The sequence below is a fragment of the Zea mays genome, chromosome 3 (genome assembly GCF_902167145.1).
Source record: "Zea mays cultivar B73 chromosome 3, Zm-B73-REFERENCE-NAM-5.0, whole genome shotgun sequence".
NCBI classification, from domain to species: Eukaryota; Viridiplantae; Streptophyta; class Magnoliopsida; order Poales; family Poaceae; genus Zea; species Zea mays.
Window position 1 is genome coordinate 197076089 of NC_050098.1, and position 71076 is coordinate 197147164.

Consider the following 71076-nt stretch of genomic DNA (forward strand, 5'->3'; position numbering starts at 1 on the left):
ATGAGAAAACTTTTTGCAGGTTACGAAGTGAGCTAAATGTCATAGATTCGCGTAACTTGGATTGATCTATAACATACATGTGTTCTATGCCTTTGATCATGTTACTTTATGCATTTACAACTTTTGTTATCTATTTGTGGTGCTAAAGTTGTACAAGACCTCCCCGGACCTCACAAGTCCATATGCAAATGGTGCACATATGTAGGGAAAGATGTGCCACAACTTGACCCTTTGAGACTAACCTGTTTGTGTGACTATACTTGATGTAGTCTCAAAGGTGCATTGAAAGGGAAAGGTGAACTTGGACGATGATAAAACTTCCACTGCACTCCGGTATTAGTGTATTCCAAGTTCATACTTATGCTCTCATTGCCTTTTTGCTCTTAATTGACATTTTTGGTGAGGCAATGGAGTTAAAGGGCCAAAAATGATCATGTTTTAGTGCTTAATGCCAAAGGGGGAGAAATTAAGGCCAAATCAACTGGATCAGCCAACCACTTGAGAATTTTGAAAATAGTAGAGTTAGAATTTGTGATTTGTCCAAAATACTCTTATTGCAAAATTTGGTCTCTTTTGGGGGAGAATTTTGATTATGGGAAAAGGGGGAGTTTTTTGCACCTGATCAATTTTTCTCTTGGAATATCTCTCGATTTGCCCAAACAAGTGTGTTTGACTTAGAGATAGGAAAAAGAATTTGATTTGCAAAAACAAACCAAGTGGTGGCAAAGAGTGATCCAAATATGCCAAAATCATTAGCAAAAATAATTTGGTCTTCAATTGCATTGATGTTGCACTTCTTTGGTTGCTTTTTGATGTGTTGGCATGAATCACCAAAAAGGGGGAGATTGAAAGGAAAATGTGCCCTTAGGCCATTTCTATAAGTATTTTGGTGATTAGATGCCCAACACATTAATTGAGTTCTTATATGCAAAATGTGTGAAGAGTGCAAATCAAAGCATAAGGTATGTTTCTAGACTTAGTATATTATTTTGTATACTAATGTGTCTGTCTAAGTGAAACAGTGACAAAAGAGTGACAAAAGAAAAGGAAAAGAGTTGGTTGTATGCAGCCAACACCAACTCTGGCCAGGCACCGGACAGTGTCCGGTGCGCCAGGCTGGCCGACGGTGAACCGGCTGCTCTCGGGAAAATGCAGAGGCATACGACTATAATTCACCGGACTGTCCGGTGGTGCACCAGACTGTCCGGTGAGCCAACGGTCGTCAGCGCCAATGGTCGGCTACGCAACCCGCGGGCAACGCGTGGCCCGCAGCAACGGTCGGTTGGGTACACCGGACTGTTCGGTGCGCCAACCGACCCCGAGGACCAACGGTCTGATGCGCCAGATATGGAAGGAGATCGCGCACCGGACAGCTACAGTGACTGTCCGGTGGTGCACCGGACTGTCCAGTGCACCACCCGACAGAAGGCAAGTTTGGCCTTACAAGTTGGCCTCCAACGGCTCCTAGCTACCTTGGGGCTATAAAAGGGACCCCTAGGCGCATGGAGGAAAATACCAAGCTTACAAGAAACATTCTAAGACTCCCAGACTTCGACTTCACGCGTTTGACTCTCTGTGTTAGCGATTTGAGCTCCATTTGAGTTGCGAACTCTGTGTGTTGTGTTTCGAGCTCAAGTTGTGACTTGTGTGCGTGGTTGTGCTGCGGATTTAAGTCTTGCGTGTGTTGCTCTCCCCAACCTTACTCTGTGCTTTCTTTGTGATCTCTATTGTAAGGGTGAGAGACTCCAAACTGTGGAGATTCCTCGCACACGGAAAAAGACTCTAAAGGAAAAGACCGTGGTATTCAAGTTGATCATCGGATCACTTGAAAGGGGTTGAGTGCAACCGTCGTCCATTGGGACGCCACAACGTGGAAGTAGGCAAGTGTTACTTGGCCGAACCACGGGATAAAAATCGCGTGTCTCTTGTGTTGCTTTCTCTGTGATTGTTGTGTTCACAAGAACTTGTTTCAAAGCTACTTAGTCGTACTAACACTTTAAACTAAGTTTTGTGGCTATTTAGTGTTTGATTTTACAGGATCACCTATTGACCCCCCTCTAGGTGCTCTCAAAGTGGTCATCTCGACTTAAATGAAGAAGGTAGAACTGTAGATCAAAAGCTTTATAGATCAATGATTGGATCTCTAGGCCAGATATCATGCTTAGTGTGTGCATGTGTGCCCGTTTTCAAGCTAACCCGAAAGAGTGTCACCTAGTGGTTGTTAAGAGAATTTTGAGATATCTAGTTCACACCCAAAATCTAGGTTTCTGGTATCCCAAGGGCTCCTTTTTCGATTTATTTGGCTACTCTGACTCAGACTATGCCGGCTGCAAAGTAGATCGAAAAAGGACCTCGGGGACTTGCTAATTCCTTGGGCGGTCCCTGGTGTCTTGGAGCTCTAAGAAGCAAAACTGTGTTGCACTTTCCACTGCCGAGGCTGAATACATAGCTGCTGGTGCTTGTTGTGCTCAGTTGCTATGGATGAAGCAAACTTTGAGGGATTTTTGTTGTGAATTTAAAAGAATTCCACTTCTATGTGACAATGAGAGCGCCATTAAACTAGCCAATAATCCCGTGCAACACTCTAGAACCAAACACGTAGACATAAGACACCATTTTTTGAGGGACCACGAAGCAAAAGGAGATATCGAATTATGTCATGTAAACACAGAAAATCAACTAGCCGATATCTTCACAAAACCCCTCGATGAGACTAGATTTTGCTTTCTTAGGAGTGAATTAAATATCTTGGATTCTCGTAACTTAACTTGAAAACGGACACAAAGATTGCTTGATTCACTGTTCTTTGTTTGAAAGGTTTAAATTTTAGTGTTGTTCATTCAAACTTTGCAAAAATATTAAAATTAAAATGAGGTATAGTGTTAAAAACTATTTTTTAAAAATTTCACTTGAAGCTCAACTGGTTTGACCAACTGAACTTTCTAGTTCAGCTGGAGAGACCTGAGAGCACCTAGAGGGGGGGGGTGAATAGGTGATCCTGTAAAAACTTAAAACTTAAAGCCACAAACTTGATTAAGTGTTAGCACAATGAAATCAAGTGACTAAGGAGAGCTCTTGTGAACCACAATTGACACAGTAAGAACAAGCACAAGAGACACAATGATTTATCCCGTGGTTCGGCCAAGTACAATACTTGCCTAGTCCATGTTGTGGCGTCCCAATGGACGAGAGTTGCACTCAACTCCTTTCAAGTGATCTAATGATCAACTTGAATACCACGGTGTTCTTCTTTCTTTTCTCTTTCCCGTTTGCGAGGAATCTCCACAACTTAGAGCCTCTCGCCCTTACGATGAGATGATCACAAAGAAGCACAGATGTAAGAGTGGGAAGAGAAACACACACAAGCCTCAAAGCACGAGCACAAATACGCACACAAGTAACAACTTGAGCTCTAAGATCACACACGGAGTTCTCAACTCAAGAGGAGCTCAAATTGCTATCACAATGAATCAAATGCGCTAGAGAGATGTCTTGGTGCTAAGAGATGATCAAAGAATGCTTGGTGTACTCCTTCATGCGCCTAGGGGTCCCTTTTATAGCCCCAAGGCAGCTAGGAGCCGTTGAGAGCAATCCAGGAAGGCAAATCTTGCCTTCTGTCGACTGGTGCACCGGACAGTCCGGTGCAGATTTCTTTCCTATTCTGGCGCAGCCGACCGTTGACGATTTGGAGCTGTTGGCGCACCGGACACTGTTCGGTGCACACTGGACAGTCCGGTGCCCCCTTCAGACCGTTGGCCCGGCCACGCGTCACGCGTGGATTGCGCGGCCGACCGTTGGCTCGGCCGACCGTTGGCTCACTGGACAGTCCGGTGCACCACCGGACAGTCTAGTGAATTATAGCCGTACGCCCCCGTCGAGACCTGAGAGCAGGCAGTTCACCAGACGCCAGCCTGGCGCACCGGACACTGTCCGGTGCACCACCGGACAGTCCGGTGCACCCAGACTGAGCAGAGCCTTGGCTGCTCGAGCCAAGTCTTTTCCATTTGTCTTTTCTCTGATTCTAGCACTTAGACAAATATGTTAGTACACAGAAAACAATGTACTAAGTCTAGAATCATACCTTTGTATTGATTTGCACTTTGTCCACCATTTGGCATAGTTTAACACATAACCATTTTTGTTGGTCACTTAATCACCAAAATACTTAGAAATGGCCCAAGGGCACATTTCCCTTTCAATCTCCCCATTTTTGGTGATTTATGCCAACACAACAAAAAGCAACATATAGTAGTGCAACATCAATGCAAATGAGAACAAGAATTTGTTTTGATTCAAATTTGGCATATTTGGATCATTCTTTGCCACCACTTGGTTTGTTTTTGCAAATCAAACTCAATTTCCTATCTCTAAGTCAAATTCACTTGTTGAGGCATAGAGAAAGGTATTCCAAGAGAAATTGATCAAAGATTAAAAAACTCCCCCTTTTTCCCATAATCAAACATTCTCCCCACAAGAGACCAATTTTTGACAATAAGAGACCATAAGAGTATTTTGACAAAACAAAAACTCTAACTCTACTATTTTCAAAATTCTCAAGTGGTAGCTGATCCATTTCTTGCTTTGGCCTTAACTTCTCCCCCTTTGGCATCAAGCACCAAAACGGGATCATTTTGGCCCTTAAACCCTATTGCCTCACCAAAATCTTCAAATAAGAGTAAAATGCAATAAGAGTATGGAGATGAACTTGGAGTAAGTTACCCTCTCATCGGAGTGCAGTGGAAGTCTTTCATGGTCCAAGTTCACATTTTCCTTTCAATCCACCTTTGAGACTAAATCAAGTAAACTCAAGCACACGGTTAGTCTCAAAGGGTCAAGTTGTAGCACATCTCCCCCTAAATATGTGCATCACTCACACATGGACTTTTGAGGTCCGGGGAGTGCTTGTACAACTTGAACACCATAAATAACAACAATATGCATAAAGGAACATGATCAAAGGCATAAGACACATGTATGCTATAGATCAATCCAAGTTCCGCGAATCTAAGACATTTAGCTCACTACGCAACCTGCAAAAGGTTGACTCATCTAGAGGCTTGGTAAAGATATCGGCTAGCTGGTTCTCGGTGCTAACATAAAACACTTCGATATCTCCCTTTTGCTGGTGGTCTCTCAAAAAGTGATGCCGGATGTCTATGTGCTTTGTGCGGCTGTGTTCAACAGGATTATCCGCCATGCGGATAACACTCTCATTATCACATAGGAGTGGGACTTTGCTCAGATTGTAGCCAAAGTCCTGGAGGGTTTGCCTCATCCAAAGTAGTAGCGCACAACACTGTCCTGCGGCAACATACTCGGCCTCAACAGTGGATAGGGCAACAGAAGTTTGTTTCTTAGAACTCTAGGACACCAGGGACCTTCCTAAGAATTGGCACGTCCCTGATGTACTCTTCCTATCAACCTTACATCCAGCATAATCGGAGTCTGAATATCCAATTAAGTCAAAGGTAGACCCCTTTGGATACCAGATCCCGAAGCAAGGCGTAGCGACTAAATATCTAAGAATTCGCTTCACGGCCACTAAGTGACACTCCCTTGGATCGGATTGAAATCTAGCACACATGCATACACTAAGCATAATATCCGGTCTACTAGCACATAAGTAAAGCAAGGAACCTATCATCGACCGGTATGTTTTTTGATCAACGGACTTACCTCCTTTGTTGAGGTCGACGTGTCCGTCAGTTCCCATTGGAGTCTTTGCGGGCTTGGCGTCCTTCATCCCAAACCGCTTGATCAAGTCTTGCGTGTACTTTGTTTGAGAGATGAAAGTGCCGTCCTTGAGTTGCTTCACTTGGAACCCAAGGAAGTAGTTCAACTCGCCCATCATTGACATTTCAAACTTTTGAGTCATCACCCTGCTAAACTCTTCACAAGACTTTTGGTTAGTAGAACCAAATATTATGTCATCGACATAAATTTGGCACACAAATAAGTCACCATCACAAGTCTTAGTGAATAAAGTTGGATCGACTTTCCCAACCTTGAAAGCATTAGCAATTAAAAAGTCTCTAAGGCATTCATACCATGCTCTTGGGGCTTGTTTAAGTCCATAGAGCGCCTTAGAGAGCTTACACACGTGGTCGGGGTACCGTTCATCCTCAAAGCCAGGGGGTTGCTCTACGTACACCTCCTCCTTGATTGGCCCGTTGAGGAAAGCGCTCTTCACATCCATTTGGAACAACCTAAAAAAATGGTGAGCGGCATAGGCTAACAATATGCTAATTGACTCTAGCCTAGCCACAGGAGCAAAAGTCTCCTCAAAGTCCAAACCTGCGACTTGGGCATAACCTTTTGCCACAAGTCGTGCCTTGTTCCTTGTCACCACCCCGTGCTCGTCCTGTTTGTTGCGGAACACCCACTTGGTTCCCACAACGTATTGCTTGGGACGTGGCACCAGTGTCCAAACTTCATTTCTCTTGAAATTGTTGAGCTCCTCCTGCATGGCTAACACCCAGTACGGATCTAGCAAGGCCTCTTCTACCCTGAAAGGCTCAATAGAAGAGACAAAAGAGTAATGCTCACAAAAATTAACTAATCTAGAGCGAGTACTTACTCCCTTGCTAATATCACCCAATATCTGGTCGACGGGATGATTCCTTTGAATCGTCGCTCGAACTTGAGTTGGAGGGGCATGTTGTGATTCTTCCTCCATAACATGATCATCTTGTGCTCCCCCTTGATCACACGCCTCTTCTTGATGAACCTGTTCATCGTCTTGAGTTGGGGGTTGCACCATTGTTGAGGAAGAAGGTTGATCTTGCTCCTTTTGTTCCTGTGGCCACACATCTCCAATTGCCATGGTGCATATTGCGGTCGTTGGAACGTTTTCTTCATCTACATCATCAAGATCAACAACTTGCTCTCTTGGAGAGCCATTAGTCTCATCAAATACAACGTCGCTAGAGACTTCAACCAAACCCGATGATTTATTGAAGACCCTATACACCTTTGTATTTGAGTCATAACCTAACAAAAACCCTTCTATAGCTTTGGGAGCAAATTTAGAATTTCTACCTTTCTTCACTAGAATATAACATTTGCTCCCAAAAACGCGAAAGTATGACACATTGGGTTTGTTACCGGTTAGGAGTTTGTACGTCGTCTTCTTGAGGAGGCGATGAAGGTAGACCCGGTTTATGGCGTGGCAAGTCGTGTTCACGGCTTCCGACCAAAACCGCTCGGGGGTCTTGAACTCTCCAAGCATCGTCCTTGCCATGTAAATGAGCGTCCTGTTCTTCCTCTCTACCACACCATTTTGCTGTGGTGTGTAGGGAGCGGAGAACTCGTTCTTGATTCCTTCCTCCTCAAGGTACTCCTCCACTTGAAGGTTCTTGAACTCGAACCCGTTGTCGCTCCTTATCTTCTTCACCTTGAGCTCAAACTCATTTTGAGCTCTCCTTAGGAAGCGCTTGAGGGTCCCTTGGGTTTCTGTTTTATCCTGTAAAAAGAATACCCAAGTGAAGCGGGAAAAATCATCAACTATAACAAGACCATACTTACTTCCTCCTATGCTTAGGTAGGCGACGGGTCTAAAGAGGTCCATATGAAATAACTCCAGAGGTCTTGATGTGGTCATTACATTCTTGCTGTGATGAGCACTTCCCACCTGTTTACCTGCTTGACAAGCTGCACATGGTCTATCTTTTTCGAAAGTCACATTTGTTAGTCCTAACACATGTTCTCCCTTTAGAAGTTTGTGAAGGTTCTTCATCCCCACATGTGCTAGACGACGATGCCACAGCCAGCCCATGCTAGTCTTAGCCATTAAACATGCATCTAGACCGGCCTCCCCCTTTGCAAAATCAACTAAATAGAGTTTGTCGTCTAGTACACCCTTAAAAGCTAATGAACCATCACTCCTCCTAAAGACAGACACATCTACATTTGTAAATAAGCAATTATACCCCATATTACATAATTGACTAACAGACAACAAGTTATATCCGAGCGATTCTACTAAAAACACATTAGAAATGGAATGCTCGGATGAAATTGCTATTTTCCTAGTCCTTTAACCTTGCCTTGGTTCCCATCACCGAATATGATTGAATCTTGGGAGTCCTTGTTCTTGACATAGGAGGTAAACATCTTCTTCTCCCCCGTCATGTGGTTTGTGCATCCGCTGTCGATAATCCAGCTTGAGCCCCCGGATGCATAAACCTGCAAGGCAAATTTAGGCTTGGGTCTTAGGTACCCAACTCTTGTTGGGTCCTACAAGGTTAGTGACAATAGCCTTAGGGACCCAAATGCAAGTTTTATCTCCCTTGCATTTTGCCCCTAATTTCCTAGCAATTACTTTCTTATCCTTTCTACAAATTGCAAAGGAAGCATTGCAAGCATGATAAATTGTAGAAGGTTCATTACTTGCTTTCCTAGGTACATGAACAACATTTCTCCTAGGCATATGACGAATAACATTTTTCCTAGGCATATCATGCACAATAGAAGAACTAGAACATGCATAGCATATGAATCATAAGAATAATTCCTATAAGCATTTCTAGAGAATTTTCTATCACTATAAATGAAAGCATGATTCTTTTGAACACTATTAGCCATAGGGGCCTTCCCTTTCTCCTTGGCGGAGATGGGAGCCTTATGACTTGTTAAGTTCTTGGCTTCCCTCTTAAAGCCAAGCCCATCCTTAATTGAGGGGTGTCTACCAACAGTGTAGGCATCCGTTGCAAATTTTAGTTTATCAAATTCATTTTTGCTAGTCTTAAGTTGGGCATTAAGACTAGCCACTTCACCATTTAGTTTTGCAATAGAAGTAAGGTGCTCAACACATGCATCAATATTAAAGTCCTTACACCTATTGCAAATCACTACATGTTCTACACAAGAACTAGATCTATTTTCTACTTCTAGCTTAGCATTTAAATCATCATTAACACTTTTTAAACTAGAAATAGTCTCATGGCAAGTAGACAATTCACAAGAAAGCATTTCATTCCTTTTAACTTCTAAAGCAAGAGATTTTTGGACATATACAAATTTATCATGCTCTTCGTACAGAAGATCCTCTTGCTTTTCTAACAATGTATTCTTGTCATTCAAAGCATCAATTAATTCATTGATTTTATCAATTTTAGTTCTATCTAAACCTTTGAATAAACTTGCATAGTCTATTTCATCATCGCTAGATTCATCATCACTTGAAGAAGCATATGTAATAGTATTCCTAGTGCATACCTTCTTTTCCTTTGCCATGAGGCAGGTGTGATGCTCGTTGGGGAAGAGGGATGATTTGTTGAAGGCCGAGGCGGCAAGTCCTTCGTCGTCGGATGAAGAGCAATCCGAGTCCCACTCTTTGCCAAGGTGTGCCTCGCCCTTCGCTTTCTTGTAAGTCTTCTTCTTTTCCCACTTCTTTTCTTGATCCTGGTCACAATCATTATCAGGACAGTTAGCAATAAAATGACCAACCTTACCACACTTGAAGCAGAAGCGCTTCCCCTTCGTCTTGCTCTTGTTGGGATGCTTCTTGCGACCTTTGAGCGCCATCTTGAAGCGCTTGATGATGAGGGCCATTTCATCTTCATTCAGCCCGGCCGCCTCAACTTGCGCCACCTTGCTAGGTAGCGCCTCCCTGCTACTCGTTGCTTTTAGAGAAATGGTTTGAGGCTCGTGGATTGGGCCATTTAACACCTCATCAACATATCTCGCCTCCTTGATCATCATTCGCCCGCTTACGAACTTTCCAAGTATCTCCTCGGGCGTCATCTTGTTGTACCTAGGATTTTCACGAATAGAGTTTACAAGATGCGGATCAAGGATGGTGAAGGACCTTAGCATAAGCCTGACGACGTCGTGATCCGTCCATCTCGTGCTTCCATAGCTCCTTATTTTGTTGACCAGGGTCTTGAGCCTATTGTAGGTTTGAGTTGGCTCCTCCCCCCTGATCATCGCGAATCTTCCTAGTTCACCTTCCACCAACTCCATCTTGGTGAGCATGGTGACGTCGTTCCCCTCATGCAAGATCTTGAGGGTGTCCCAGATTTGCTTGGCGTTATCCAAGCCGCTCACCTTATGATATTCTTCCCTGCACAATGATGCTAACAACACAGTAGTAGCTTGTGCATTTTTGTGAATTTGTTCATTGATAAATATGGGACTATCCAGACTATCAAATTGCATTCCATTTTCTACTATCTCCCATATGCTTGGATGGAGAGAGAACAAGTGACTACGCATTTTTGTGACTCCAAAATCCGTAGTCCTCTCCATCAAAGTGAGGAGGTTTACCAAGTGGAATGGAAAGCAAATGAGCATTGGAACTTTGCGGAATACGAGAATAATCGAAAGAAAAGTTAGAGTTAACCGTTTTCTTTTTCTCCTCGTATTCGTCGTCCTTTTGGGAAGAGGAAGACTCGTCGCTGTCGTAGTAGACTATCTTCTTGATCCGCCTCTTCTTCTTCTCGTCCTTCTTCTTTTGACTCGAGCCGGAGTTAGTGGCTTTGTCGTCCCTCAGTTCATTGAAGATGAACTCCTTCTCCTTATCGTTGACCACCATCCCCTTTCCCTTAGGATCCATCTCTTCGGGCGATTAGTCCCTTTCTTGAAGAGAACGGCTCTGATACCAATTGAGAGCACCTAGAGGGGGGTGAATAGGTGATCCTGTAAAAACTTAAAACTTAAAGCCACAAACTTGATTAAGTGTTAGCACAATGAAATCAAGTGACTAAGGAGAGCTCTTGTGAACCACAATTGACACAGTAAGAACAAGCACAAGAGACACAATGATTTATCCCGTGGTTCGGCCAAGTACAATACTTGCCTAGTCCAGGTTGTGGCGTCCCAATGGACGAGAGTTGCACTCAACTCCTTTCAAGTGATCCAATGATCAACTTGAATACCACGGTGTTCTTCTTTCTTTTCTCTTTCCCGTTTGCGAGGAATCTCCACAACTTGGAGCCTCTCGCCCTTACAATGAGATGATCACAAAGAAGCATAGATGTAAGAGTGGGAAGAGCAACACACACAAGCCTCAAAGCACGAGCACAAATACGCACACAAGTCACAACTTGAGCTCTAAGATCACACACGGAGTTCTCAACTCAAGAGGAGCTCAAATTGCTATCACAACAAATCAAATGCGCTAGAGAGATGTCTTGGTGCTAAGAGATGATCAAAGAATGCTTGGTGTACTCCTTCATGCGCCTAGGGGTCCCTTTTATAGCCCCAAGGCAGCTAGGAGCCGTTGAGAGCAATCCAGGAAGGCAAATCTTGCCTTCTGTCGACTGGTGCACCGGACAGTCCGGTGCACCACTGGACACTGTCCGGTGCAGATTTCTTTCCTATTCTGGCGCAGCCGACCGTTGACGATTTGGAGCCGTTGGCGCACCGGACACTGTCCGGTGCACACCGGACAGTCCGGTGCCCCCTTCAGACCGTTGGCCCGGCCACGCGTCACGCGCGGATTGCGTGGCCGACCGTTGGCTCGGCCGACCATTGGCTCACCGGACAGTCCGGTGAATTATAGTCGTACGCCCCCGTTGAGACCCGAGAGCAGGCAGTTCACCAGAAGCCAGCCTGGCGCACCGGACATTGTCCGGTGCACCACCGGTCAGTCCGGTGCACCCAGACTGAGCAGAGCCTTGGCTGCTCGAGCCAAGTCTTTTCCATTTGTCTTTTCTCTGATTCTAGCACTTAGACAAATATGTTAGTACACAAAAAATGTACTAAGTCTAGAATCATACCTTTGTATTGATTTGCACTTTGTCCACCATTTGGCATAGTTTAACACATAACCATTTTTGTTGGTCACTTAATCACCAAAATACTTAGAAATGGCCCAAGGGCACATTTCCCTTTCAAGACCAGCTGAACTTCTAAGTTGAACTTCAGCTCGGCTGGTTTTAACCAGGAAACTCCCTGGTTGAAACCGGTTGAACCGGTGTCCAGGACCGTTTGAACCGGTCTGGTCTGTCTAAGCCGCTGATGCAGGTCAGTCTGACCGGCTGACAGACCGTGTCAGCCCTTTTGCAGCGCCTTTTTGAGTCTGCACAGTAACTTTTTCAGACGCCAGATCACCCTTTTTGTAGCACTTTTTCAGCTTTTGCTTTTTTCAGAATCTGTAGCTTTAATTTATGTCCCAGTCACTTTTTCCTGTCACGTCAGTCGCTTTTTCGCGCCTTTTCAGACTGCGTCAGGTACTGTACACTTTTCAGACGCGTCAGTTTTCACTTTTTGCAGATGCGTCAGAATTTTTTTTGCTTTATTCCTTTGACCGAATATGCTCAACCAGACCACACTGCATCAAACCGGTTGAACCGGTCTGGGGGGACCAGTTCAGCTGCCTATTTATAGGCTTCCCCTCCTCCTTCCCTCACTTACAAACATTCAAGCCTTAGCATTTCAGCCTCTTGAGCCTCCTCACACACTCACTTCAACCGGTCATCTCCCCAAAGCCTCTCCAAAATGGTGCGTCGCCACAACCCATCGGTGGTAGAGTTCAGCAGTGACTCTGACGAGATTCAGGAGGAATCACCGGTTCTCTCTCCTCCGCCTCGTCGTCCCCTCTCCAAGAGAGGACGCGACTCTGGCCGGATGGAAGAAGAGGGATCCTCGATGCCCTCGCAACCTACTCGCGGGAGGCGCCAAAAGGTTGGTGTCACTCGTCCTCGTCGCAGCACCTCCTCCTCAGGATACGCTCCTTGCCAGGAGGAGGATGGAGCGTTCGACGACGTCATCGATCTTCCGCCGTCTGACGCTCTCTACATCACCGGCCTGCACATGCATCCGACGAATGTTTCCCGGGGACCTAATGAACCTTCAGTCGACTTCTCTCTGAAGGGAGTGGACACCCTTCAACGTCTAAGGTTCACTAACTGAAAGTGCATTCATCCCTTTTGTGAGTTTTGGTGATTTGGATGACAACATATTTAAAGGACTAACAAGTTTGCTAAGTGTTGAACAGGAAATTCAGTATGATGAACATACTTGAATAGTGTATAATGACAGTGAATAAAGGTTCAACACAAGGTTAAATAACCAGTGAGACAATGCAAAGGTAAGAATGTTGGTAGGGAAGTGAAGATTGAATTTACCATCTGTAGCCTGCCAGCATGTGAGAGGGGAGAGATGATGTCGATAGGTGCTTTTCTATTTTTTGAATCAAAGGTAAGAATGCATTATCTCTTGGTTTTGTTGTCCCCATGGGTAGCCCTAGATATGTGCAAGGATAGGTACCAATTTTACAGTTGAAGGTTTTAACTAGTAGATCCATTCTTTCATCTAACACGTTGATAGGGTATATGTTTGACTTTTGATAATTGACATGTAGCCCTGTTGAGTCTGCAAATGAATTCAGTAAGGCCTTGAGGAAGAAAAGCTGCCTAGGGCAAGCCTCCATTACTAGAATTGTATCATCAAAATATTATATAATTGAGAAATTATGCCCTGAAGTTGTAGCCAAGGGGAGCTTGATGATACCAAAGTCTTTTGCTTTATTGAGTATGGATTGAAGGAGATTTGCTGCAAGGACGAATAAGAGCGGTGATAGAGGGTCCTCTTGGCGAACTACTCTTTTGCAATAAAACGTTTTCTATGAAACTCCATTCAACAGGACAGACGATGTCGCCCATGATCATATCCATCCACTTCAACCATTTGGTTCCGAAGCCCTTATGATGAAGTATATCCATTATAGCACTATGTTATATTTTATCAAAAGCCTTTTCAAAGTCAAGCTTTAGAATAACCATTTGCCTTTGAGACTGTTTGCACATATAAATATATTCAAAGGCCCAAAGCAGACAGTCCTGAATGGTGCGCCCCCTTATGAACCCATATTGGTTTTTATGGATAAGGTTGGTGATAACTCTCCGCAGTCTATTAGCAAGAATCTTTGTCACTAACTTGATACCCGTGTTAAGCAGAGAGACGTGTGAGGATATATTGGTGCATGTTGTACATTGCTAGAGGCATTAAAATTCTAAGCAAGCAAAGTTGCAGTGGTTCTTGAGCATAATATTCAGAATTATAATTTGCATAATTTGAACCGACATTTGAATAATGACTAGCGGATGCAGTATGATCACTATCTAATAGTTCTAGCAACACCAATATATGAATTCATGGTACCGGTAAAATAACCATTAGCAACATGTAAATGATGTATCTTAGGTGCGGTCTATGGTATAATTTGCAGAATGCCCATCAATAGATCTTGAACCACCTGCTGTTCACAGTGATACTAGCAAAGGTAGTACACTAGTACGTAATCTAACAGCAAGCAAAACCATTGGTGGTCAATGGCAGATACAATTAGCCTCTTCTGCTTAGGGATGACAATAGATTCTAAATTTTATACTATAAAATTTAAGTATCAGATTAGATTAAAATCAGACTCTATTTTTATTTATTTTTAAATTAAAATTAATTAAGGACTCAAACGAGTTATGAAGAAATATTTAGATTGTGATCCATTATCGTCCATATTTCTACTCAATGCAATGGTGGTGCTGAAATAGAGATGATATATTTATTAAGCAATTGGTTATGATAGAAAGATTCAGCTGTAAAGTAAAACAAAAACAATTGTTCTACAATAGAGTTGTCAAAAAATATATATATGTTGACACAATTATGATTCACAAAAAAAACCTTTTATGCTCGGATGGCAAATAGACCACCGATCTTGCAAAAACTAGTCTAGCCGGTTCCAATAATTGGTCTAGGCGATTTCCCTTTGCTTGGGGGAAAAAGTAATTATCACGCTCACACTATAAAAAATCAGTAGGTGTCAGGAGCCTAGCCGTTAGCGCCCGGCTTTAGTACCACCTCGCTAGCCGGAGGGGGCCGTGGTGAGCTTATAAGTGAGATTTCCCCTCCTCTCACAGCCCGGGTTTTGAGAGCGAGTGAAGGGGCTCGCTTGTGTTAGCCCACGAGCGCCGGAAAACGCCCAAAGGTGTAGCGTTGAGTGGGCTAGGCCGAGAAGGTCGCTGACAATTGGTATCAGAGGTTCACAGCCCGGGTTTTGAGAGCGAGTGAAGGGGCTCGCTTGTGTTAGCCCACGAGCGCCGGGAAACGCCCAAAGGTGTAGCGTTGAGTGGGCTAGGCCGGGAAGGTCGCTGACAGTAGGCTTACGAGAAAACTAGCAAAGAAAAAGAAATCAAAACTTTTGACTCTAGAGACCATGTGGTGGTGTGGATGTCACTAGATTGATCTAGGTCAGCTAAAAAGCATAGGGTAATCTCCTTATTCGTTTATCCAAGAATGTACCATAAATAATTCTAGCTAATTAAATCTTATATAAATTAGACAATCAATGCGCTAGGAATCATCCTGGATAACGAATCTGTGAAAACCGAAAGGGCTCTTATAAATTTTAAAATATAACATCGCTTAGATTTGCACGGCAAAATTATCTTCCACGCGATGGATGTTTCTGATTCCATCGTTTTCTTATTTATTTAGATACTAAACTGACAAACATTTTGGCGAGAAAAATGTAACAATAAAGACTAGTTTGGAAACTTAAATTTCTTAGGAATTTTCGGAGATTAAGAAAAGAATTAGCTTAATTTTCTCAATAATTCCGGAGGGGATTTAAGTTTCTAAACCAGTCCTTAACACTTTATTGCATTTTGACAAAGTTATTATCTGATTTTGAAAAAAAAACTGTTAGGCTGTTTTTTTCAAGACCAATTTGGATCAGTTTTATCTCCTCCTATAGATAATTTTACTCGTTGTTAACACCGGTAGAGCCACAACTAAAGCTCTATAAAAAACGGTAGTGTTGTGCGACCGGCATGTCCGACCCGTATCCGAGTCTAATGAAGTATTTGGTTTAAAGAATCAGGGACTGTTCGTTTCGTATAAAATGAAGGGAGAATAAATCTGGCATAGATTACTTCAATAATTACTATAAATTTTGGAGATTTGAAATTAATCCTGGTCTGTTCAGCAGAAACGAACGGACCCTCAATCTATTCTATATGAGATAATGCATCATAAGTCTATTCTACAAATTTGATAAAATCAATCTATGCCTCATATTATTATTAATTATTAGTCTATTAAAATTAAAATGATGATAAATCAACTTATTCAAATCCATAAACTAACGCCGTCCCGTCGTCCTATCGCATTCCCAGCCCAACCCGACCCAACCCAATCCGGCAATTCCAGTCCCCTCCCTGTCTCGCGCCACCCCACCACGATCCGGACAGCTCATCAAGGCCCGCTGCCCCCGCACGGCACCCGCATTCGGCGGCTGCCGTTCGTTTTTTTTTTCTTTTTGAACGTACGTATCCACCACCGCGGCTGCCGTAGGCCACGAATGGAAAGGAAGACTGGAAGAGAGGCGCCGCCTTGGGTTTCCCGAAAACCCCCCTCTCCACAGTCCATACACCGCTAGACCCAGCGCACCGGAGCCTGTGTCCCGCGCGGCCTCGACGTGGAGCACCCTCCGCCTCATGTCCCCGCGGCAGCCTCCTCCCACCCACGCATGCAACAAGGTCTTCTGGCCTCATTCATTGGCCTCAACCCTCAAGCATCGGCTGTGCGGACATGCTGCGCTCCTGCACCTCCTCGGCCGCCGCTCCCAGATTCACCGCGCCAGGACGCTCGACGGACCGGGTGCCCGCCCCCTGGCCGCCCTTCGCAGCGGTCCCCGCCTGCTGAAACCCCTCCCGCCCTTAGCTGTAGGCCTCGCGGCTCGGCGCGGTCGAAAGCAGCTGGTGCGCGATCGAGAAGAGTCCGCCGGCTTCTCTGGTGCGGGCTGCGGGGTGCGGTGTTTCTGAGGTCCGCCGCGCCGCGATGAGGCGAATGCAGCAGTGAGATGAGATGGTAGTGATCCTCTACTCCCAGAGGTGAGGTGCGGCTGTTGCTGACTCGCACATCAGGCTACATCATTTTACTTATTTATTTATTATGCGCTCTCTTATTCAGCCTCCAGTTCCAGGGAAAGTCTTCACCGTACTTTTCTGCATTGTGTTTTATCAAAAGCAAGCACGATCGGATGTAGATGGTGCTCTCTCTTTTTAGGTGGGTGCGTGTGTTTTATGACGTCATGATCCATGTATCATGTACCCTCGATGCTGTCAATATGTGCCTTTTGGACAAAGCATCGAGCGGATACAAGTTCTGCAGATACTTCATCGAATACTTTCTAATGCATATACCAGTAGGAGTATTTTACAACAAACATATATGCCTCTGCTACATGCCTACACGCAAGGAAAAGGAATTACATAATGTGCCATATATAGAGATCATTCATACTTCCTTGCACTTGGCACTTCGAGTCATGTGCTATCTTGCTTTCCCGGTTCTTCTACGCGCAGGCAAACTATAAATTATTATATTATATAATATGCGGAGGACTCTTTATATTATATGATTTTCTGAAGGCCCGTTATCGACATTCAGGTGCAGGTGTAAATGCAGTCAGAAAATTCGGCATGAGCCCCCTCTCTGAGCTGGTGTGGTCTCCGGATGAAGGCTTGAGCATTAAAATTGCGGCGTCTAGTCTTAGCACAAGAAAGGCTTCTCTTCGTTGGAATGCAGATACATTGAGCATATTGATATCTTCACCTCAACGAAGTGGTTCTGGTCCAGGTGAAAAGAACGGTGATACCATAAATGATAACCTAGAGGTATCAGAAAAGATGCCATCACAACTGCGGATTCGCAGTGACAGCTCAGTGAGAGTAACCGTGGATAGCCCCAATAGTACAAATGTTGACGCCCTACAATTTACGTCTATGAGATCGCAGGAGCAAGATTCAAGTAAGTCTTAAAGACATAATTTATTTTTCTCGAACACGTAGGAGAGCTGCGTATCATTTCATTAAAAGGAACAACTAAACCATTAAGGAGTTCACTTTGAGCTGTCAACAGGCCTAGACCCTTGGCGGGCAGGGACGGAGGCAGCGGTGGAGCGGGCGGGGCTCGAGCCCCTCCTACCGCTGTCGAGTACATAGAGCCCCACTAGAGCCTCTTCTAAAATTTTTAGCGTACATATACAATGTAGGAGGGACTTCTATACTACACTAGTTTAGTTCAGCCCCTTCTAAATTTTTTTCTGGCTCCGTCCCACGCCAGCTGAACTCTAGCACCAAATTTCATTGCCAGCTGTGATCAGGGCTGTAGCAAGATGTGGTGATTTGCCATTGAACACGCAGTAGTTCCTTTGTCGCCATATAATCCAAGCTCCCAAAACAATGAGTGAGCTGAGTCCTTTCTGGAGCTCCTTTCCCACGGAGCTGATACTATTCCTCCACCAATCATCAAAGATCAAATCAGAAGGCTGCGGACAAAGAGCGGTGAACCCCATTCTTTGGAGGAGGAAGAACCAGAATTGTCTGCTGAAAACACAGTTTACCAGGATATGATTGATCGTCTCATCGTCCTGATCACAGAGGGGACAACAGCTTGGTCGGGGAAGATTTCTCTTAGCCAAGCGATCCGCTGTCCAGCATCGATTGTGGATCACGAGCCAGATGAAGAAAGCACACTTAGGAGGAGCCCAAGTCTTCCAGACACGATCAAAAGCATCCGACTGCAATGATCCATGGAAGATGGTTGCATAAGCCGAGGTTGCTGAATATTTTCTGGAGCTGGACACCCTCCAAAAGTGCCTATCCGGAATGCCGGGCTGCAGATTAACCCCTGCAAAAGCTTCCCAAAGGAGTGTGATCTCCATGAGCACCTCCCAGGATAAGACACCCTGAAGGTCTTGAATCCATCTTGAATCAGTCAAGGCTTCCAGAACAGTTCTTTTGCTTACTGTACGCTTCGAGACCATCGGAAGAAGGTGTGGAGCCAAGTCCTCCACACGTTGCCCAGCCAGCCACCTATCACTACAAAAAAGTGTAGATTTTCCATCTCCAATTTCAGTACCCATGGCCATGGAGAATAAGCTCTAAACCACCGGGTTTGCTTGCAGCTGTAGACTCGCCCAAGGCCATCTCCAATTTCAGTACCCATGGCCATCTCCAATTTCAGTACCCATGGCCATGGAGAATAAGCTTCCAGAACAGTTCTTTTGCTTGTCTGGCAGTTTTTTTCAACCAAAGCCATCTAACACACAGGGACCAGTTTAGGCTTTGAAGATCTGAGATGCCGAGCCCCCCAAGCTCCTTTGGCCTAGCAACTTTTGGCCAAGCAATGAGACAATGGCCCCCCTTCACATCCTTTCTTCCTTTCCATAATTTAATTCAGAGATTTGGTAGTTTGAAGGCAATTCTTTTTTCCCTTTTGCCCAGAGATTGCATTTGCCAATCCTTTATTGGTCTAGCTAGCTGCTCATCATGTAGAAGGGTCTAATACAATGAATATATAGAGCACTGTGTTAAGATAATCAGAACAAAATACACATCAAAATCAAGCCAACTCTCTTTTCTAAGGTTTGTTAGGGAACTCTGTTGCCTATCATGTGTTATATTATGTTTTGAAGGTTCATCTGGCATGTAGTACATATGTACTATGTTCCAAATTATAAGTTGTTTTGATTTCTCTAGGTACATTATGTCTAGACATAACATATATCTTTTTTCGATAATGGAAGCTTATATTAAAAGTACCAAGTACATTACATCAAGGGGATACAACGCCTTGGTATAAAACTTCCGACCTCTGTCTAATGCCAACTACAGATAGAAAAAACCAAAATGTCACAATGACAGTGGCAATCAATCCGAAGCCTAGATCGCCACCCATGCGTCTGGGAAAAAAACGCTAAGGCCACCCTCATCAATATTTGCGACCCCGTTGCAACTAGGGGCTGAAGTGCTGAACCTCCTCCCTCTAGAGAATAGCCCAACTCGAAAGCCAATGTGTTGTCGTAAGGATAACCTGCAAAGGAGAACAATAGATTTTTTTTCTTAAACACTAAATCATTTCTACAAATCCAAAGAGCCCGGCACAAGACCACCGCTCCAAGTAGAAACACAGATTTTAGTAATTTATTACGACCCTGAAGCCAACCCCCAAACATATGGTCCACATTAAGAGGTGGACTAAAGCCGGTTGCCATCTGTAGAATGCTCCAGACTGATCGAGCGAAACGACACTCAAAGAATATATCTAGGTGCAACGACTGATAATTTGGATCGGAGGAAATATGTAATAGCTAAGAGCTCAACTTCTTTGGTCAAATAGGATTAAAAAGTTAAGAAGTTTCTTTTCTATTATCTGACTTAACTTTGTTCAAAGCTAAACTTGTAGAGTGCTGTGAAGGGATTAATGTTATGAACGAAGGTAAAGAAGAGTCAGAAAACTGTTGCGTGGATAAGCTGGAGGACATGGAAGTGGGGAATTGTCCCACCAGATGCTGCAAGGATGCTTCCCATAGTAATACTTAATGTTTTGGAAAGTCAATTAAAGCAAGTTTGTTATGTTTTGTTCGTAACAACTATCTATCATGGGGTTTTTTCAGGTTCAGCCTCCAGGAAAAAAGTCGTGCCTAGCATTTCAGAAAACCAGGCTTGCTGTGCAACCACTTTCTGCAATGAAAGATCTTGGGAAACTAATGCATGGCGTGCTCGGTTAGTAAAGGCAGTTTGTCAGAAAGAATCTATTTTGCCAACGAACACAGAGAATCCAATTTTACCTTCTTCCATAGGAATTTCATGTGATGCAGTAGAGTTCTCAGGCAAATTGGTAGGTTCCCAAGGCAAGTTTCAAAGCCTGGGTGTAAGTAGTAATGCTCTAGAAATTCATTCTCATGACAATTGCCAAGATCCGGTTCTGCACGAAAGCCATAAGGATGAGCCTGTTATTGCTAGAGGTGAGTCAGCATCTGGTGTTAATATTGTTGCAAGATGTGAGTCGGTACCTGGAGTTGATTCCAGCAATTTTGTGAGAGGCAAAGAAAAAGTTATGTACAATGACAGCAATTGTGGTAACAATACAAGGGAGGGTGATGACAGCAATGAGAGCATCGAGAGCTGTACAAGTACAAAAGCCCCAAAGCGCAAGCATGCGCAGTGTTGTGCAGCCACGATGCCTTCTTCTGGAAACAAAAGATTTAGAAGAGAAGACAATGAGAGTTCTTGTTCGGGATTATTGCAAAAATGTGGTACATCTTTCTTCAACTGGATGTCATCACTCACGAATGGGTTACCCATGCTAGATGGAGCCACTGCTGCCGTTCCACTTGAACAGAAGTTTTCAGCAAGTACAGGAGATGGATCTGCAGCACCTTCCCAGCCACTTCAAAACAACCGCAGCGTTCCTATGCAATTTTTTGGCTTCAATTCGCTCTTCCAGTCCCTGTATACTCGTAATGTTATGATAACTTCAGGAGATAATTGTCGTCAACCAGAAAGCAACTGTGCTGGACATGTGTTCAATAGACTGACCCTGGAATTAAATGATAGCAATTCTATGTTGAACAAAGAAATTGGCATGGGTAGAGAAACTCTTGATCTGGCTACTCAGACTTCAGCTGCTGAAGGATTTCAGATGATTTCTGGTGGCTGTAGAGGAAATGTTCAGAGTCAAATTGATATTTTCCAAATGAGACCAGAAAGAAATATGAAACTGCCCAGTTCCAGTAAGTTTAGCTCTAGATCTCTAGAAGAAAAACAAAATCAGTGCACAGCTGCCTGCTCAAATGATGCAACACAAAATAAAGGTGGTTTGAGGGAAAGCTTGTGGGTAACTCGGCTTTTGCCAAAAGCATCAGTAGAATTGATGGAGGCAACACCATGCAATGTAGAGAATGCTGTTAGTCCACAGGCTGTGGGTGACAAGTTGTGTTGTCCACCTCTTCAGAATTTTAATTTGGAGAAGGAACTAAATAATATACAATACTTCACTGGAAGAGGAAGCAGCGATGGTGTAACAAGTAGTAAATGTCCAGCAACGCCTCCAGAGGAACCTAAGCAATCTGAAACAATGGCTTCTGTTTTTGCAAAGAGATTGGATGCACTTAGACATGCAAACACCTCTGCAGTAAGCTTGGCTATCGCGTGTGAGCATGGAAGTCCCAAACTGAGAAACCACAAAACTAACTCTTTTGTTGTTAGTTACAGCAGCCATGATAAAGTAGAGGCAGGACATGAAAATCATAAATCTTCTAGTGGAAACGGAAGAATAGTTTTGTGGGTAGGTGACAAAGGCAAGGAACCGATGTGTCTAAACAATGAAGAATTAAGAGGAAACTTCATATCTGAGCGTGAGCATCAGCATCATGGAGGGAACACAGCTGGAAAATTGGCAACTCAGCATAATTTAGAACTGAACATATTGGCTGAAGATACAGACAGAAGCCAAGTAGAATTGAAGGGAGGAGTCTTAGATTTTATGGCAGGTCCATCAGACAACAAGCAAATTGTACCTTATGGCACTATGTCTAATGATGAATCAAGTGTTATTTTTGGTGCCTTACATAGGCTTCGCCTGTCCCGCTCAGATATCTTAAGGTACTCCACTGGATTTCTGGATCATTTGAATTTTGTGCCTTCCAGGAAGCACGTGTATTTTTTATGAAGAACATGTATATTTGCATTCAGGTGATTTATGTTCTTGTATGAAAGGGGAACATGTAAATAATGATTTCTTAGAGCATCTCGGTGGACGAATATATACCATTAGATACTAAATCCATCCCAAAAAGAAAGTCATTCTAGTTTTGTCCAAAGGCCATGGTTCTTAAAGCGGTAAGGCGAGACAAGGCGTTGGACCGCCGTCTGGACGCCCAGGCGAGCAAGGTGCTTGGACGCCTAGGCGACACCTTTAAAACACTGCCAAAGGCAAACCATCTTAAGATTGCCAGGTTTATAGAATTGAGTTATCAATATTCATGGCACCGAATATGCATACTAGGAAATATATTTCATGGTGAATTTGATGATACTTAGTATTTGGTATCATAAATAGTTATACTTTTTTGTATAAACTTGTCAAACTTATGATTTTTTTCTTCAAGATTGAAAGAGGTGTGTATCCTCGATTAAGAAGAGTAAAAGGATTTGAAAACCTGTACAACACCCAAAAGAAAGACCTTATGATGGTTTACACAGGACAAAACTACCCTCAACCACAGGGGGGAAGAAGCCTCCTGGGCATAAAATAAGAAGTACAAGTATTCGAACATGGATCAGCAAGGGGGGACCCCCAAGCACACTACTCTACCAGTATAACTCAGTGAGAAACTGGTACTTAGGACAAAACTATAATGACCTCCTTTTTGGGATTGACGGAGTACCTTATGTGGTTATGGTTAGTTCAGTGTTTTTACTGCCTGGTTCAGAGACTAGTGTGCCATAAAAATGACAAGAACTTGCATTATCTCAAAGCCATGTTTTTTGTTTCTTTTTTGATATAAACATTTTGTTGTTTTGCATGAGAAATTGCACCTGTTTCATTCATAGTGGAAACTTAGCTCAAGTTACAGAAGATCCTAAAAACTGAAAGCTCATGTTTGATCCTTTTTGTGTTTGTTATTCATGACAGATGGCTGAGATCACCGATCATGCACACTACGTTAGATGGCTTTTTTGTCCGACTGCGATTTGGTAAATGGGAGGAAGCATTGGGTGGCACAGGATACCATGTTGCCCGCCTGAATGGTAAATGACTAAAAAGTTGCCTTAGTTTGGTGATTGAATTTGTAAAATTGTTCTTCTATGCACAGCATTTGTTCATTGCTTAAAAATAAAAAAAAACTGTGGTTAAATGGAAAAAGAGTAAATGGTGTGGATGTCTTACAGGAGCACTTGATAGGAGTCGCCTTTCTGTAACCATCAGAAATTCAACCTGTCAAGTAGATTCTCGCTTTGTATCCAACCATGACTTCCATGAGGTATGTTACTGCATAGAAGTTTGATGTTTTGACTGACGTAGTTGGGTGATTACTGAAAGTTGACCAAATACAGCGACACCACACTAAAATGCACCATTTTGTATCCAGTTCATGGCAGTGAACAGGGTAAAGCTAATTATTATCTGTTGTATTATGCCTTAATGAGAGCTGTGAAATATTGTCCCAACAGTTCTTGTGGTGGACAGTTTATTGCTTCATTCATATAGAAAAAGTGTCAGTCACTTTTTTTCTAAATTGTTTCTGGAATTTTTACACACCAAATGATATAATCATGGTTTTCGAGTCAGTTGCCTAGGCGTCCAGGTGCTAAAAAAAAATCCTAGGCGTCCCTGTCGCCACAACCAAAATCCAGCAAAACGAGAGAGGAGGTGAGTGAGAAGAAAGATGAATAACTTGAGGACGGCCAGCATTTGAGGAAGGCCAAGCTCCTATCTCCGTCCCATCCCCATCGGCCCTCATGGCCATAACAGCTTTCCTCACCAGCCAATTGCAGCATCAGGGATGTGAAGGGAGCAGCAGCAGGCAGCAGCTCTTGATCAGCATAAAGTGGAGAGGGATCTGCAAGGGGCAGCAGCAACGGATGTGAATGGGAGGGGGAGGGGGATAGAGAGGGAGGGAGGGAGAGAGAGAGGCGGAGCTGATGGAAGGGTCTTGAGAGGAGAGTGGCAGCACCAGGTCATGGTCTCATTAGAAGGTTAGACTATCTCAGACTTCCTATTCCACTCTCTATTTCAAACTCTACTCTGTAGTGCAATCTACAGTGCAAAATAATACTTTGCACGGCCGTTTACGCGGCCTGCTGGAGATGGCCTTAGGCTATCAACACTTATATGGGCTGCTTGGTGGTCTCTTGGGTTGTGCTTTCTTATTTTGTTCCCCTTTCTTCTTTTTTTATTTTTCTACCTTCTCCACGCTGCAGCAATGAAGTTCATATTCGTATGGCATCGCTGCTGTGCCTCGCCTAAGCGACTCAAAAGGATGGCTCGCCACGTCCCGCCTTACCACTTTAATAACCACGGATATTATTCAAAGTAATCTTATTTTGTTTGAATATATGGAATACATTTATTCTATCCATACACTAATAGATACTAAATTGGTTATGGACTGAGACATCAATATAATGCATGCCTAGCAAATTGTGGGTAATGTAGAAGGCACATGTTTAACAATAGACATCATACTTTACAAGAGGACGTATCCGGTGTAATCATTTATTTGATGCAAGCGTGCAATAAAACCATCCATAGTATCCAATCTTAGAACCAACTATGTTTGCCCTTTTTAAATTTCTACCCTACCACATCATCCTCCATTTATGGAGGGTGATGTGGGAGGTTAGAAACACAAAACGACATTGTCATATCTAGATTGGATGTTCTAAATGGTTTGATTGCACTCTTGCACCAAATAAGTGATTGCACATGATATGCCGCGACTTTACAATAGGGGGAAAGTAGCCATGTACCCCTCCACATAGTTCGCAGGCAATGAGAGGGGCGACTAGACACTGTCCAGAGCTCCCACTAGCGTCCGCTCTCTGGCCGCTGCCATCACTAGCCTTCGCGCACTGGCAACAAAGATTGCTCGTCTGCCACCTGTTTCCTCCTTATTCTCTGTTCTTTCCTTGTTTGTCGGACTCGAGCGCTACGAGATCGCAGACTGGGCCTTTGAGGCCGGATATGTCCTCCTCATTACTGGATTTGCGTTTTCCTATGGTGGCTACCTTGTCGTTGGCGGCTTTGTCGTGTCTACCTTCCTCGGTGGTTAGTGGCCTATGGGGTGATCGAATTCGTTGCCTCCTAGGCTCCCTTCCAAGCCAAAGCTTACCATGTCGCACGCATACGGAGACAACAGTGACATGTGGGTCGGGGCTCTCAGATTCGATCTTTCCCCTTCTTCTGCAGAGCTTCATGGTGCGGCGGTGTACCTTGTGCTGCTCTTTGTGGTTGCGACATTGTGATCTGCGACCATGACTTGATTTGACTGTGCGACTGTGTGTTGGGAGAGGGTGCTTGGTGAAAGCCTTGATGTGAGGCCGACAATGGCGATGCCCTTTGGGCGCCATTTTCCACCTTGGAGGCATGTGTCATGCATGCACCTTCCATTCTCATCGTGGATCTTTTGGGTGAAAACCTATGACTGTGTTGTCTGCATCGTGTTCCTCCTTGATGGTGTTGTCTTGAAGTTCCCTTGCCATGGCGATGGTGGCACACAAATGGCTACCTACCCCCTCGGTGTTGCGTGTAGTTGTCGTTGCCGCTTGTGGTCCTACCACGTCATCTATCTAGCTATGGAGCTCTTCGTTGTTTTCGTGCACGCTTGATATCCTTCTATTAGGCAAGGATCTTCGTTGATTGGTGTTAGAATCCCCTATATGGCTAGGATAGATAGATAGATCTCTATTAGACAAGGATCTACATTGATAGATAGATCTCTATTGGTCATCCTCAGCGACAATTGGTCATCCAAGCTCTAGCCAACCATCTCTCAATCTAATGTTGAGGCTAAGTATAGAGCAGTTGTCAATGGTGTTGCAGATAATTGTTGGTTCTGCCAACTCCTCCAGAAACTTAATAGTCCTTTAACCAAGAGAACCCTAGTCTATTGCGACAATGTGAGTGCGGTCTACCTCTACACCAACCTAGTTCGACACCATCACACGAAACATGTTGAGATTGACCTTTACTTTGTCCGCGAGCGAGTTACCATCGACGACATTTGAGTTCTTCACGTCCCAATGACCTCTCAGTTTATTGATATCTTCACAAAGGAGATGCCTTCTACGGTGTTCTCGAAGTTTTGTTGTAGTCTTAGTGTCCTAGTTGACGCCTAGACTAGGGGGTGTTTTCTCTTTGTACCGGTCTCACCGTACCGTCCCACAGGACGCTCAGACTGTGGGGGGTGTTAGAATCCTGCCTATATGGCTAGGATAGATGAATCGGTCTCTATTATACAAGGATATCTGTTGATTGGTATTATAATCTTGTCTATATGGCTAGGATAGATAGATCAATCTCTATTAGGCAAGAATCTTCGTTGATAGATAGATCAATCTCTATTAGGCAAGGATCTTTGTTGACTGGTTCTCTTTTTATAAACCCTCGGCTATACTTGCTTATATATGTGTAACACCATATCTCGTACAATACATCGATAGTCTTTCTATCACCTTCAACACTTTTTCCTGCCGTGGTCCTCTTGCAGACGCTTTGCCGATTCTGTTGTCGCTTCTTTGGTGGATACTTCGCCACTACTCCTATCGCTTCTCCGGCGTATGATTTGCCGCCAAAGTTCCGTTAATCTTCGGTGGATGCTTTGCCGCCGATGCCGTTGGTTCTTGCTGAGTGAATACTTTGCCGCTGCAGTTCCCTTCTCTGGTTGCTTTGTCGTTGTAGTTTGACTTTCGTAGTGGCATCCTTCGCCGCTACAATTGTGTCTCCTTGCCGGGGTAGGCTTGGCCATCATTCTTCATTTGCGGATGTTTTACTGCCGTTGTCATGCTGGTTTCCTTGGTGGATGCTTTTGTCGGTTAAGGTTGCTTTGTTCTTCTCTATGGCGGATGCTTTGCTGCCACTGCTGTTGGAAGCTCGTCTCGTCTTCTATGGATGCTTCGTCACCATGGTTTGACTGCTTTGCAGGCTACCACTGCGTTGATGTTTTCTTTGCCACAGGTTCAGTCAGTTGGGGTGTGTGGAGGCCGAGGGTTCTTGCACCTTTTCTCTTGTTTCTCTCTTGCTGTTTCAGTGTGTCTCTGGGGCTACTGTGGTAATCCTAGGATTTACCAGAGCGAGTCCTTGAACCCTTTCAAACTCTACTTCCCTCTTGATGAAAAATATTCGCAAAAAAAGTACTTTACAGTTCTCCCAGATCTCTTTGCTTCCATCGTCAAAGCTTATAGTTTTAACCACTTTTCTCCAATAAGCACCTATTTACTAGTTACATGAAATGGTTTTGGTCCCATCGCACGAATTGGATTATGAAATGGCTTATATGATGAATTATGTGGTTTCATTTCCTAGGATGAGCTGAAGGCATGGTGGTCTGCTGCTATGAAGGGTGAGTGGAAGCTACCGTCGAAGGAAGAACTGGGTGTGAAACTAAGAGAAAAAGAGCTACTTCGCTCGTAGGATGGAACGGTTGCGAAGTACTAAAATATGAAGGCTTCTATTGTACCCATCCTACTAGGAAATTATGAGCCAGTTGATGAGGCATGAATTATTTCACGACTTGGCCGCGGTTAGTGTGAAAAGGAGACGCTGCTATATATGGTCATCACCCTTGGTTTGTCCGTTCGCCAGATATCACGATTATCATATTTATCGGTTGTAACATAAGCTTCTTGTATTAGCATATGGTTTAATATTTTTTTTCAGATGGGATGAGGTCCTGCGTGATATCCTATCTGTAAATAGGAAGGCACTAGCAGATCTCGACAAATGTACAACTGTTTTTTTTTTTTTTTTTGAGAAACTTGAAATAAGATTTATCGTTCACCACTGTTAATTGCTTCATCTGGGTCGTTCGCGGATATATATAGTGTTTATTTGCTTGAAAATATAAGCAAATGCAGGCAGTATAGAAGGATGCAAAAAAAACACCACCTTTACCTTGCTCGGTTCCATCCTCTGACGGCCGCATCAGGTCCTGAAAGGACTCGACGTCTATGCTTGTGTCTCTGATGGATAAACGAAATTGTTGTTGCATGCTTGCGAGTCGCAAAACAAAGAATTAATTTCGTCTTAATTCTTTTTTGGCATGCTTTCACTCACAACACAACCAGAGCAGCACACGATCCTGGCTTCGTTTTTAAAATAATACTCAAACATGAGTCTTCTTTTTCTTTCGTCCAAAGAATCGGCAGCTCCAGTGATGCTTCGGCCACCGAGAAGCCCTAAATCTGTTGATGCGAGCAAAGGAACCAAACAAACACACACTGAAACACATGTTAGTTGCGTTCACTGCAGACGAAGCGAGGGAGGCGCGTCATGCCGTCATCCCAGCAGGTCCTCAAATCAAATGCATGCATGCACCCGTCCTGACGGTAACCGAAGTCCAAAGGATCAAAAGGAAAGTGAGCTGAGGTCCTCAGATGCAGCCGTGTCTTGCCGTCCCACACCCCATACATGCACTGGTTGGTTTCGCCCCTGCTTGCACCTCCGCACCCTTTGGATCCCCGGCCTCGATCGAGACCCCCCTCTCTTTCTCTCTCTCTCGATTCTAGCCTCAAGCTTGCATCTCAGACTCAGAGAGAGCAGGACGCACATGCATTTCCCTCTCCACAGCCCCCGATCACAGGCGACGCCGCGTAGCTCCTCCGGGCCGGTAGATGGGCCCATGTTGCGCGCGGTTGATCTACCCGATCGCTTCGACCGCGTCGCGCCACCGACGGACAATGGCGCCGGCAGCGAGGAAGCGGCGGTGAAGGACACGGGCCCGAAGCCGGTGGTGCCGCTGCTCAACGTGTCCGCCGGCGGCCGCGTCCACGAGATCCAGACGTTCGCGCACTACGTCGGTACGCCTGCAGCATTCACACATCCTGTTACTAGCTTTTGCGTACGTTACATCGATTGATGACGACGAACTGCATGCAAATGGCGGGTTTGCTTTTGGGTTTTATTTCCTTTTCTTTATTACGGTCAATGAATGAATGAATGTATCCCGGGCCGGCCGGCCGGTCCCCGGACGAAATTTCTTCCCCTGCCAGCCACGCAAATCGGTTTCGAGGATCTGAACGAGTGCCCGCACCTGTGCGCGCTGTCCTACGATTACCTCAAGAAGACGGAGGGCTACGAGCAGAACCTGCTCGCCTTCTTCCACAACAAGATGAACCCGGACGCCCTGCTCGTGCAGCTCATCGAGGAGATGGACAAGTGCATCCTCGGCTACTTCTCCTTCCACTGGAAATATGCGACCCACATAATCACGCAGGTATATATAACCCAAGTCCTCCTGGTGATTTTATATTACAATAATTATTGAGTGTGCCACGCATATATACTAATGCCATCGTTGGGTTTACTTGCATTGCATATATAAAATAAAATCAGGTTCTGACCCACGAGCAGCCTAGAAGAAAGCTCAGAAGAATGGTAATGGAGGCCACTAGGTAATTAATCCGATCCGGCACAATGCAAGATGTGAAAACATCGTACTACAATGTTTGTTTTCCTTTCTGATCGATTCATTTTTCGGAGAATATGGATGAAAATTTGACCTCTGTTTTGCGTCGTCTTCGGATACGTGAGAAATGGATTCCGTTGCTGGTTCATACATACAGGAAGATGAGGTTCGAGAGGGTGACGAGAGAGCTGAAGGTTACCAGGCTGTTCACCACTCTGGTGGAGGAGCTCAAGGCCATCGGTGTGCACTGCCAGCACGACCACAACCGGGCGGGCACGGACGTGATGGTCCCGGCTGCGCACAGCGACCGCAGCCCGGTGCTGCTCCTGATGGGCGGTGGCATGGGTGCTGGCAAGAGCACCGTGCTCAAGCAAATCATGAAGGAGTGAGTACTCTCTGTCTCTCTTCTGTATCTCTCTGTGTGTGTGAGAGAGAGAGACAGAGAGATTCTGCACGTACGTTCTCTGACTCCGCTGCGATTCTGCGATGCGATGCGATGCGATGCAGGGTGTTCTGGACTGAGGCGGCGGCGAACGCCGTGGTTGTGGAGGCCGACGCGTTCAAGGAGTCGGACGTGATCTACCAAGCCATCAGCTCGCGGGGCCACCACACCGACATGCTGCAGACTGCCGAGCTGGTACGTCGATCGGATGTTCCTGTGGCGGCGGCGATAAAACCAGTCAATGCTCGGACCGCACCAGCCGCCCAGCCCAGGTGACTACTGATCACTGTCATCCCCAGGTGCACCAGTCGTCGACGGACGCGGCGGCGTCGCTGCTGGTGACGGCGCTGAACGAGGGGCGGGACGTGATCCTGGACGGCACCCTGTCGTGGGAGCCGTTCGTGCGGCAGACCATCGCGATGGCGCGGTCCGTGCACCGGCAGCGCTACCGCATGGGGGTCGGCTACAAGGTCGCGCCCGACGGCACGACCACGGAGAAGTACTGGGAGCCCGTGGAGGAGGACGGCGAGCAGCAGGCAGGAAGGGCAGGCAGGACGAGGAAGCCGTACCGCGTCGAGCTCGTCGGCATCATCTGCGACGCCTACCTCGCCGTCGTCAGGGGCATCAGGTAACGAACGGCTGCGCGTGCCTGACTTGGTCATCCATAGCTTCGGCAGCATTATGTAATGCAAGTATGGCCGCCGCCGGCCGGGTGGCTGTCAGGCGAGCTATCATATCCGGGAGAGCCGTGCGGGTGAACTCGCAGCTCAAGTCGCACAAGCGCTTCGCCGGCGCGTTCCGCAAGTACTGCGACCTCGTGGACAACGCCAGGCTCTACAGCACCAATACCATCGCCGGCGCAAAGGTCTGGTCCTTTAGGCACGAGTCCATTTCGATTCTCAGCGTGTGTTATCCATGAGCTACCTAGGTTCGAGGCGCTTCGTGATGTGTGTGTCAGCTGATCGGGTGGAAGGACAAGGACAGCCAGCTACTGGTGGACGTGGACGAGATCGGGCTGCTGGACCGGGTGAGCCGGATCAATGATGACGCCAACTGCGTGCACGAGCTGTACCCGGACGGGCACCCCACGGGCGGCGCTGGCTCTGTGTGGGATGAGCTGATGGCGTCGCCGGTGAGGGCTTCCATACAGCGGGAGCTCAAGGAGGCCATCTTCGACAGCGAGGCGTGCTTCCCCTCCCCGTAGTAGCCACACGCCGACCTGATTTGCTGGACTACTAGTTGTGTAATTAAGCTAGTTATATAATCTCTTTTGGATGAACCCAAGTTTTGAACCGGAATAAGCTAGCTAAGAGTTATATACTGATCGCGAACCTTAAATAAACAATCTTTTTAAAGGCAGGTTTTCGCCTATTTCCATCGCACATATCACACTCACCTGGGTACATTTGTACCACACAAGGCTATTTCTATTTGGCAAAGCTCTATAGCTTTATGTATAACAAACTGACGTTTAGATGAATTATTTCATTGACAATATAAATATTTAAGGAACCACTCGCGGCTGTTAAGGATTATTCGGGACTATTCTATTGCAGCAAAAAAAAAAACCCGTCCTAAAAAGCTTTATGTTTTAGTTTTATACTAAGTCAAAGTTTCTAAGGTTTAATCAGATTTAAAAAAGAAAGTTATCAATATTCATAGCACAAAATAGGTATACCATAAAAAATATTTTACAATAGATTCAACAATAACAATTTGTAACAAGCATGACCTAAGTTAGTTATACTTGCTTTATCACTACCGGAATCAGCTTCTTTGCCGTGTGTTCTAAACACACGGCAACGGCTATTTTACACTCGGCAAAGGCTTTGCCGAGTGTAACACTCGGCAACGAACGCTCGGCGAACTGTACATCGGCAACAGCTTCTTTGCCGAGTACTTTTTGTCGGGCACTCGGCAAAGACTTTGCCGAGTGCCAAATGGCACTCGGCAAAGAAAAGTCATCGTCACGGCGCCAAGTGACGGTGACGGATCCTTTACCGAGTGCCAACGGCGACACTCGGCAAAGACTGGTCTAGTGGACCCCACAGCCAGTCCCTGTGCCGAGAGCCCTAGTAGGCACTCGGCAAAGGAGGTTTCTTTGCCGAGTGTCTAATGGACTGGCACTCGGCAAAGAACCCTCCAGTGGGCCCCTTTGCCAGTATCTTTGCCGAGTGCCTTGGCAAAAGCACTCGGCAAAGACATCTTTGCCGGTTCCCAGGTTTCCTTCTTTGCCGAGTGCCACTGTCAGCACTCGGCAAAGATGTCTTTACCGGTTCCCAGGTTTCCTTCTTTGCCGAGTGCCATGGTCATAGCACTCGGCAAAGCAACCCTTTGCCGAGTGTTACACTCGGCAAAGTGACCAGAATGTCCCTTTTTTATTTGCTTTTGTTGTTCCATCCAAACAAACAAAAGATATATATCATTCACATCACATTATATATCAAGCACATCACAGAATGAACACATTTATCATCAACACCATATATATCACAAAGTCTCACAAAACAGATCACAAGTCTCACTAAAGTCAGGATCATCACAAAACAGATACAAGTCTGCATCATCACTAACATCACCAAGTATCTCACAAGATAAAGTGTAACAAACATCACCAACACTCATAAAGGTAAGTCTGGATCATCACAAAACAAATCATCAACGAGGTGGGCATCTGGACTGGTTCGGCGAAGGGCTGGACGAAGCATGAGGGTTGTTCGACGCCGCCGATTGACCCTGCACAGAGAACAGATTGTATGTGTGAGAACATATGAATATATATCATGCAGTACTAAAATTTTGATACTCACAGGAGTAGTGAACTCTGTAGGGTCAGCTGCAGGGAACAACGGAGGTGGTGGAGCATGACCCTGTGCGGCGCCAAGGCTCTGCATGTACACGAACATCTCCGCCATCCTCTTCTCTAGCTCCTCACGTTGCCTCCTCTCATCATCTAGCTGAGTCTGTAATATTTCGCCCTAATGTTACGATAATGCAAAGAGAAGATATATAAAAATCAATGAACGATGAATAGATAAGGAATAACCTGGAGTTGCTGGATACGATGTTGTGAGGTGTCCTGCCGAGGTCGTATGGCTGGGCTCGCGCTCGTGCTCCTTGCTCGCACTTGAGAGAGAGTGGGAGTGGAGGACGAGTCGATTGCCCCGTCGGCAATCCAGTACCGCCCATGCCTCTTGCCTCCTCCGACCCTCATGAGGACATCTCCGTCGATGTCCTCGGTCCTCGGATCGTAATCTGGCCCATGGACCTCCTTGGCCATGGCGGTGTACTCACTGAGTCGGCTGTGGATGGCGGGGTTGGTGTACGCCTCGGGCCCGTCATCCGGGTTGTAGGTGACGTCGGACGTCGCCTTCCCCTTGTGGGCCATGGCATATGCCGAGAACGTGGAGCAAGGCGCGCCACCATGTGCCGCCGACTGCGAGAAAACCAACGAGATGGTTAGAAATCATGTCTAATCGAAAGTTATATACCTAAATAAAAAAGAGCGCGTACCCATGCTTCCGCGTATTTGCCCAGGCTGCGGCTGCCTTGATGGTGGGAGGGACCTTGCATCAGCAAACGCCGTTCCCGGCTAGCGTTGTGCGCCTCATCCCACTCAGCCGAGCACCACCTCTGCACCATCTGCTCCCAGCACTCAGGATGCGCGGCGCACCAATGAGGAATCATCTAAAAAAATATAAGTACACAGCATATCAGAAGAAAAAAATAACCATATTTAGTACCAATAATAAAGTTTTGTATTTACCTGCAAGTACTGGTCCGGAGTCAACGACATGTTTCGGGCGTCCTTCTTGTTCACCTTCTCCCCAAGGACGGAGCCGTGGTAAGTGACGATGGCCTGGATGCGCGCCTCGTAGTGCATGTCCACGACGAGCTTCTTACAGCATGTCGTAGACACCACATCCGCCCTGGCCTCGTATCCAGCATCGCACCTGAAGAAATCCTACATACAAAGACGATGTATCCATACATTATTTCAAGAATATGCAACAAATGCGACTTATTAAACAATATAGTGCGAGGAAGACTTACCCACAGCTCTTGCTTCACCCGCTCTGCCTTGTTGTTGAATTGTCTGCCGTCCCGATCTACTGCATCGGGGGCGACGGCGTAGTGGTCGAAGGTGTATGCTGGGCTCGTCACTCCGGCGTACTCGACAAGTCCAGGGAAGTGTTCCCGGCATAGAAGGCCCAGGATGCCATTGGGGTTGCGGCCGTGACCCCCTGCAGTCTCCAAAACCATCCAAGACCTGTCCAAGTGATTAAGATGAAGTATTAGTTTCTATTATTAATTTGAACATATAATATGAAAAGGCAGCAACAATATCTAAAGTTACCTACCTCTCTCCATCGGGTCGTATCAGCGGACGTCTGTCACGAAGTATGGGTCGCTTAGGGAGGCTCGCGGGACCTCGCAGGTAGATACTCCTCGAACCTGAGGAGCCAGAACCTGAGACGTCCTGCTGAGGGGCGTCGTCGTCGTCGTCGTCCTGCTGCGCCGCATCGTCGTCGTCCTGCTGTGCCGCATCGACAGCGGCTTGCTGCTCCACCTGCTGCTGTACGGCGTCGTCCTGCTGCGCCTGCTCCTCCGTCCTACGGGTGCTCCTCCTCCCCCTCCCCCTCCTCGTCCTCGTCCCACCACCCACCATCTTTGTCCAACAACCTGCAATTAAGAGTAAACAATTAAGCACAGATAAAAAATATGTATTTAGAAACATATGCAAAATAAATGAAATATAGCATTACATCGATTAAAAATAATCTTCATATGTGTCCGGGTTAGCCGGATCATAAGTGTCATCATCACTATCAACCATTTCATAGTCGACATCATCTGAAGGCGCAATTTCGTCATTGGCATTGCCTTCAAGTATTTCTAAGTCATTCTCATTTTGCACCTCATCATCCTCGTCATCAACAACCATTTCAATATCTACTTCCATTCCGATCGCTTCGGTTAAGTCTATCTCAAATTGCCCTTCGAGCCCATCTTCTTGGAAGAACTCTCCATCATATGTGTCCGGGTCTAAGTTATAATCTTCATCGTTTGGAACATGTAATTTAGCGTGCGGTGATACCTTATACACAACATCCCAACCCTTAAGATGTTGTTTCGTTTGGCACGCATATGGAAGATAATACACTTGTGTGGCCTGTTGGGCCACAATATAGACATCGTCTCCTGGTAAGGTGGAATCCTGTCGAATTTCGACTAGCCCAAGATTAGAATGTGTCCGTCTCGTAACTTCAGGGTCAAACCAATGACATTTGAATATCACTGGAGTAAGAGGTTTGGAACCATAAAAATTGAGTTCATATATATCTTCAATTCTTCCATAATACTCGACCTCGTCAAGCCCGGGCGTATAGACTCCAGAACACGTGGTTTTTCGATTGGGCCGGCTTTGGTTGTAGCTTGTTGTGCGAAAACGGTATCCATTGACGTCATACCCAGAAAATTTCCTGACCCTATAGGCAAAGCCATTGGCTACTTGTCTCAACTCGGCACTCATAGACGGCTCTCTTTGGCCCTGCAAGTTCAAACACGCTAGATTGTTATATTATTCGCACGTAAGAGCAACTTCAAATGACAAACTAAGCACGTACCTTACGTTTAAACCAGGAAATGAAATCGGGCAATCCATTTCCCGCACCCTTTCGAAGAAGGGTATCATATTCCTGTGGAGTTGGGTCCCTTGATCGACGCCAGAATTCATGAATAAATTGCTCCATGTATGGCGTCACCTCTTCAAGGTTGGTCAATACATATAGCATGATATGGCGCCACTCTTCATGTCTCAGGGTCTTGGTGGTCGAACCACTTGCGCTTCCGAGTTGCCCTCGAAAAATGCTGAGGTTCGATTCATTGTCGCCATCATTGTAACGAGGGGGTGGATTATGCACGCTCGGCAGTTTGTCACCATAGTAAGTTGTTGTGAAGTTTGACACCTCCTCCAGTATGTATGCCTCTGCAATGGAAGCCTCGATTTTGCATTTATTTCTACATTTCTTTCGGATAGTCTTTAGACATCTCTCGATTGGATAGCACCAACGTCCCTGCACGGGCCCCCCCATTCGTGCCTCATACGGGAGATGAATAATCAAATGCTGCATCGGATTGAAGAAGCCAGGTGGAAAGATCTTCTCCAACTTACATAGTAACACGGGTGCCATCCTTTCCAAGTCTGCAATCATGGTCCGAGCTAACTCTTTTGCACAAAGCTGGCGGAAGAAATAGCTCAACTCTGCAAGCGCTAGCCAGACATGCTCAGGGACATAGCCTCGAACCATCGCCGGATGAATTCGTTCAATCCATATGTGGAAGTCATGACTCTTCATCCCTAAGACTCGCAGAGTAGATAAGTTCACCCCCCTACTAAGGTTAGCTGCATACCCATCAGGGAACATTAACATCTTGATCCACTCTAGTACTTCCTTCCTCTGGGCCCTGCTCAGGACGAAATCGGCCTTAGGCCTTCTCCATGTCTTACCACCACTAGGCGGCTTCATCTCTTGGTTTGGTCTATCACATAACTCTGCCAGATCCACTCTTGCCTTTACGTTATCCTTTGACTTATCAGGAATCTCCATAATTGTTGCCCAAAGTGCCTCGGCGACATTCTTTTCAGTGTGCATCACGTCAATGTTGTGTGGAAGGAGCAGGTCATCATAATAGGGGAGCCGAGTCAGTCCCGACTTATGTGTCCACATATGTTGCTCACCATATCCCACAAAACCACCTTCTGGGTTGGCCACGAGACCATCTATCTCTTCGCGAACTTCGGCACCAGTCATCATTGCAGGTGGGCGGTCTGTCACCACGACACCTTTCGTAAAGTTCTTGATGTCTAGTCGGAATGCATGGTCAGGAGGGAGAAATTGTCGATGTTTATCGAATGACGAATATTTGCCACCCTTCTTCAACCAAATGAACCTAAGAGCTTCCTTGCAAACTGGGCATGGGAACTTACCGTGAACACACCAGGCGCAAAATAGCCCGTACGCCGGAAAGTCATGCATGGAGTACTGGTACCAAACATGCATTTTGAAGTTTGTCTTCGTAGCTCGGTCGTACGTCCATACCCCTTCCTCCCAAGCACGGACCAATTCATCAATCAAAGGCTCCATGTACACGCCCATTTTATTCCCCGGGTGTCCAGGAATTATCAACGACACGAATATGTTCTGTCTTTGAAAGCATACGCCGGGGGGGGGGAGATTGATGGGGATAACGAACACAGGCCAACATGTGTATGGGGCAGCGGTCATTCCATAGGGATTGAACCCATCTGTGGCCAGCGCAACACGAACATTACGAGCCTCTTTAGCTTTCTCATGGTGAATGACATCAAAGTGGGTCCATGCTTCACCATCGGATGCGTGAACCATCTTGTCAGGATTGTATCGTTTGCCTTTTTTGTGCCATGTCATCTGTTTCGCGGATTCCTCTGTCATGTATAGACGCTGGATCCTCGGTATGAACGGAAGGTGGCGTAGGATTGTCACGGGGATGTCGAGCTGCCTCTTCTGTCCATCACCAGAGTCTACCTCCATGAACCTAGACGATTTACACTTCGGACAGTACTTTGCCTCAGTATGTTCTTTCCTAAATAGGACGCAGCCCTTCGGACAAGCATGTATCTGCTCATACGTCATCTTGAGTGCACGAAGGAGTTTCTGTGCCTCGTACATGCTCTTTGGGAGAACGTGATCCTCCGGAAGCAGGCTGCCAATAACTATCAACAAACCATCGAAGGCGTCTCGACTCATGCTATACTGCGACTTGAACGCCATTATACGCCCAATGGCATCCAGTTGAGAAACCTTTGTCTTGCCGTGAAGGGGTTTCTGTGCCGCGTCAAACATGTCGTAGAATGCCTTTGCGGTCGCCTCTGGCTCGTCCTCCGTACATCCTTCGGCGAACTGTGCCTCGTGATAGTCGTTCAACATGTCCGCTACCCCAGCATCAGCATCGTAATCCTCGACGCGTTGTCTCACCACCTCCTCTCTCGTGCGATGCGCTTCACCATGGAAGATCCACCGAGTATAGTCCGGCGTAAATCCATTCTTCCAAATATGTTCTACCATGGCCTTCTTTGGTTTTCTTTTCCGGTTGTCACATTTGCTGCACGGACAAGGGACTAGGCTAGCTCCTTTAGCAGCTTCGCCATATGCCCGTTCCACGAAAGCATCGGTCTTCCTAATCCATTCTGGGGTGACATCATTACGTCGAACGCGGCCCGTGTACATCCACTCACGGTCCTCCATCCTCTAACATATATAACCGAGTATAGTTTAATATAGACATGTAATGCATGTACACTACGTTCCTACCTTCTAATAGGTGATGATAGGTCCTAATCCCACCCGCGGTTGCGTAGATGGAGTTAGTTTCCATGCTCTACTCCGATCCGAGATAAAATTTCGGCAGCACCTACCCGCTGTTCTCCGGATACACGTCCTGACAGGGAGAGTGTACTGTCCGGAGAACAACAGGGAGGTGACGCCGAAACTCTATCTCGGACCGGAGTAGAGCATGGAAACTAACACCATCTACGCAACCGCAGGCTGTCCAAAAAACGTGGACAATTCGAAACTGATACATTTGTAGATATGCAAAGATCTGCATATCTACACCGTATCTCTTTCGAACGGGAGACGCCTAACAGGGTTACGTGATCTACGACCATGATGCGGATGTAGAGGTTATACCTAGGGTGGCGGTGGAGTCAGGCTAGTGGGGCTGTGGCGGGTCGGTGCAGTGGCGACGCGAGGCAGACCCGCAGCGGCTAGGAAGACCTCTGCAAAAAAAATAAACAAGTATGTCAACAAAAAAATTCAGCAGCACCTCCCCTGCACGGGGAGGTTTCCAAAACCTGCAAATAAAATTAACAGCACAATGGCTGACATTCACACATATATCAACGGCACGATGGCCGACAATCACATTTAATCGACATTCATATCCACCATCACACAATCATATCTAATCGGCATACAACTAAAACTAGGACCCCTACACAATCATATCTATCGCCACACAAACATTATATAGAAACTTTATACGTACTGCGCTACTGTGCTACTATCGCTTTTATTGTGAAGTGGAACTACTTATGTATATCAACAAATGTGAATTAGTGCATATATATTCTCTATTGCATATATATCAACAAATGGAACTACTTATGTATATCAACATACGTACCTGCTGCGGCGCGGACGGCGGCGAGCGGGCAGACTGCGCGGCGCGGGCGGACGACGGGCGGCTCGAGCGTCGCGACGGCGGGCGGCTCGAGCGTCGCGACGGCGGGCGACGGCGGGCTCCGGCGGGCGCGACGGCGGGCTCGACGGCGGGCTCGACGGCGGGCGCTACGGCGGGCGCGACGGCGGTCGCGACGGCGGGCTCCGGCGGGCGACGGCGGGCGACGGCGGGCTCCGGCGGGCTCCGGCGGGCGACGACGGGTGGCGGCCGTTTAGAAAGTGAGAGTGAGAGATAGAGACAGGGAGTGCGGGCGCTGTAACGCTATTAAAACATTCTTTGCCGAGTGCCCGCGATCCGGCACTCGGCAAAGATTTTTTAAAAATTAAAAAATAAACTTTGCCGAGTGCCGGATCTCGGGCACTCGGCAAAGTCGCCTTTGCCGAGTGCTGGATCTCAGGCACTCGGCAAAGTCGCCTTTGCCGAGTGCTAGCTGTAGAGCACTCGGCAAAGATGTGTTGTACAGACTTTGCCGAGTGCCCATGGACAGGCACTCGGCAAAGTTGTCTTTGCCGAGTGCTAACTGGGCAGCACTCGGCAAAGTATTTTTTATTTTTTTTATTTCTGGCAACCAAACTTTTTGTGGTGTGTTCCTACACTATGTAGACCTACATGTATCATTTGTGGACAATTTTAACAGAGTTTTCAATCGTTAGTAGATTTAGTTCGTTTATTTGAATTTCTTCGGAAAATTTAGATTTGAACTGTAGGTCACTCGAAACATGGAAAACCGTGCATGCAAAAATGATATTCATGTTACTTAGCATAAGTTACGACCGATTCCAGGAGCGGACCGGAAACTTCGAGCAACATGCTCACTAAACATGGTCGTGAACTTGCCATACACATGTTTAAAAATTGTATAAAACCCAAACAAAGTCAAAAAATCCTGAAACTTGTCCACGTGTCATGATATCATATGTACAGGCTGCGATAAAAATTTTAAAATGTTTGGAGAAAGTTGTGGGACACTATGTGTAGAAACCTAGGAGAAGTACATTGAAACTCTATGATTTCATGTGTAGTTCTCCTAGGTTTCTACAAATAGTGTCCCACAACTTTCTCCAAACATTCTAAAATTTTTATCGCAGCCTGTACATATGATATCATGACACGTGGACAAGTTTCAGGATTTTTTGACTTTGTTTGTATTTTATACAATTTTTAAACATGTGTATGGCAAGTTCACGGCCATGTTTAGTGAGCATGTTGCTCGAAGTTTCTGGTCCGCTCCTGGAATCGGTTGTAACTAATGCTAAGTAACATGAATATCATTTTTGCATGCACGGTTTTCCAAGTTTCGAGTGACCTACAGTTCAAATCTAAATTTTCCGAAGAAATTCAAATAAACGAACTAAATCTACTAACGATTGAAAACTCTGTTAAAATTGTCCACAAATGATACATGTAGGTCTACATAGTGTAGGAACATACCACAAAAATTTCGAGAGACAAAATAAAAAAAATAAAAATATACTTTGCCGAGTGTCCAGGAATGACACTCGGCAAAGTATGCTTTGCCGAGTGCCTACTATGTGGCACTCGGTAGAGAATCTCTTTGCCGAGAGCCAACGGATGACACTCGACAAAGACTAACGGACGTCAGCTTTGGGACGGCCGCTGACGGCCGTTTGCCGAGAGCCCACTTTGCCGAGTGTTTGACACTCGGCAAAGTTGTCTTTGCCGAGTGCCGTTCTGTGCCGAGTGTTCAGCGCTCGGCAAAGTTGTCTTTGCCGAGTGCCTAACTTTACCGAGTGCGGCACTCGGCAAAGCTTTTTTGCCGAGTGCCCGACAAAAGGCACTCGGCAAAGAAGCCAACACTCGGCAAAGCCTCGGATTCCGGTAGTGTATGGGATGGAGAATATCGAATGTGGTCCTTGCAACCAAAGAAAAGGGAGAGTCAGAGTAATAAAAGTGAGCCATGGTTAAAGGAGAAAGGAGTGTTAGTCAACATTGCTGGGTGCCCAGGCATTGGTCACCACTCACCAGCCAACCTGGCTATGGGTACCCTGAATTACACGTCCAGATGTCTATCGACGGGCCCAGTTGGCTCAACCCGATTGGGTGCGAGTGGATAGGCCGTTGGTGCAAGGATAGCCAATCCCGTGCCTCACCCAATCCTAGCGGCGCCACACGATTTGCAGCCACATCGGTTGGCGATAATTTCGTGTATTCGCCTTTTTTAAAAGGAATCGCCACCGACTGGCGCACGGGAGCCACGGAGAGCAAAGGCAGCACACTCAGCTATCCAGCAAAAGAGATCGAGACGCAGGAGTCATGGCCACCGTCAGCGCCGCCGTGGTGACCACCATCGTTGCCCGCGCCGCGATCGCCAGGCCCAATGCTCTAGGTACGCCGGTAGAGTACCGCGCCGTTTCACTTTCACGCTCGCATATGCATGCATATGTGCTCACTCGATCGCTGTCCGCAGGGCTGCCTGCGCTGAGGGCGAGGAGCGAGAGGGTGCGGTGCAGCTACGCCAAGGACGCGGCCCCAGTCAGCACCAAGGGCGCAGGCGCGTCGCTGCTCGCCGCAGCGGGCGCGGTGACCGCGTCGGCGGGGCCCGCGCTGGCGCTCGTGGACGAGCGCATGTCCACGGAGGGCACCGGGCTGAGCCTCGGGCTCAGCAACAACCTGCTGGGGTGGATCCTCCTGGGGGTCTTCGGCCTCATCTGGTCCCTCTACACCATCTACACCTCTGACCTCGACGAGGACGAGGAGTCCGGTGGCCTCTCGCTCTAGATCCACCCTCTCCTGTTAATGATCTGAATGTAAACATGGTGGCGGTCATCGGTGTAAATTTAGACATGGCTATTTGCATCTAAGATCCATCCTCTCCTGTTAATAATGTTTGGAGACTACGTACGCCTGAAGCAATGCAATAGCAACTTTGCGAGAAAACTTGCTGCACACATTTTTTCTTAGCTTTGAGGCTTTGAGTAGAGTTGTGTGTGAGGCCAGTTCTCCCACTGCTATCCGTTGCTGCTCCAAAGTCCAGCCCAACGCAGCCCTGCAAATCCCGCACCTGGCAACACTGCACCATCGCTAGGTTCCGGCCAGTGGCAGTGGACACCACCAACGACATTCGTCATTACCACGTCTCCTGTTGGCTTGCAACTGAGTGAGAGATTAAAATATAATAGAACTTGATTGGTCTTGGACGCTAGATTCTACTGCAGATTCACCATGATGCTCACGACTTTCAGAAGTCTGCTCTACAAAGTTGTCCTCTTCATCGGAGTATGATATCCCAAGTTTCTGTGCATGAGTCAATCCTGGACAGACTCCCTATCAAAAAGGATATGTTAAGGTTCGAGAAAACAAAAATTAACATAATTTAATAGTATGCACAATCTGAATTTTGTGCATTAATGTAGTTTCAGGGTGTGTTTGTTTCTCTACTAGATTATATAAGTTAGATTTCGGTGAAAAAGTAAAAGAGTAAAATATCACTTTACAACCACAAATAAACTGAAATAAGTTAGCATTGGTTAGCTTATTTTAGTTTGATTAACTTATTTTAGCTTATTTGTGGTTCCAAAGTGACCCTCCTATGTTTTCATCATAATCCAACTTATATAATATAGAAGGGAAACAAACAAGACCTTAATCTATTAGATGAAGATGCAAAAACAAAGAAGATTCTCTCAGCAAGACTAGCATTCAATCAAAAAGAATAAAACCAGGAAAATAAGATGCTCTTGCTCATTCAACAAAATAACAAGACCTTAAGCTAGAAAACTAGCTTCAGATACCATATACACCACACTGAAACAGAAAGCAAACTACTACACCCTCCTTTCTGTATATTCATTGCTTTCTAACTCCAATTAATTGTTAACTGCAACCTGTTGGATGCCATATGCACCATTCTGTCCCATGGATCACATCAATACTGTTTAAAACAGCTTAGACTTTACACGATGTAATCCACTGTTGTTCCGTTTTCTGTCAACAAAAGTTACGCATGCAGTGACGAAGAAAGAAAAAAATGTTAACCAGGAACCACATCAGAGTTACCTTGATGTAACCTCCTGTCATAAACAACACTTCGGACGTTGAATAGTAATTGGAAGGGGTTTGAATATCATCTAAGATGTTGTTTGGTTCGGTGGTGGTAACGGTAACGTCAAAGAAACTGGTAGACGGCGGGACGTGTTGCATTGTAACACAAAGCAGACTTTGTTTGGTTCATTGACATATGTAGCCTACAAGATTGGATAGCGCTTCCGGGGGAGTGGTAACGAGATCCTACAGAGTCATATCCACTCTCATCGTGATGGATTACAGGCTGCCTCAACCAAACAAAAAGCAATGGCATCAGATAGTGGTGAGAACAATTACGGGCCTAAAAACTGCGAACCAAACAGCACCTAATTTGCTATAGTTTCCATTTTGATGTTTCCTAGAACTAGCATTAGCACCATATCCATAGTCGGCGCCGCTATTACAGAATGCTCCAAAATTTAAACAATGTTCATCTACCAAGGCTATCTCAGGAGTAACAGGTAGCAAATGACCCTCTGTACTAAATATGTACCTGCAGAAACGATGATATACTGTAACTATGAATTCTAAGTCTGAATAAACACCTGAACTAGTGAACTTACTGCATTATGGTGTCATACTTACTTATATGGTCCATTTTCAACAATATTATCAGGGGCTCAGGGCCAACAGCTAAATCAAAAAGAAGCCAGGGATATTTGACCTGATATGTGTTAGTAGTTAGATTTCAGCAATAGAGGATAAATGAAGGAAAACGGCATGTATTTACGCCCTCTCTCCCAAAAAAAGTGCACTTCTAGTTTGTGTCTAAGTCATTTTTTCTTAAGTTTGACTAAATTTTCATAAAATAGTATCAACATTTATCCCTAAAATAGGTTTACTGTAAAAATATATTCCGTGATTAATCTAATGGTATTTATTGGGTATCATAAATGTTAGTTCCTTTTTCATATATTTGGTCAAACATGAAACAAACGAGAAGTCTACTCTTTTTGGGATAGAGTGAGTTAATTAAAAAAAAACTCGACCTGCGGGTAAGACCACCCCCGTTGCATTATTATTAAGAAAGCACTCTCACACAGATCGAGAAAACTCTTGTCGCACCCATACACAGCGGTATCGTAGCCCATGTGACAACTACCGCGACCAGGACCATACCTTAGACCTGTACTTTAGGCGTGGGACAGAGACAGACGAAGGTATTTTTTTTAAACCCTGTCTGAAATTCGGTCCCACGAGAAGTCGAACTCAAGACCTAAGGAATGCTATTCAGAGTCAGACCACCTAATCTACTCAGCTAGAGAATCTTTCGCGAAGTGAGTAAATTTAGCATCTTAATTAGCAGGGAATTGCTGGCTTGCTAATATGTCCCTTCCAATATCAAGGTATCTGCATTCATATAAAGACAAAACATTAAAGTCAGGGCCATAGTTATTAACGTGATAAGGCGAGCGACCCCTTTTTAACTTTTAAGCGGAAAGGCGTAGGGCGAGACGACCCTCTCATTTTCTTCTCGATTAACTTAAAATTTCCTCTTTTTTCTTTGTAATTTCTTGCTATGTTTGCTCCCCTTGTTGATTTCTGTTACATTGGGGCCCAGTTGGGTGATGTGTATGTGCTTTTCACACTCAAGAGGGTCACAATATACTAGGGATATTCCTAAAACATCCGACTTATATGACAAATATAATATTTTAACATAAACATGCATAAAATTTGAAATTATTTTTTATTCATGTATGTGCTTTTCACATTCATGTTTGTTAGATACCCATGGAGCCCTCCCCCCACTCCCCTGTGACCACAGGCATCGGCGTCCCTGCCACCGCTGCCACCGTCACGGCTGGCCATGCCGCAGTCGCTGTTGCTGCCACCCCCACTGCCAGCACAGGCGTGGGCCCTAGCCGCTCCCTCTCCCTCACTTGCGCTGTCGTTGCCGTCGACTCATCCCCTCATTAGGATCGTAACGTTAGCACGAGCTATATGTTAGTATATAGAAAATATACAGGTTTACCTAGAATTTTTATGGGTTTCAACATTTTTACACCATTTGTAGGAGCTTACCCTAAAACTCAAATATAAAACTGTATTAGAGACTACAATGTTTACTGAGTGGAGTTTGAAATAGAAGTTAAAGTTGTCCGCAACAGATCATGTAAAAATAGGGGATTTGAACTATAGATTACAATGTTTACAAAGTGAAGTTTGAAATAGTGGATGAGATAAGCCTACGATAGGAGGCGCGATAGGCAATCCACTCGAGATGGCTTAACACTATAAGAAAAAAATAATTTTAGAACTATAGGCTACGATAAAAAACTTGACCTATGGGGGTAAGATAGCCACCGAGTATTGTATTAAGAAGAAGACATTCTCACACAGGTCGAGAAAACCGCCGAACCCCTGTCCCACCCATACATAGCGGCATCGAAGCCCATGTGAGAACGACCGCGACCGGGGCTGCTTTGACGTGGGACAGACGAGGGGATCTTTTTAACCACAGTCTGAAATTCGCTCCCACAAGTCAAATACAGGATCTGAGGAGTGCTACTCAGACCACATAACCAATTCAGCTAGAGGCCCTTTCGCATAGGCTACAATAACATATCCAAATAAAATAAAACATGCTTGCTTTTAAACAACTAATTGAAAAGTTACAAAATTTTTGGAGTTCCACAAGTCTTCCATTTTTTGAAAACTTTCCCAAAGTATAGGAAATTGCCGAATTTCATAGTTGTATATACTCGAGAATACTACTCTGACTTTACTCCTGTTTGTTAAAGTCTGTATATATGTTTTTTAACGAACAAACAATTTATCTTTATTCTGTTAACAGAACTTAAGTGTGTTAACTCAGTCCAAAAAAGACATTCATAACCTTGCACTATTATCCCTTTTTATTAATTGTTTGCAAATTAGCTCCACTTTGATATGAAAGTTCGGAATGTAATTATAACATAAATCCGATCATAAATTTTGAAAATCAAAACTTCAACTTTAAATCTAAAATATTTGACATTGAATTTTGATGAAAAATAACACCGCTTTAATTTTTTTTTGAAAAATATATTGTAATTAAATTATTTTTAAAACTATAATTATAATATTGTCATTTTTTTTTCAAAATTTCATATCAAATTTAGTTTATTTTCATCAATTATGAAATATTTCTAAATTCAATATTGATTTCCATAATATATGTTCAGATTTATAGATTCATATATCACAGTTAGGGCTAGTTTGGGAACCATAATTTCCCAAGGGATTTCTATTTTCTCAAGGAAAATTATTTCATTTTCTCTTGGGAAATTGGGGTTCCCAAACTAGCCCTTACATATCAAACTTTCATATTAAAGCGAGGGCAGATTTAAAACAGTTGATAAAAGGAGAGATAATGATGCAAGGGTATAAATGTCTTTTTGCCGGTTAAGTTAACGCAGTTAAATGTTGGTAATGAGATAGAGACAAAGTGATTGTTCGTTTCAAAAAAAGAAGGGTCATACATATAAACTTTTAAAAACAAGAGTAAAAACGTAGTAGTAGCATCGGGGCAACTATACAACAACCCCATTATATAAGGAAACATAACTAGTGCAATGATCCTTTGGTGCACATATTAAATCATGACTGTTTATCTTAGATCTAACATCTATTGTTGTCATATATATTTTCTAAAGAACACTTCAAAAAGGTGAAAGTGGTAGAGGGTGTCCTTTGCAAAATATCTAAGATAGCAAGGGACGTTAAATTTTAGACAGGATATCATAATTTAATATGTGCACCAAAGTGCAATATACACCACATATGCTCCCTTCATTATATAATGGTGCCCTAATAGTGGTCCTATTACAGAAATAAAACCTAATGTCCTTTGCTGTCTTGGATATTTTGAAAAAAAACACCCTTCATCACTACCATCCACTATTTCTACCTGTTCGGAGAGTGCACTTCGCAAAATTACAACAAGGGACGTTATACATGAGATATACTGTCATGATTTATTATGTGTATCAAAATATCATGTGTGTCAGATATGTTCCCATACTGAAATGCTATATATTGGGTGTAATATACAAGGTGTATTTATCTAGATAACTGTTTACATCACTGGCTATGTATTTGACTGTTTGCTGATATGAACCTGGGCCATTCAATCTTATTATTTCAATCACATGCACCAGAGTAAATTTACAGATACCCAATCAAGAACAAACTGTGATATCTTTAAATTTATATCTTGGGGAACTGCAATACATCATTCACTATACCAACTCAATCATCAAGCATGTGGGCCAAAACAATCAATCAAACACTGAAGAATAAAACAACTCACACATGGAGCCATACATCAGTTCGTAGCAGTGGTACAACACATGCAACTGGTAAAAAGAGAGGATCTTGCCTTCTGCTTTTCTTTGCTTCTTGGTGAACTAACCATGGTATTACTCTTCGAGTTCGATTCTGGTTCCTTCAATGGAGACCATATACCAGCTTCGCTCTGCATCAGCAAGCTCTCAAATGGTTTCTTAAATCTTGCAGAATGATTTGCTATTCTGAAGTCTCCTCCTGTTGGTTCCCTGGGGCTTAACAGTGGGCTCCTCTCAGATTCTTCATCAGCCTCAATTTTAAATTGCATTACAGCAATGTCGGCTGTGGGGATTTCCATGTGTACATGGCTATGCTGCTCAATACAATTGGAAAAACCTATATTTTGCGCTCCCTGAAGTAATGGAGTCACTTCACTGGCTTCTCTCCCTGGAGTTGATGTCTGATGAGTATGTTGTTCCTCAGTAGCCGTACCAAAACATGTTGTGACTTTCACCTGATTGCATTGAGCAGTAAAGGCTGCAGCTGAAATGCCTTCTGTGACTTCCTTTTGGTAGTGGTTGGCTTCAAAGGTAAAATCTGAAGATGTAGTGTTTGTATCTACTTTCTCATGGTTGATACCATCAGTAGAGATTATGACTACATTAGAGCTATCTTCCACCAACTGCATACACTTTCTAAGAATCTCGCCATTCTCAAGTTTCAAAACCTCGTATTTTTCAAGCAGTATCAGTTGAGATTGGTCAACTTGCGAGTTTGTAATAGTTTCTTGCTTATCTCTGGTTCTATATACCTTCCTGTCAATATCTTCTAGTGATTGAAGAGGAATTAATGGTATGGCCTTTGGTAAATTGGATAAGTCTCCTCCCTCCTTTGTCACTACATGTGCATCAAAATGGAGGCCTAGACCTTCTACATTATTTACCTTATCTTCTTCTAAAATTTCCTTTACTGTCTCTTTATCAAACTCTACTATTCCGGATACTCCACTGACTTTTCTTTGTATCTCTTCATTCCCAATATAATGATGATCTGACAAAGATGATTGTAAGCCTGTAAAATCCTTTCCATTGACCTCAGTAATACTGACTAAGTTACCATAATGTTCTTCAGGTTTGTTCTCTGTTGCAAAATTATCTTCTAGATTCCAAGCCGTGATATTTTTCTCAGCTATTCCTTCTTCCTTGTATATTGTTCCTATGCCATTATGCTTCATTGTTGTAGTAACAGAAACTGAACTCTGTCGTCTTGAACCAACTACCCTTTCATTTTGTTCATTTTCCAGTTCTGGATCATTCATCGAAGTTGGATTTTTTAGATATGGTTGACACTTTGCAACAACTTCATCATTATAGAGATTACCACATAATGTACTTACTGCATTATCTTCATCCTGATTTCCTAATGCAAGGATATTATTATCATCCTCAAATGCCTCATCACTTTCAGTCATTATATTTACTGTTGCAATTTTGCTTATTGCTCTGTTTTCTTCCTGGTCATGTGGTATTTGTATTTGCATGTTGTCATTCTTGGATATCTCTAGGTTTGTGCCATCTGATGGTTGCACATCTGGTAGACTCTCTTTTTGTACAGGCTTATCTTCTATAACCACTTCCTTGATCTCAGAGTCATCAGCATCAAGATAAGTGCTGACAATTGATTCAGTTGATGATGTAGTTTCTCCTTGCATTACCACCAAAATTTCCTCTACTGTTGCCACCTCAATGTATCCTTGTTCTGTGTTCTCAGTTGTATTTTCACCAGCTAGACTACCACCCATGGGGGAATTGTCATGACTGCTAGATTCTTCCAGTTCTTCTAGTGAACCTTCTATTTTTTCTTGTAACAATGATTTGTAGTTGCCTTGGATAGTTTCTTCACTTGTTTCTGTAGTCCCATGCATAAGTGGTACAATTTCTTCGTTATAGATTGAGCTATCCTTGTAGCTTGTCACATCTTCAGTGGTACTGACAAGAGCAATTGTTTCGGAAGAAAATATGGCTGTTTCAGTTGCTTCTTTCCTCAATGGTTCATCATCTGTACCAGAATGCTTGTTTTTGTCAGTAGAATTCAGAGCTGCAGGGGAACTAAAAGAAGTAGGTGCTTAGATTCTAAAGTTTATTCGTTAAAAATAGTTGTTTGTTGAAGATGCATATTAAGGTAGATAGTGCCTATATTTGTATTATTAATCTCTATCTAGCTTGTTTTCATTCTTTTAGGGCTTCATTGGTTATTTTGAATCCATATGAATTGGAGGGTATTGGTATGAATTGAGAGAGATTTTGACTTTACTAGGGATTTAAACCCACTCAATCCCCTTTAATCCATATGGATTAGGGTTCAAACGAACATATGCCCTTAAGGGCTTGTTCGGTTCTACTCCAATCCATATGGATTGAGGGGGTTCCAATCCCTAGTAAGTCAAAATCTCTCCTAATCCGTATCAATCCTCTCCGATCTATATGGATTGAAAATAACCGAACAAGCCCTAAGGGGACTATATTTCATTCTTACCACTGACCTTATGAAATTTCCATGCGCCATCACTAATTAAGGGACGGAAAGAACTTTTCTGAACTAAAGGAAATGATGACATGGTACCAAGTTAACTATAAGCTGAGTGGGAGAACTGAACTAACCTTTTTGTAAGTTACTAGTCTGATCATCTCGTGTTGATGTGTTATACTGAATTGAGCTCCTGCTTTTCTCATCTAAGCCTTCAACCTTATCTGGTGATTTTTTTTGATATGAAGCCATCTGCTTATCTTCAGCATTGGTAATGACGGGTTCCTTTGAGGATTTTGACCAGTTGACATACTCAGCGCCATCCTTCTCAGTGTCTAGCATAAACAGGCCGATTAGTGGTGATTCATTGTACTGAATTTCTGTGTAAAATTAGTACCACTATCCGTACTTGTCTCACCGTTTGTGCCGTTGGGCCCAGGTGAACTATTTGAAGGCTCAACGATTTTGTCAGCTCCATTAGTGGTCTCTTCTGATACTAGAATTTCCAAAGGAAGATAACCAGTGAAACACAGAAACCACATTGCTAGGCAGCAGATTGTATTCAGCAAAATGCATACCTTGTTGTCCAGTGACGTTGTTATTTCCCATGATCTCTTTACCCACCACACTTCGCAGCTCAGGTTCAGAAACACTGAGAGCAATCACAACAACATATTAGTTAGCTCAAGCCCTATCAGATATGATCGTATGGAAGACAAGGGAACATGCAAGCGAGCACCACAGACCATGATGGGATTGATGGTAGAAACTGTAGGAAGATGAACTATTGTATTGCATAGAGAATGGGTACAATATATAGACTCAACCCTAACCCTAATGGGCCGGCAGCCCAACAGTGGTGCCGGCCCACACACACTCACACACACATAGTCTAACATCCCCCCGCAGTCGCAACGGGGGCACCACACACGATGAGACTGGAGTAGAGGCCGAAGGTAGGAGCCGACGGGTTGAAATCCCCCCGCAGTCGCAGCGTCGTGATGGTGCGAATGTTGCGGCTGGAGTAGAGAACGGTGTGTGCTCCAAGAAGACGATAGCCCCTAGATGCCGAGGTAGCCGAAGTCGAGGTGGTCGCGGTCGGAAGACGCGCAGCAAAAGTCTGATCTTCGGGAGGGGTCGACGTTCGAGCGTCAACGATCGGCAGGGCGACACAGCAAAAGGGCACCGACAGGCCGACCTTCCTGCTTCTTCGATCGACCAGACGTCAAGGAGCCCCGCCAGAGAGGCCGACAGCAGCACACGCGGCTGCGCTGGTCAAGGTGTCCGCGCCCGCGGCAGAAAAGAAGGGGAATGTCGGATCCGGCCGGGAAGGCCACGACAGCGACGGATCCGGACGGGGAGACGCGATCCAGCCAAAGGGACGGCAGATCGAGCTGAGAAGGACGCAGCAACGTGGATCCGGCCGGGAAGGCCGCGGCAGCGACGGATCCAAACGAAGGCGAGGAAGGGGAGGGCGACGGGGCGGTTCCAACCAGGCAGGGCCTGCGCCAGACCTGGCTAGGGACGATGACGGCGCCGGCGCCGGGAGAAGCTTGAAGGGTGAGGCGCTGCTGGGCATCAACGCGAGCAGTTAGGAGGAGGCCACGCGATGAGAGGCGTCACGGGCGAGGGTGCCGGCGGAGGACGCAGTGGAGAGGGAGCAGGCGGTGGTGGGCAGAGGGGAGGGGCGGCCACGACGCCGGGCTGCAGGAAAGGGGCGGCGTCCTGGCGCGGCGTCCTGGCGCGGCTGCGCCCTGGGCGCGTCGGGCTCGGTCCCTGGCGGCTGCGCGCAGGAGCAAGGGAAGGCAGGGAGAGAGAGAAGAGGAGTGAGAGAGGAGAGCGCCGACGAGAGGCCGCTGGCCGCGTGCGCCATGGCCGCCGTCGAGCCAGCCCGCGCCGTGGCCGCCCCGCGCAGGGTAATCGTGCGCCCGCGCCGGGGCCGCTCGCCGGGGCCGCCCCGCGCAGGGGAACGCGCGCCCGCGCCGGGGCCGCTCGTCGTGGTTGCTGCCGGCGTCGTGGTTGCTGCCGGCGCGGGAGGGTGCTGCGGGGCGGCGGATCTGAGCGCCGGGGCCGCCGCGCCTGGACGCACCAGCGCTGGACCGCGCCTAGCCGGAGGCCGCGAGCCCGCGTCAGGGCCGCCCCCGGCCGGAGGAGCCGCGCCATGGTTGCGCCCGAGCCCTCGGACGCCGGGAGGGAAGGGGGGCCATGGAAGGGCAGGGAGCGTCGGTCTGCGAACTGGGCGCCATGGGGGTGCTGCTGGAGGAGGAGAGCTCGGCTGGGAGGAAGAAGGCCGCCCCCGGGAGGGAAGGATGAGCCTCCCGGGGGGCGGCGGCTGGTCCTAGGGCTGGCGGCGGCTGTGGGGTGGGTAGGAGCCGCCGGCGGCTGCAGTGGAAGGTGGGAGCAAACCCTAAACCTAATCCTCTGATACCATGTAGGAAGATGAACTATTGTATTGCATAGAGAATGGGTACAATATATAGACTCAACCCTAACCCTAATGGGCCGGCAGCCCAACAGTGGTGCCGGCCCACACACACTCACACACACATAGTCTAACAGAAACTTCAAGATCAATTAGAAAGAACGACAACAAGACATATTGTTGCATGCGAGCCTCATGGTATATATAGTGCAGGGGGGCTCATTGCTAGGAAACACAAGCTTTGTGGGTCACTATTTTATGTTGATATTTTTTTTAAAAAAAGAAACTTGAGTAAATTCAGTGATCTGATTGTATTATGACTACATCAATCATCAACATGACTGGATTTTTTTAGTAGGAAAGCTGAACACTTTTTGTACAGAAGTCACATAAGCTCTGCTATATATAAGAAAGTAATTAGTCACCAAGGCTTGGTCATAATGGGAGCATGATTTACTACAATGGCTCTATGCTTTACTTAGCTAGAACATGTTTATTTGCTTACTGCCCTGTCCCCTGTATATTGAGACTAGGGACATCATGTTTGCATTTCTTTTCACTTTTTTTTGTTACTGTTAGATATACATTTTCATTGAAGATGGAAGTTACTGAAGTGTCAGCATCAGACATGGGGCTTGGATGCATTTACATATAGCGCTTACAACATATGGTTTTGTTCATGCTAATTATGTGATGAGCTGCTACAAAACTTTGACATGATGTAACGAGCACAATTCTGTGAACCAATCAAGCTTTCGGCGCATGGTTTGGTTTTAGTATGCCTGTGGACACATTTGATTCTTCCGAAGTCATGCTCCCTGTCTCAAGGATTTTTTTTTGGAAGCATTATCATGGCTTGTTTCGTTGTTTGGCTCTAAAGCTGGATCCAGTTGAGTTGGAGGGAGACATGTTGTTATGTTTTTGGTGTAATCATGATCTACAACTCCCTTTCTGCTGGTAGCCTGCTTCACAGACTTTTGAAGGCCCTTCTGGTGGTGTTCCCCTTTGTACAGGGTGGAAGTTGTTTTCCACCTCATGCTTTCCTAAGAAAATGTGCCGATTATGCTTTTCTCTTTGTTTTTACTAACTTAGTGAATTTGCCATTCGGCCACACGGAATACTACAATGGCACGTGTACTCTGATTCTGAGTTTTTGTTTTAAATATATTTTATTATCATGAAAACTACAAAAATATATACGCTGGTTGAATTCCAAAAATAATATATGGACAGTCGTCCGATAGTGTCTTTCAAAAATCGTTTTACCAGAGAGTGACTCGTTATAATGTAAAACTATCCCCCCCCCCTCCCCCCTTTCCGCTGTTCCGCAAGTTCAGGACTACAAAAGCACGAGACAAGCACCCGGTTTAGCTTAATTTTTTAACAATACTAGGTATGTATTCATACGTTGCCATGAGAGTTAAAATTAGTATAAAACATACATACGAAATAACAAACATTACTATAATATACATAATTTGTCTGACAAAATCTCACAGTAACACTAATATTATATTGATGATATAAATACGTAATATTATTATAAATACACCAACTCAAATAAAATGAATTGGTGTCGAACAAATATTATAATCGCACAAATTATTTCTAAAGAATCAAAATATAATTTTGAATGATAGGGCATCACAAGCGGGCGGCCGCGCGGCGTCTGTAAAATCTGACCATATTGAATGTTGTTCGGTCTCACATGTAAAATCTCACTATATTGTACTTAGACAAGCGAAAGGGTCTCTAGCCTAGCGGTTAAGGACTTTCGAGTAGTACCTCAAAGTCCTGGATTCGATTCCTATCGGGAGCGAATTTTCAGGCTTGGTTAAAAAAAATCCCCTCGCTGTGCCCTATCCGCTCTCGGGTTGCGATGTCTTGTCCGCCACCCTCCGGTTAGACCGTTGCAGAGTGGACAGTTGACGCCAGCCCGTTAGTAACGGGGGCCAGGGTTTGGAGATTTTCTCGGCCGGGACCATTGTTTCGGTCTCTTCTTATATGGAATACCGGGATGGCGGTCCGGCTGAGTTTTTTTTGTACTTAGACAACAAGAGTAATTAATTGGGACAACGATTTGGGTCAGAGTATTAGGCATTGAAAATGATTTTATGGGTTGGCTACATACCTCAAGACTATATCGGTTTGAAAAATGAGTACAATTGTTTCTTTCATGAACCACTGACAATGCTCCATTATCTACACACGACATAGTGGATGTAGGTTAGCAACTGGAGAGTAATCATTTCTTCTATTCATCAGGATTTTCACAAGGTTCATAGCGCGCGTAGGGAGTATCAGCACAGAAATTGTCACCTCAGAAAGATGAATGTGCCGTGTTCTCTAGCATGTTCAACATTAACATGGTCATCTAGGAAGGTTGTCTGCAATGTGTAGAACTATGTTGGTGTCTATTTGCAAGAGACTAAATTATCAACAATCGATAGGTTCACAGCAGATGCTCTAGGAGGGCCAAAGCTCAACAAATTCAGATTCAAGCCTGCTGAAGGAAATAGTGGAACCCAGGGAGGCATCCTTTTGCTTTGGGATAGTGACGTCTTAGACCTGTCTAATGTAACTGTTGGGGAGTTCCACTTATCTGCAAGTGTGACACTTAAGGATCGCCGAGCTTCCTTCTCCCTAACAGTCGTCTATGGGCCAACCTGTAGAAGCCGCAAGCCTGCCTTCCTTAGAGAGATGAACGATCAGAGACCTCCTTTGTCTTCCCCATGGCTGATCCTCGGGGATTTCAATTGCACATACAAAGCTAGTGACAAAAATAATTCTAGAATAAATCATCACCTTATGCAGTTGTTCAGACAAGCTCTCGATAATTGCGACCTAAAGGAAATTCCTCTGCAAAATAGAAAATTCACTTGGAGCAATGAGAGGCGACACCCCACTTTGGTCAGGCTTGATAGGTTCTTTTGCAACCCAGAGTGGGAGGAGTTTTTCGACAACTATGGGTTGCACGCTCTTTCATCTTCAGTCTCTGACCACTGCCCGCTGCTTCTATCTAATAATGCTAGGCCGAGGCGTCCACGCTCCTTCAAATTTGAGAAATTTTGGACGGTTTTACTGGGTTTCAAGCAGGTGGTGGAGCACGCTTGGTCGAAGCCGACCCAACATCATGAACCTTTCCATAGACTGTACTATAAACTCCAGAGCATAGCCCGGGCGCTCAGGGGATGGAGCTCCAGGCTTGTTCCTGATTCTAAGCTGTTCATGCATATGACCATGGAAGTTCTCCTTAGGCTAAACCTAGCACAAGAAAATAGGCGGTTGTCGGACTTCGAGTCAAGTCTCCGAAGCAGACTGAAGATGCGTATCCTTGGCTATGTTGTTATTGAAAGGGCACGGAAAAGGCATAATTCCCGTATGTTAAGCCTTAGATTTGGTGATGCCAACACCAAATTCTTTCACCGAAAAGCTAGCTCCAGGAGGCGAAAAAAAATTCATTCAACGACTAAAGGTCGGCAATGGATGAGCCCTCTCTCATGAAGACAAGGCCCAGGAGATCCAAAACTTCTTCCAGAATGCGATGAAACAACCACCGCCTAAGAATGTTGACCTTAACTGGGAGATTATTTCTAATAGGCAACATAACCTCTCCAGCTTAGACGCGCCTTTTTCAGAGGTTGAAATTAAAGCAAGCATCGATCTTCTGCCTGCCGATAAGGCACCGGGACCCGACGGCTTCACCGGCTCTTTCCTCAAATCTTGTTAGGCCACTATAAAATACGATTTCATGGCAGCGGTGAATGCTTTCTACAACCTTCGTTGTTGCAACCTTCATCTAATAAATTCGGCCAGCATCATCCTAATTCCTAAAAAAGATGGAGCGGAAACAGTCGGGGACTTCAGACCGATAAGCCTAATTCATTCATTTATTAAGATTATTACCAAAACACTTGCTCTTCGGTTGGCTCTGAGAATGAATGAGATTATCTCGCCTTTTCAAAGCGCCTTTATTAAATCACGGAGCATCCATGAGAACTTCCTTGCTGTGAGAAGCACGATTAGGCGTTTCCAGCGTAACAACTCACCAACTCTATTCATCAAGCTGGACATTGCAAAGGCATTTGACTCTGTGCGATGGGACTACTTGATATCCTTACTCGACAGCTTAGGTTTTCCTGTGAGGTGGATTGACTGGATTGCTACAATCCTTTATACTTCATCCTCAAGAGTAACCATTAATGGGGTGTGAAAGGGAATTAGGCTTACACCTAGTCCCTAATAAATTTTGGTGATTGAATTGCCCAACACAAATAATTGGACTAACTAGTTTGCTCTAGTATATAAGTTATACAGGTGCCAAAGGTTCACACTTAGCCAATAAAAAGACCAAATATTGGGTTCGACAAAAAAGCACAGGGACAACCGAAGGCACCTCTGGTCTGGCGCACCGGACTGTCCGGTGTGCCACCGGACATGTCCGGTGCACCAGAGTACTCCAACGCAAACTCTTCGCCTTCGGGAAAATCCAGAGGCAACTCCACTATAATTCACCGGACTGTCCGGTGTACACCGGACAGTGTCCGGTGCTCCAAGGAAGTGCGGCCTCAGGAACTCGCCAGCTTCGGGAAAATGCAACGGCTGCTCCGCTATAATTCACCGGACATGTCCGGTGTACACCGGACTGTCCGGTGTAACTGCGGGGCAACGGCTACAACGGCGCCAACGGCTACCTGCAGCGCATTTATTGCGCGCCAGCGCGCGCAGAAGTCAAAATCGCCCATACTGGCACACCGGACACTCTACAGTACATGTCCGGTGCGCCACCGGACATCCAGGCGGGCCCAGAAGATAGAGCTCCAACGGTCGAATCCCAACGGCTTTGGTGACGTGGCTGGCGCACCGGACATGTCCGGTGTGCACCGGACTGTCCGGTGCACCATTCGACAGGCAACTTTCACCAACGGCTAGATTTTGGTTGGTGGTTATAAATACCACCCCAACCGGCCACTTTAAGGTGTGGGAGCCCAAGCAACATTCCAAGTCATCTAGTTGACATACTCAAGCCCTCCCAACCACATATATTCATTGATCCATCCTATACACAAGATTTAGACCACTACAACCAACACAAGTGCCACAAAAGAGAGAGCAAGCAAAAGAGAGCTACTCATTTGAGTTTAGCACTAGTGCCTTGTGAGATTCATCGAGAGATAGTGTGTGCTTCATCTTTGTGTTCATTTGCGCGTGGAGTTTTGACTCCCATTGAACTTCCTCCAAAGTTTTGGAGGCTTGTAAAAGCTAGCAAGAGACACCAAAGTGTGTGGTGGTCCTTGCGGGATCGAGAGTGATCCTTGAGAAGAAGAAGAGCTCGTCGATCCTTGTGTGATCGGGGGAGAGAGGGAAAGGGTTGAAAAAGACCCGTCCTTAAGTGGACTCCTCAACGGGGACTAGGCCTTCGAGGGCCGAACCTCGGTAAAACAAATCACCCGTGTCCATTGTGTTTATTGCTTGTGATTTGTTTGTTTTCTCGTATTCTAAGTTTTTCTTGCTCCATTCTTTGCCAATATCATTTGGTGTTGCTTCAAGTTAAATTTCGATTTAGTGAAGCAACACGTTGCAAGAAAGAACTTGTCCTAGTGCTCTTCTCATCTAAGGCTTCTTGCTTTGTTATTCTATAACTTATTTGATTCATCACTCCCTCATTATTTAGCAATATTCTTTTCAAGCAAAAACTTAGTTTGTATACTCCTATATTTTTATATCTTGTTCTAACCACTAATCAAGGGATCTAGTTGGGGGATAAAGTTTTAATTTTCAGGTTTCGCCTATTCACCCCCCCTCTAGGCGACTTTCAATTGGTATCAGAGCTATGCACTTCATCTTGAGTCTAACAACTCGAAGTGATGACTCGTAAAAGATCCCAAAAGAACAAGAAGACCCAGGAGACCAAGGAGGTAACTCTTGAGATATTACTTTCCGATTGTTCTAATTATGATTCATGGTCTACTAGAGTAATAAATGCTTTTAGAGCGGTAGATCCTCAATTAGAACAAATTTTAGTCAAGAGTATTATTCCTCCTAACTATGCTAGGGAAAATGCCTCCGAAGAAGATTTAAGATGTATACGGTTAAATTATCTAGCTTATGACATCTTAAGTAAATCCCTTAGCAAAGAAGATTATCATGCCTTCATAATAAAATATGACAAACCCATTTGTGATGTGCATGATATTTGGACTAGAATTAAAAGCAAATTTAATAAGTCCAAACATGGTAGTTCATTTTGTGCTTCTACTTCCTTTGGTCTTTGTGATACTATCCCTTGCAAGGAAGAAGAAGAAAATGATCGATGGAGACCAAACGATGAATCCACCTCTCCAAAAGGTTTGTCTTCCCATTTCAATTCCCACATGTGTTGTGTGGCTAATACAAATGATAGCGGAAGCACAAATGAGGATGAGGAGGAAGAAAGAAGCTTTGTGCAACTCTACGCTCGCCTAAGTCAAGAAGATAAGGCGGTCATGCTCAAACTTGTAGAAAGAGCGAGAGAGCAAGGCGAAGCTCGTCAAAGGCTAGAAAGTATTCTCTCCATGAAGATGCAACACTTTGACGAGTTGACTAAAGAACATGAGGAGCTAAAGTGCTCTCATGTTGATTTGGTCCAAAGGTATGAAACTATTTCAATTGAGCAAGATAACGCTTTACATTGTATCGCTCAATTAGTAAATAGGAATACCTTGCTTAAGGACCAAGTAGAAAAGCTAAAAATTGAAAATCTAGCTTTTCAAGATAAATATGATATGCTCCTATGCTCTCATGAAAATCTTAGAGATGATCATATCATATTAAACATTGCTCACGAGGTTGTGATAGAAAACTTAAAATCCCAACAACCTCACTCATGCACATGTATTCAAATTGATACTATATTACCATGTGCTAATGCTTGTTGTCCGTCAACAAGCATATCTTCTCTTGAGCTAGAACTTGCAGGAATAAAAGATGATACATATCAAAAGCTCAAAGAAGAGAATGAGAGGCTAAAGATGAGCTTGACACAACTAAAAGGGAAATGCATTGCCCAACCTTCTCAAGATAACCATGATCACATCGTGAAAAAGCTTGAGACGGGAACAACCGTAGCATGCACTACATCCCTTGAAGAAAATGTCAAGGATTTGAGGATTGCCAAGAGGAAGAAACAAAAGATGAAATTCAACACCTCCTCCAAAAGCCTCAACCACGCCTCCACAAAAGGTAACATCCAAGGTAATGATCAAGCCACACTTCACATTAAGAGGTGTAGTGAATGCTTTGAAGAGGGGCACTTGATTAGGTCATGTCCCTACATTATAAATGGCTCGATTATTAACAAGGAGGATAGACTTTGTTTTAAATGCTCCAAGAAGGGACACTTGCTTAGATCTTGTCCTCATTTAAAACAAAAAGGCATAGGGTTAGAAAAGAAAGTTTTTACTAACCATGTAGCAAGCAACAAACAAGGAAAGAAGAAAAATTCAAAACTTGAAAAACGCCTATGCTACACATGCCGAAAGAAGGGACATCAATGTAAGGATTGTCCCATTGGTAACAATTCCACTCCTAGCTTGTTAATTAATTCTCATGTAACTAGGCAACCCAAAATTGGAACTTGTGCTAGAAAGGTAATGAGTTTACCTAGTGCTAACACAAAGGACTTTTGGGTTCCTAGATCTTTGTTGACTAACCATGATGGACCCATCAAGCGATGGGTACCAAAATATGCTTGACAAGTTTTGCAGGAAAAGGAGATGATATGAAGCCTTGGGGTGCTTGAGAAAGTTGATTCAATTTAACTCAAGCTATCAAATCTTCAATGATCTTTATCCGTGATTGACCCAAGGTTATTCTTCAAATAACTACATCTTAAACTCATATCATCTCGAGGAAGGTATTGATGTTGTAGGAAATAAAGAATTATCTTATGCGGAAAAATCAAGGCCTACAACATGGAGGAAAGTCAAAGGATGGTAACCTCTATGCTTTTAAAGTGCAAGTTTTTATTATGTGTCTTGAGTAGTCACATAGAAATGTGTAGCGCTTCAAATGTCTTAAAATTCATATCACCATTCTTTGAAGAATTTCCTCTCATATGGTAGATTGCATACCCATCATTTCCATCCTATGGCAATCTACATGCTTTAAATTATTGCAAGTCTCATGGCATGTTTTACACTAATTATCTTATTATTGCCATGATTCTAGTTATAGAGAGATATTTCATGTTCTTAAAAGAATTAGTTGTCATATAAGGAATTCAAATCCTTAGGACATTTCTAAACGGAAAATTCTCTCTATAACTAAAATAGTGAGACTAATGTTTTCATCTAAGTAACCCAAGTAGTCTCACTTGTAGAGAATAAGTTTCTCTTTGGAAGCATGTAATCTAACATAAAAAGAAAAATCAATCCAATTATTTATGTTGATTTGCTCCTTGCCTATATTGGATATGATTCTTCCTCATTCATCGCTCTCCATGTTGTGATTTAGATTTATTTCCATAATCCTAAAGAACTCACTATGCTTGTTCCATTAGTTAAAACTAAGCATACTTCAAGGAATGATCTAGTTCATATTATAAAGTTTCCATGCTTTAGTAATTCACTTTTCATTCCTTATCAAAAATGATTACAAAGAGGGAAACTAGTGCTTGTGTTGCTACTAACATTTCTCTTGAGTTCAAGTATGAAAATCTACAAGAGAGAAAGTGCACAAGCCTCATGGGTTGATCTTCACCCAAAGGAAGAAAGGTAAAAGCAAAGGTATGGGAACTCATCTTTTTAATTAAGTTTGGTTCCCATCTCAATGGGTATTTAATCTAATTCATGCCTTTGCTATATCCATTCTCATATTGACCTGTTTTATGTAATAATTAATAAAGTTCAATATAAAGAAGTAAATTCCTATGAGTGATCAAATTGTTAAATAGTGCATGTTCCCCTTTTCAAGTAAAAGTGCACTAATGTTAAGAATTTTACTTCATGTCTGTGTGACTTATGGATGATGAATTATGCTTATTTCCTATCTAAAAGAAATCATCCATCATTATATACTCCCTTGTATTACTAACATCCTTCTTGAGTATTTTCAATAAGTTTGAAAGGAAAAAGAAGCCACTGCAAAGGGAGGACTCTCAAATGAAAGAGGAGAACATCAAGAACAACACCACCTACTTCTACGAAACAATCAATGGTGTGGTTGTGAGTATTCTAAACCCTTTCATAATGAGAATACTAGGCTCAAGTTGTTTATTACAAATTTAATGAGCCTTGATCAAGATGTATAATGCTTCTCTCTATTTCTCTTTAAAGTAAATGCATCCATTCAATTCATTCAAATACTTGATGCATATCTTTAGGGGGAGCCTCTTTTTATATCTTGATTATGTTGAGAATATTACTTTATCTTAGAAATTTCATATAGTCTCTTGCATGAGAATGAGTTTCTCATGAAGTATTTGCTGGATTCCCCTATCCTAAGCTTAATTGATAATCTAATGCGTATGTTGTTCTTTTGATCACATGTGTTATTTGTTTGATCATTGAATGACTTTCATTAGCAACCATGCCTCTTAGTGCCTCATATACATATTCTTTCAATCAATATCTCTCTTGATATGCACTAAGTTAAAAGGAGAATTCATGATTCTTTTATACAATTGGTGATCCATTTGATATATGCTTCAATAACTTGGAAAAGGATCACTAGTTGTAAAACTCTCTCTTGTGCAAAATATTTCCATATACTGTCATTGAGTATAGGTCTTAAGCATCTAAAGACTATGGACAAAGCATAATGAAGAGAGCATCTCTATGTGAAGGTACAAAAGGGTAAAACTATCTCCTTTCACTTAAAACTTGTACCTAAATCTTCCTTTTCTATACATTCTTTGCATATCTTGTATAAAAGGAAGAGAAAGCATGTCCATGTATTATCCCTGCTTCATACCTAGTTTAATTTCCCAAAATTCATTCCTGCTTTAGTGCATCTTTGGTAAAACTAGATGAAGTACTTTTATTGTCAAAGAGCTTAAAGCTTAACCTTGTAACGAGGATAAGCTGCCTTTGTTCCAAAGGTGGATGGTCCTTAAGTCTCTTTGAAATCCTTAAGGGAAAATGCTTAAAATGTTTACAACATGCTTTCATAAGTGCATAAATTGTCATGAGCATCACACTTATACTATGACACAATGCACTTCACATTCTGTATGATATAGATATGTTCTCATTAACCTAATTATGTGCAATTGGCATTTAAGGCCAAAATATGTGTTCCTCTCCATGCACATACTTAGGGGGAGCAATCTATGTTATATAGAACTATGATCATGCTTAATTTGATATATCCTTTTGATCATATCTCTTTTATGTCTATGACTAATGTGTTTTCAAGTGTATTTCAAACCAAGTCATAAGTATATTGAAAGGGAATTGGAGTCTTCGGCGAAGACAAAGGCTTCCACTCCACTCTACTACTCATCCTTCGTCGTCGCTCCGCTTCACTCTCCATCTTTGGTATAATCTTCACTCATATGTTTTATTTGCCAAAGGGGAGAAAATAGTTGTCACGGGCCTATATTTCATTCCAAGTATCCGTTTTTGGCGATTCATGCCAAAGGGGGAGAAAGTATTGGCCCAAAGCAAAAGGACCGCACCACCACCCTAATTTTTAAAATTAATGATTTTCAATTGGTAAATTTCAAATTGGTATCTCTTTGTGTTCTAAAGGGGGAGCAAGTAGTATTTTCAAAACTTGATATCTTAAAACCCTCTTGAACGCTAAGAGGAGAATTGATTGAGGGGGAGTTTTGTTTTTAGTCAAAGGAAAAAGCATTTGAAACAAGGGGAGAAAATTTTCAAATCTTATAAATGCTTCTCAAAATCTTATTCATTTACCTTTGACCATTTTGCAAAAGGACTTTAAAAAGAATTTACAAAAAGAATTTGCAAAAACAAAACATGTGGTGCAAGCGTGGTCCAAAATGTTAATAATAAAGAAACAATCCATGCATATCTAGTAAGTAACATTTATTGGCTCAATTCCAAGCAACCTTTGCACTTACATTATGCAAACTAGTTCAATTATGCACTTTTATATTTGCTTTGGTTTGTGTTGGCATCAATCACCAAAAAGGGGGAGATTGAAAGGGAATTAGGCTTACACCTAGTCCCTAATAAATTTTGGTGATTGAATTGCCCAACACAAATAATTGGACTAACTAGTTTGCTCTAGTATATAAGTTATACAGGTGCCAAAGGTTCACACTTAGCCAATAAAAAGACCAAATATTGGGTTCGACAAAAGAGCACAGGGACAATCGAAGGCACCTCTGGTCTGGCGCACCGGACTGTCTGGTGTGCCACCGGACATGTCCGGTGCACCAGAGGACTCCAGCGCAAACTCTTCGCCTTCAGGAAAATCCAGAGGCAACTCCACTATAATTCACCGGACTGTCCGGTGTACACCGGACAGTGTCCGGTGCTCCAAGGAAGTGCGGCCTCAGGAACTCGCCAGCTTCGGGAAAATGCAACGGCTGCTCCGCTATAATTCACCGGACATGTCCGGTGTACACCGGACTGTCCGGTGTAACTGCGGGGCAACGGCTACAATGGCGCCAACGGCTACCTGCAGCGCATTTATTGCGCGCCAGCGCGCGCAGAAGTCAGAATCACCCATACTGGCGCACCGGACACTCTACAGTACATGTCCGGTGCGCCACCGGACATCCAGGCGGGCCCAGAAGACAGAGCTCCAACGGTCGAATCCCAACGGCTTTGGTGACGTGGCTGGCGCACCGGACATATCCGGTGTGCACCGGACTGTCCGGTGCACCATTCGACAGACAGCTTTCACCAACGGCTAGATTTTGGTTGGTGGCTATAAATACCACCCCAACCGGCCACTTTAAGGTGTGGGAGCCCAAGCAACATTCCAAGTCATCTAGTTGACATATTCAAGCCCTCCCAACCACATATATTCATTGATCCATCCTATACACAAGATTTAGACCACTACAACCAACACAAGTGCCACAAAAGAGAGAGCAAGCAAAAGAGAGCTACTCATTTGAGTTTAGCACTAGTGCCTTGTGAGATTCATCGAGAGATAGTGTGTGCTTCATCTTTGTGTTCATTTGCGCGTGGAGTTTTGACTCCCATTGAACTTCCTCCAAAGTTTTGGAGGCTTGTAAAAGCTAGCAAGAGACACCAAAGTGTGTGGTGGTCCTTGCGGGATCGAGAGTGATCCTTGAGAAGAAGAAGAGCTCGTCGATCCTTGTGTGATCGAGGGAGAGAGGGAAAGGGTTGAAAAAGACATGTCCTTAAGTGGACTCCTCAACGGGGACTAGGCCTTCGAGGGCCAAACCTCGGTAAAACAAATCACTCGTGTCCATTGTGTTTATTGCTTGTGATTTGTTTGTTTTCTCGTATTCTAAGTTTTTCTTGCTCCATTCTTTGCCAATATCATTTGGTGTTGCTTCAAGTTAAATTTCCATGTAGTGAAGCAACACGTTGCAAGAAAGAACTTGTCCTAGTGCTCTTCTAATCTAAGGCTTCTTGCTTTGTTATTCTATAACTTATTTGATTCATCACTCCCTCATTATTTAGCAATATTCTTTTCAAGCAAAAACTTAGTTTGTATACTCCTATATTTGTATATCTTGTTCTAACCACTAATCAAGAGATCTAGTTGGGGGATAAAGTTTTAATTTTCAGGTTTCGCCTATTCACCCCCCCTCTAGGCGACTTTCAGGGTGCCTAATCCTCCTATTCGCCATGGCAAAGGCCTTAGGCAGGGCGACCCTCTCTCCCCCCTTATTTTTGTATTGGCGATCGACCCGTTGCAAAAAATCCTGAAGATTGCTGCTGAGTCTTGAGCTTTGAGCAAGCTGGGGAACCGCTCGCCTATCCTCATGATTTCGTTGTATGCCGATGACGTGGCTCTGTTTGTTAAGCCAAAAAAAGAGGAAATTGAGACAATTGTCAGTTTGCTGACCTTATTTGGAGAGGCTTCGGGTCTGATGACCAATTTTCGAAAGTCCACAATTGTGCCCATTTGTTGCCAAGGACTACCGCTTGACGACATTCTTGACGGCCTCCCTGCTGGAAGAGCAACCTTCCCGATCTGATACTTGGGTCTGCCTCTCACTTCGGCTAGGCTAAGGAAACGAGACCTTCAGTTTTTGGTAGACAAGGTCTTGGGCAAGCTGAGTAGTTGGAATATGAGGAATTTCTCGTTGGCGGGCCGTTTGACTCTTGTTAAAACGGTGATCACCTCGCAAGCAATCTACATGCTATCCGTCCTTAACGCGCCTAAGGAAATTATAAATCTCCTTGACTCCAAAAGAAGACAGTTCCTTTGGGTGGGTTCAGACAGGCTAACTGGAGGAAAATGCAAAGTTAATTGGAAGCGTGTGGCGAGGCCAAAAGCCCTCGGGGGCTTGGGGGTCCTGCATTTGGGTGCTTTTGCGCGCGCCTTGCGCTTAAGGTGGTTATGGCAAATTTGCACATATCATAATAACGCCTTGGGAAATTTGGAAACGCCTTGCACTAATGTTGTTTGTCTGCTTTTTGCGGCATCAACAAATATTAAGATTGGAGATGGCTCCAAGATATCATTTTGGGACAGCGCTTGGGCAGGGGGAAGGAGGCCGAAAGACTTGGCACCTAGTCTATTCTCCATATCAAGACATAAGGGCAAATCACTGGCAAGGGCGGTTAGGGACAATGCGTGGATCGCAGATCTCGCACTGCTAGGCAGTGTAATTACGACCCGTCACCTTCATGAGTTCTTTATTCTTTGGTCCGAGGTTCAAAAGATCCAGCTTGACCCAGGGGCTCAGGATATCATCACCTGGAAATTCACTGCAGACCATCGCTACTCAGTGAAATCAGCATATTTGGCGCAGTTTTTAGGCTCAGTTCGCACTAACTTAGACCTCATCATTTGGAAGAATTGGGCGCCCCCAAAGTACAAGTTTTTCAGCTGGCTAGCGATTCAAAATCGCATTTGGACTACCGACCGTTTAGCTACCAGAAATTGGCCCCATTCCCCGACTTGTGTTCTTTGTCAAGGTGTTCTGGAATCAGGTCTTCATCTATTTGTGGAATGCCGGTTCACTAAACGGATTTGGGAGGAGATTGCTGTTTGGGTTGCCATTGAGGATTTGAAGCCGTCTAACTGGGAGCTATCTCACACGCTGATGCATTGGTGGGAGAACTTGGCTATGATATCGGGGTGTAGCAGAAAGGGGCTCAGATCATTGCTGATCCTTATTAATTGGATAATATGGCGGGAAAGGAATGTGAGGACTTTTGATCGCAGGTTTTCGACTAGTCAGCAGATCATAACTCTGATTAAATGCGACGCGGCAGCCTGGATTGCAGCCGGGGCTAGACAATTAGCTACCCTCTTATCCTCGTCAACTTAGCTAGGTTGCTTGTTGTGTGTCTTTTTTAGTTGCTAAGGGATGCTTAGAGAGTATCTGTTGTGCTTGACATCGCCTGTGTATTGACTCTTTTGCCTTAGGGCATTTCTCTTCTTATCAATATATAAGGCAGAACTCCTGCCTGCTTGTTTCAAAAAATAATAAAAAGGTGAAGCAACAACTAAAAGCAACAATCAACACCAATCACAAGACTGCATTGATGCTTTCCACAAGATATAACAAAAGAAGGCTACAAAATTCACATAGCACCATGACTTCCAATTCCAGTACAATAAAGTAGTAAGAAACCATCAGTAAAATAACTTCAACAAATTATTTTTTTGAAAAAGAACATCAACAAATTATAGAGGAGCATACTTGTGAATCCACCACATTGTACTCCTTCAAGAGCTTGCCTTTCTCCTCAACAGTCAACACTCCTAAATTGAAGAGAAGAGTTAACTGCCTGTCAGAAATAGCCATTCCCATCTAGTACTATGAAAGAGGGGAGGGGTCGAAAACTCTGATTTGTTGCTGTAGAATCAGAGATTAAATTAAAATGTACCACTAATATGTTTGCGATTGCATAATAGAGTCATTTTATGTCAAACTAATGCATCAAAGAAGAAAGCGCTGATCAAATAAATTTATCACCACTCCATTAAGCATATCAGAACTTGTTATTGAAACAAATTAAGAACATGCCAAGCTGAGTTGTGACTTGCCTGTATGGCAGATTGATTGGGCCAAGGGATGGATCGTCCAGTTCCAATCAGTTATCTTATTACTCGTTAGTCCTGCAATCAAGTTATGTTCAGTCTTTTAGATAAAATCATAGAAAATCAAATTTAGTAAACTGTAACACCCAAAGTCCTATTTTGGAGTTATAAAAGGTTTCAAAAAGATTTAGGTATTCGAAAGATAGATAAAGTATATTGCCAAAAAAATAATAACATTTAAAAAGTTTGGTAATACAAAATTTCATCCAAAATTTGAAACTAGAGGATAGTTTGAAACCTCAAAGAATAAATAGTGGAAAACAATTATCTCCTTCATGAACTATAGATTTATAAAACATTCTTTAGAAATATTTGAATTAAGGTAGTCTTTGATGAATACTATACTTTACTTTCTCTTAAAATAAATAGGTTATTTATATGAACCTCTAAAACTAGCCGCACCTTTAAAATATATGCTTGAGAGGAAATATATGTGGGTTGCATTTTCCTAAACAAATAGAATAAATAACTTCAAGCCATGCTGGAATTTATTAACTATGCATTCTAATTGAATTGAGAATTCAAACGGTATTTGAATTTGATTTGAATTAGCAAACAAAATAGAAAACAGAAAAAAAGAAGAATATCCTACCTGGGCCGGCTCCTTGCCTCTCACTGGCCCAGTTCCGCTCCCGCACTACTTGGCCCACTTAATCCCTTCCGCGCAGCCCATCTGCGAGCACGGAAACCGTGATCGCGCGCCCGCCAAGCCGCTCAGGTGGGTGACATTAGGGCCCCGCTGGCCAGCCTCCCCACCGTGCGCGCTGGGAGCCTCTTGTTCGAGCACTGTGTGACAGGTGGGTCCCTATTGTCATCTCTCTTCCCCCGCCGTAGTGAAACAAACAGAAATCCGCAGGGTCCCAGCTTCCGGCCAAGAAAGAAAATCCTGGCAACAAACTCCGTAGGGAACACCGGTTCCCTCGGCAGTCGTGGGGTCCTCACGGGTATAAAGACTAAGACTCCCACATTCCAGATGCCGCAGAGAACGACAAATACGTGCCTAGGCCGCCACGGGTAATCGGTAGCTGAGAGGAAGAGAAGGGAAAATCTGAGCATCGCATTGACCCTCGTCCAGCCCCGGTGCTCATATGGGTAGCGTCGCCGGAACTCGCCATGTGTCCGCTCAAGCCGTGAAATTCCCCTGCTGCGCGCCGAAGCGGAGTTCTTGGAATTGCTTGCCGATGACTGTCGTCACCGCGGATCCAGACTCCAACTTGGTCGGCTTGCTTCCCGTCGTCACCATGGGTGAGTCCCCTGTCCAATTGATCACCTTCACCCCCGCGGCGAGTAGTGCCATTAGGATCAAAGTTTAGAACCCTTGTGCGGGGGGTGGGTTGCCCGGCTGTGGCGCCGGCGCGCAGGCCGTGGGCGCACCGCGGTCTGATGGCCGAGATGAGGAAGAAAAGTGATGACCGTTCATTTGGGTTTGGACGGCTTAGATCAAGACACCTGTGTAGCCTTTCGATATTTAAATCTGAGCCACAGATCGGCAAACGATCGGATCAGGTTTAGATCACGGCGTGGTCGGTCTTGGATCGTAGATCTGAAATCGAATGGCCAGGGCTGTGTACCGGTTCGTTATGGGACCAATTTAATCGCAGCCATCGGATTCTGATCCAACGACTCTGAATGGCCCGTACCCCTTCGCGTGGTATATTTTCTAAAGAGACCCTATAATTTTAATAAATCAACCCGCCATCCCATACAGTTAAAGAGGTCGTACAAACAAGTCTTGGTTTTTATGAAATCAACCCTTATCTTTGTGCAAATGTTGTGCGCGGTCCCGAGATTTCAGAATGAAGAAAAAAATGGAAAATTGATTTTGAATATAAAAATAAATCTATAAACTTAGATAATTCATAACTTGTGCATTTTAACTCCGATTCAACCGTTCAAATTGCGTTAGCTTCGTAATAAAGTTATCTACACACTAGTAACCCTACTTTATCATGTAACATGTTTTTAAATAATTAATTTGGTTACCCTATGTTCATCAGATTAACTTCTCTAATTAAAATTTAAGTAATATTTTCAGTACCTAGTTATGATTTGACTAAAATGTGTTTTCTAATAAAGTTATAACTAGGATTAAAATTAAATTAATGGTTTCTTAGGAATATCTTACATGATTCATAAAAGGGGTAGAATTTGTAACACCCAAAGTCCTATTTTAGAGTTATAAAAGGTTTCAAAAAGATTTGAGGTATTCAAAAGATAGATAAAGTATATTGCCAAAAAATAATAACATTTAAAAAGTTTGGTAATACAAAATTTCATCCAAAATTTGAAACTAGAGGATAGTTTGAAACCTCGAAGAATAAATAGTGGAAAAGATTATCTCCTTCATGAACTATATGTAACACCCTGAATTTGGGGTATAAAATTTTTTCTCTAAATGCCTACCAAATTCAGGTGTTACCCTTTGTCTCTCTCTCTCCCTTTTCTTTTGAATAGGATTAGGTTAAATTAGTGAGGGATTAGTTAATTACTTTGTCAAAACTACGAGAGTCATGAATTGTTGCATCATGGTGACCCTAAATTATTCTTTGATTTGATGCACATGTTTGAACTATTTGAATTTTGGTTTGAATTTGAATTGAGTTCACTAGAGAAAATAAAAAGAAAAGCATTTAGAAAATCCCTGGAAAAAGGAAAAGCCACTTTCAGCCCAGTCGGCCCAGTCCAGCCCAGCGGGGCTGCACGCGCCCACGCCGCCTGACAGGTGGGCCCCACCTGTCAGCGGCAGTCCTTACGCCCACATGCTCTCTCCTTCCCTGTCTCTGCCACCTGGGCCCCGCCTGTCAGCGCCTTTCCTCGCGCACCCGCGTGCCTGCGTGCTCTCTCCTCGGCGGCCCCCTCCTGTTGGCACCTCTTCCCGATGCCGCGACCGCGCGCCTGTGCCGCTGTTTTGCGGGCCCCGCTTGTCAGCTCTTCCCTCCCTCCTCTAACCTCCGATCC

At 44.4% G+C, this 71076-nt stretch overlaps 4 protein-coding genes and 1 pseudogene across 15 annotated transcripts; 3 read left to right on the forward strand and 2 right to left on the reverse strand.

Moving 5' to 3' along the window:
• The first annotated feature begins 16297 nt into the window (after positions 1–16297).
• Positions 16298–28306, forward strand: LOC103652459 (uncharacterized). 10 transcript variants are annotated; one of them, XR_004857342.1, is made up of 8 exons: positions 16303–16838; positions 17398–17757; positions 20197–20322; positions 20408–22397; positions 23431–23546; positions 23688–23779; positions 24088–24494; positions 27823–28276. XR_004857342.1 is itself a non-coding variant. In XM_020550450.2 (7 exons), exons 2-7 carry the CDS (start codon positions 17430–17432, stop codon positions 27928–27930), a joined length of 2772 nt encoding a protein of 923 aa, XP_020406039.1. In that variant the 5' UTR covers positions 16298–16838; positions 17398–17429; the 3' UTR covers positions 27931–28306. The 10 variants fall into 10 exon arrangements, 8 of the variants coding, with proteins under 8 accessions (XP_020406039.1, XP_020406043.1, XP_020406042.1 ...); XR_002268183.3 differs by having other exon boundaries at positions 16305–16838; positions 20185–20322; XM_020550450.2 differs by lacking the exon at positions 24088–24494 and having other exon boundaries at positions 16298–16838; positions 20185–20322; positions 27823–28306.
• A 574-nt stretch (positions 28307–28880) lies between these two features.
• LOC103651151 (uncharacterized) lies at positions 28881–31736 on the forward strand. Its single transcript, XM_008676768.2, has 8 exons — positions 28881–29315; positions 29508–29731; positions 29851–29909; positions 30081–30308; positions 30431–30560; positions 30665–30993; positions 31089–31230; positions 31324–31736. Exons 1-8 carry the CDS (start codon positions 29066–29068, stop codon positions 31567–31569), a joined length of 1608 nt encoding a protein of 535 aa, XP_008674990.2. The 5' UTR covers positions 28881–29065; the 3' UTR covers positions 31570–31736.
• Positions 31737–41816: 10080 nt separating this feature from the next.
• Positions 41817–42495, forward strand: LOC100283816 (uncharacterized). The gene is given in 2 exon segments (NM_001156714.1): positions 41817–41997; positions 42079–42495. Coding segments are annotated over 2 exon segments (384 nt in total). The 5' UTR covers positions 41817–41924; the 3' UTR covers positions 42390–42495.
• Positions 42496–42628: 133 nt separating this feature from the next.
• On the reverse strand, positions 42629–45506 carry LOC103652460 (alpha-mannosidase I MNS4-like; annotated as a pseudogene).
• Positions 45507–47857: 2351 nt separating this feature from the next.
• On the reverse strand, positions 47858–51334 carry LOC103651152 (uncharacterized). 3 transcript variants are annotated; one of them, XM_020550457.2, is made up of 5 exons: positions 51236–51334; positions 51068–51141; positions 50908–50985; positions 50624–50824; positions 47858–50021 (listed from the first exon to the last, which is right to left on the reverse strand). In XM_020550457.2, the coding sequence occupies exons 2-5, from the start codon at positions 51096–51098 to the stop codon at positions 48004–48006; spliced, it is 2328 nt and encodes a 775-aa protein (XP_020406046.1). In that variant the 5' UTR covers positions 51099–51141; positions 51236–51334; the 3' UTR covers positions 47858–48003. The 3 variants fall into 3 exon arrangements, with proteins under 3 accessions (XP_020406046.1, XP_020406045.1, XP_035822291.1); XM_020550456.2 differs by having other exon boundaries at positions 50899–50985; XM_035966398.1 differs by lacking the exon at positions 51236–51334 and having other exon boundaries at positions 50899–50985; positions 51068–51157.
• Between the last annotated feature and the right edge of the window lie 19742 nt (positions 51335–71076).

Bases quoted from the DNA above. Each gene is read 5' to 3' on its own strand.
- LOC103651152 (XM_020550456.2), bottom strand. From the start codon at position 51,098: ATGGGAAATAACAACGTCACTGGACAACAAG. The intron at 50,986-51,067 runs GTATGCATTTTG...TGGAAATTCTAG, and splicing joins CAACGTCACTGGACAACAAG to TATCAGAAGAGACCACTAAT. The intron at 50,825-50,898 runs GTACGGATAGTG...TGTTTATGCTAG, and splicing joins CGGCACAAACGGTGAGACAA to ACACTGAGAAGGATGGCGCT.
- LOC103651151 (XM_008676768.2), top strand. From the start codon at position 29,066: ATGCATTTCCCTCTCCACAGCCCCCGATCACAGGCGACGCCGCGTAGC. The intron at 29,732-29,850 runs GTATATATAACC...AAATAAAATCAG, and splicing joins CGACCCACATAATCACGCAG to GTTCTGACCCACGAGCAGCC. The intron at 29,910-30,080 runs GTAATTAATCCG...TCATACATACAG, and splicing joins ATGGTAATGGAGGCCACTAG to GAAGATGAGGTTCGAGAGGG.
- LOC103652459 (XM_020550450.2), top strand. From the start codon at position 17,430: ATGAGCCCCCTCTCTGAGCTGGTGTGGTCTCCGGATGAAGGCTTGAGC. The intron at 17,758-20,184 runs GTAAGTCTTAAA...CTTTGTTCAAAG, and splicing joins ATCGCAGGAGCAAGATTCAA to CTAAACTTGTAGAGTGCTGT. The intron at 23,780-27,822 runs GTATGTTACTGC...TTCATTTCCTAG, and splicing joins CCAACCATGACTTCCATGAG to GATGAGCTGAAGGCATGGTG.